The sequence below is a fragment of the Dendropsophus ebraccatus genome, chromosome 10 (assembly GCF_027789765.1).
Source record: "Dendropsophus ebraccatus isolate aDenEbr1 chromosome 10, aDenEbr1.pat, whole genome shotgun sequence".
In the NCBI taxonomy this organism is placed as follows: Eukaryota; Metazoa; Chordata; class Amphibia; order Anura; family Hylidae; genus Dendropsophus; species Dendropsophus ebraccatus.
Genome location: NC_091463.1, coordinates 87,270,406 through 87,342,494, shown reverse-complemented (window position 1 = coordinate 87,342,494; position 72,089 = coordinate 87,270,406). Strand labels below are relative to the sequence as shown.

Here is a 72,089-nt window from a genome sequence, read left to right as displayed (position 1 = left end):
TTTCCACAGCTTATTCTTCTCCCATTTAATAATATTATTAGCATCAAAAGACTCCACTCACCTCTTTATAGGGATTTATGCTCAAATGTGGTGAAGCCAAACCTGTACATTATGCAGCCAGACAGGCTGAGGGTGGTCAATGTGGCTGTAACTTCTATCAGCCAAGAAACAATATCCTGGGAAAATCACAGGATGATGAGACCCGCAAATAATTATTCTTTATTTCCTTCTCTACAGCAGCTGCACAGCAGGATCTTATGGGGAGGAAACCGCCATTACTGACAGTCACAGCTGGAGAATCTGTCACCATACATTGTCCCATTGTGCCGCGGGCAGACATCTTCTCAGTTTGGTGGAATTTTGGCTGTGAGAAAAATATTAAACAACATCACCATTACACACACAGGATAACACTTACCAAAGGAGAACTGGATATGACTATTACTAACCTGACGGAAGACGACACTGGGATTTACTCCTGCCAGTTGTACCAGGATGGTTCTAAAGTAACGGCTCTAGGAACCATACTGGTAGTGACCCCAATATCACATCCTGCAGGTACAGTAATGGTATAATTCCTCCTCAGCTATAATCCTTGCCATGTGCATGGACCCCAACAAGTCAGTACACTCTCCAAGAGCAATCGTATGCCTCCTAGAGACACTATATTCTTCTTTAGTATCAGGAGAGAATCCCTCTATAATCCGACATATCACAGAACACACCATTATCCCCTCTCTAGGCAACTAAATATGGTACAATGTATGTCAGGAAGTGGATTCTGCTGAATGGAACTGAGCTGCAATACCACACCCAAACTGCGGACTGGAGGGGTGCAGTTTCTGAATGAAACTGTTCATGGTTTCTTAAGTCTAGATAACTCCCTATAGGGCGAAGAGAAATTATATTCAGAGATATAGTCAGCTCAGCGTATGAATAGTGTCCAGTAGTGATGAGCGACACCCCCATGTTCGGTTCGGACACCGAACGCAAACATTAAAAAAAAAATTATTGTGATTGTGTTCGGTTCGTGTTCGTCGAACATTACGCAAAAGCATGTACATTATCAGGTGCAAAGTGTGAAAAATATATTAGCGAATGAATTACATAGCATAATTGTATCTTTTATTCGCGTATATTCACAATGACGTATAAACCACTGTGTATATTAATTACACTCTGCAATCACTGGCACACAGCAGAGCCAGACAGAGAGATTTATGACAACAACAAAATATATATATGAATAAGCCCTAAAAAAGGACCGTTAGGTGACAGGCACCCGACCCCCCGCTAGAGCCCCTCATACTTACTTGATCGCGCGCCGCTGAGATAGGTCCTACGCTCATAGAGAATGAATGGTGAGTCCGACGCTCCATTCATTCAGTATGAGCGGCGGACTCCTCGCGCGCTGGGCTTCCTGAGGGGATATCTCCGCCCCGGGACCAGCCGAAGAAGCGGGACTCGGCACGATCAAGTAAGTATGAGGGGCTCTAGCGGGGGGTCGAGAGCCTGTCAACCCGGCACCGGGGGTGACAGGTCCTCTTTAAACACTGGATTCTGTCACCCTCCCTACACTGACAATTTCACAATATTCTAAGCCCTGCTTGGTCAGTGTATAGTTTTGGGGTCATGTATACCTGTAGTGTATAGTTTGGAGTCTTGTATACCTGTAGTATAGAGTTAATGGGGGGTGCTGTATACCTGTAGTGTATAGTTTTGGGTTCCTGTATACCTGTAGTGTATGGTTTGGGGTCCTGTATACCTGTAGTATATAGTTGATGGAGGTCCTGTATACCTGTAGTGTATACTTTAGGGGTCCTGTATACCTGTAGTGTTCTGTAGTATATAGTTCGGGGGTCCTGTATACCTCTACTGTATAGTTTGAGGGTCCTGTATACCTGTAGTATAGAGTTGGTGGAGGTACTGTATAACTGTAGTGTATAGTTTGGGGTCCGGTATACCTGTCGTATATAGTTGGTGAAGTTCCTGTATACCTGTAGTGTATAGTTTGGGGTCCTGTATACCTGTCGTATATAGTTGGTGAAGTTCCTGTATACCTGTAGTGTATAGTTTTGGGTCCCGTATACCTGTAGTATAGAGTTGTTGGGGGTGCTGTATACCTGTAGTATATAGTTGGTGGAGGTTCTGTATACCTGTAGTGTATAGTTTGGGGTCCTGTATACCTGTAGTATATAGTCAGTGGAGGTCCTTTATACCTGTAGTATAGAGTTGGTGGAGGTCCTGTATACCTGTAGTGTATAGTTTGGGGTCCTGTTTACCTGTCGTATATATAGTTGGTGGAGGTCCCGTGCACCTGTAGTGTATAGTTTTGGGGTCCTGTATACCTGTAGTGTCCTGTATACCTACAGGGTCGTATTTACCATTAGGCACTCGTGGTCTGCCTAGGGCAGCACCTTGCATGGGCGCAGCACCAGGGAGCAGGGGGAAGGAAACAACTTTTACATTTTTATTTTTCTAGTCTTCCACCACCTGTTCAGACTTGCCAGAAAATCTAGTCTTTTCGAAGGGGGGTATGGTAGTATTGGTCAGGTCTGGTGTGGCAGTGTTATCCAGTCACGGTATGGTGGTATTGGTCAGGTCTAGTATGGCGGTGTTATCCAGTCACAGTGTGTCCGTATTGGTCAGGTCTGGTATAGCGGTGTTATCCAGTCACAGTGTGGCCGTATTGGTCAGGTCTGGTATAGCGGTGTTATCCAGTCACAGTATGGTGGTATTGGTCAGGTCTGGTATGGAGGTGTTATCCAGTCACAGTATGATGGTATTGGTCAGGTCTGGTATGGCAGTGTTACCCAGTCACAGTATGGCGGTATTGGTCAGGTCTGGTATGGCAGTATTATCCAGTCACAGTATGGGGTATTGGTCAGGTCTTGTATGGCAGTGTTATCCAGTCACAGTATGGCGGTAGTGGTCAGTTCTGGTATGGCAGTGTTATCCTCTCACAGTGGGCGGTATTGGTCAGGTCTGGTATGGCGGTGTTATCCAGTCACAGTGTGCCGGTATTAGTCAGGTCTGCTATGGCAGTGTTATCCAGTCAGAGTGTGGCGGTATTGGTCAGTTCTGGTATGGCGGTGTTATCCAGTCACAGTGTGGCGGTATTGGTCAGGTCTTTTATGGCGGTGTTATCCAGTCACAGTATGGCGGTATTGGTAAGGTCTGGTATAGCAGTGTTATCCATTCACAGTGTGGTGGTATTGGTCAGGTCTGGTATGGCGGTGTTATCCAGTCACAGTGTGGCGGTATTGGTCAGGTCTGGTATGGCAGTGTTATCCAGTCACAGTATGGCGGTATTGGTAAGGTCTGGTATAGCAGTGTTATCTAGTCACAGTGTGGTGGTATTGGTCAGGTCTGGTATGGTGGTGTTATCCAGTCACAGTGTGTCGGTATTGGTCAGGTCTGGTATGGCAGTGTTATCCAGTCACAGTGTGGGGTATTGGTCAGGTCTTGTATGGCGGTGTTATCCAGTCACAGTGTGGCGGTATTGGTCAGGTCTGGAATGGCAGTGTTATCCTGTCAAAGTGTGGCGGTATTGGTCAGGTCTGGTATGACAGGGTTATCCAGTCACGGTATGGTGGTATTTGTCAGGTCTGGTATGGCGGTGTTATCCAGTCACAGTGTGGCGGTATTGGTCAAGTCTTGTATGGTGGTGTTATCCAGTCACAGTGTGGTAGTATTGGTCAGGTCTGGTGTGGCGGTGTTATCTAGTCACAGTGTGTCGGTATTGGTCTGGTCTGGTATGGCAGTGTTATCCAGTCACAGTGTGGCGGTATTGGTCAGGTCTGGTATGGCAGTGTTATCCAGTCACAGTGTGGCGGTATCGGTCAGGTCTGGTATGGCGGTGTTATCCAGTCACAGTATGGCGGTATTGGTCAAGTCTGATATGGCGGTATTGCTCAGGTCTGATATGGTGGTGGTAAATGTGACCTCTGGAGCTATTATCCACCAATCTATCATGATGCTAATTGGTGAGTGAGGATGGGGCGTCCTCAGGTTTAGTACTTAGGGAAGCAGCAGCTGGTAATACGGCCCTGTATACATGTACTGTATAGATGGAGTAGGGGGCCCTGTATACCTGTAGTGCCCTGTATATACATGTACTGTATAGATGGAGTAGGGGGTCCTGTATACCTGTAGTGCCCTGTATATACATGTACTGTATAGATGGAGTAGGGGGTCCTGTATACATGTACTGTATAGATGGAGTAGGGGGTCCTGTATATACATGTACTGTATAGATGGAGTAGGGTGTCCTGTATACATGTACTGTATAGATGGAGTAGGGGGTCCTGTATACCTGTAGTGCCCTGTATATACATGTACTGTATAGATGGAGTAGGGGGTCCTGTATACCTGTAGTGCCCTGTATATACATGTACTGTAAAGATGGAGTAGGGGGTCCTGTATACATGTACTGTATAGATGGAGTAGGGGGTCCTGTATTCATGTACTGTATAGATGGAGTAGGGGGTCCTGTATACATGTATTGTATAGATGGAGTAGGAGGTCCTGTATACATGTACTGTATAGATGGAGTAGGGGGTCCTGTATACATGTACTGTATAGATGGAGTAGGGGGTCCTGTATACATGTACTGTATAGATGGAGTAGGGGGTCCTTTATACATGTACTGTATAGATGGAGTAGGGGGTCCTGTATATACATGTACTGTATAGATGGAGTAGGGGGTCCTGTATACCTGTAGTGCCCTGTATATACATGTACTGTATAGATGGAGTAGGGGGTCATGTATACCTGTAGTGCCCTGTATATACATGTACTGTAAAGATGGAGTAGGGGGTCCTGTATACATGTACTGTATAGATGGAGTAGGGGGTCCTGTATACATGTACTGTATAGATGGAGTAGGGGGTGCTGTATACATGTATTGTATAGATGGAGTAGGAGGTCCTGTATACATGTACTGTATAGATGGAGTAGGGGGTCCTGTATACATGTACTGTATAGATGGAGTAGGGGGTCCTGTATACATGTACTGTATAGATGGAGTAGGGGGTCCTTTATACATGTACTGTATAGATGGAGTAGGAGGTCTACCAGTTATTACTGTGGATGTTGTGAGGCAGCTGCCCTAGCAACCATTGCTCCCTGTGAAAATGAAAGTAGTAATCCTATTGGTTGCTAAGGCTCCCAACTGCTGTTTCTACTGGGCAAAGCTGCAGCTAATTATATTACCTGTGTGTGCAGTGTGGAGATTTTTCCATTCATCTCTATGGGGCGCTCTTCTGCACCCCCCTCTTCTCCTGTACATCTGGCAAGGACGGGACCTTCGCTATAACCTTCCCCGGCACCCAATGTATCTGTGTGCCAAATTTGGGGTCAAACGGTTCGGTCGTTTGGAAGTCTATAGAGGACAGACAGACAGACTTTCATTTTTATGATATAGATAATAACACTAATTGGACAGCCAATCACAGTAATGCCAGTAGTGAACATGGCTACTACATTACCTGATGTGCCCTTCCTTCCTCACACCTTCATTGGCTCTTTCAAATTGGTGGAAGGAAACTTACGCAATGCATACAATCGCATGTTCGAAAATGTTATAACCATTCCATCATCGAACTTAGTGTTCACGATGGGTGAACACGAACAATTAGTGGCAAGTTCATACGAACGTTACATAGTTACATAGTTACATAGTTAATACGGTTGAAAAAAGACACATGTCCATCAAGTTCAACCAAGGAGGGGATGGATACAGGGAAGGGGGAGGGGTGATAGGTTCTATACATATGCATTTATATTATTTTGGTCTAAGAACTTGTCTAGGCCGGTTTTGAAGCCCTCTACTGTTTTTGCTGTGACCAGATCCTGTGGTAGACTGTTTGTTCACGACATGTAGACAACATGTTTGTTCACTCATCACTATTGTCCAGGTAAGTATCCCAGGAAGGAGCAGGTGGACGTGTAGTCTTGGGCCGTTACCCGTCAATCATTCAAACTGTTCCAGTACAGATAGATGGTCTGTAATGATTTGGGTGTTTCGCTTCCCAGACATCAGAGCGGTTCCTTTACTCTTCTATTGTTAATCTCACAGCCATATCTGTAACAAAGGTAAATTTGGGCAGGAATAGAGGTATGGCCCATTTATACACAAGCTCCTCGTCAGGTTCTCTATCATATACTTGGCTATAATATAATGGCCAAGATGGCTGTTGCGGCATTTACCCCACCCTGAGCAGATGGCATTCTCTCCCACCGGTTTCCATTACGCCATCTTGTGGTCAGACATAATTTGACAATCCTGACATACATTTCTACCAACAACACATTTCTGTTATGGGCGACAACCTTCTCTAGTATTTGTAATGTTTCATCTGATTTCCAGCCCAGCACCCCACCCGCCTCTCATCACTGTGCACTGTCCTATCTAATTACAGGTCCAGCTGGTGTCCTGAAGCTTGTAATGGACGTCATACGTATCATCTGTCTCATCATCCTCATCATTCTCATGGTCATCGCAGTGAAGCAATCCTGATACTGATGTATATATTATTTGTATATATTATTTGCAGGTGTTTTTCATCCTCCATCACCTGTGAGACAATGATACAACGCCTACATCAGGATGTTATCTACAGCTTTGCTTTCAATTAAACAGGCTCATAGAGTCTATGTAGGGGCCAGACTCGTCCTTATCATCCATGTACTGAGTCTCTGTACGCCAAAACCACAGGTGTAAATACAATTACATTCATTATCAAATTTTCAGTGAAAATCCATGCAAAATAAATAAATAAAATGTAACACAAGAGCCACCCCAATAATCTGCCACCTCCTGCTGTATTACGTTCCCTTTCAGCTTTGCTGTATAAATAGAGAGAATGAGCAGAGTTGTCTCCTCTGCGCCCGTACTTTTACCGCAGTGGAACAATGCCTATTGATCAATGGGATCCCGGCCGGAGCGTACACACATCGTATACGCTCCGGCCGGATCCCATGCGGGGCCGCAAAAAAACTGACATGTCGCAGAAAGACCTGTCAGTTCACACAGTGAAGAGAGCGGCTCCGGACGCTCGCTTAACTGTGGGCTATGGGAAGCTCTGATGCGGGCGCGCGCTAATGCGCCCGCATCAGAGCTCTGCGGCCAGACGGATCATCCGGCGATGATCCGGGCAGAGACTGGCCGTTCTGTGACCCAGCCGGGGTCGCGGAACGGCCGGTCTCTTATGCAGTGGGAACATAGCCTTAGGCTGCGAGGATGAGAATTTTAATCAACATGAAAATTACAAACATGGGACATAATTTATCAGAGGAGGCCTGGAAATAACTTCCGGTATATACTTCTGCTATGTGGGCAGCAATAGTTCAAAAGTAACAGGACCAAGAACCATACTGGAGGTGACCATAATACTGATCCTGAAAGTAGACATTGCACTATAGAGGCAGATTGTGCTCTTTAGGTCTTTTGGTGGAAGGGCCCAGAACTGAATTTCTTCTGCTGCTTGCTATGCCTGACTATGGCAACCTCACTGCATATAGTTTTATACAACTCCCAGTATGTTCAATAGTAGCTGTATACACCCGTATACAATAAGCACCCTCTACTGGTAGCTGCCGGCATGTAAAATTATGTCATTACAAAGAAAAAAATAAATAAGTAAATAAATAAATAAATAAATAGCACAGATATATTAAGAATTAAGAAATTGGACACTAAGGACAACTTGGCATGTATAACTGTAGCACTCAGCAGCTCCTATCCCCTGGTTACTCACACCCTGTTCTTTCTTCCCCATACATCACTGTATCTATCACACTTCTGTTATTTATGATGCATCCTGTGTGAGAACTCACTTATCTTTTTGTAAGTTAATTTTTTATGTTTCATGCTTTTAAGCCTTTCCCGATGTTTGATGTTCATGTACTTTAAGATTTCGGAAAGGTATACAGAGCAGACTCAGAATCTGTATACCAGTACATACCATACACAGCAGGAACCAGATGATTACTACAGCTTATATCAGAAGTTTTTTAGAGCAGAGATAACTCATCTTTTTGGAGGTCAGTGCCGTGGCCCGGGGTGCTGGAACTGATGTTAGCTCTGCTGGTGGGTTTGGTGTTTTGGAGGCAACCAGACCATGTATAGAATAGGTGTGAGGTGCAAGTGCGGCGACAGAGATGAGTCCCACTTTGAACAACTTGTAAACTTTCCTTTAAAAAGTTATCCTAATGCAGTCACAAACAGTACTCAAGTACTCAAGAAGAAACGATAAGGGGATAGGGACCGGATAGGATGGCCCTTGCCTAATGTACTATGTACTGTGCCGGGAGGTGGTGAAGTGTTGAAGTGTTCTGAAGAAGTCCCTGTACTCACGTATGGATGAGTCTAGTTATCTCACCTAACCTCTACCTCACAGTGTTGGGTTTCCGTCCCATTGGAGTAGTACGAATCCAAGGTTTCTGCTCTGGGTGGAACTAAATTGTAGTGCCCTTTCTACAAAGCTGAGCGTCTTGTCAGTAGAGAGCGGTGTACTAGCACTGTGCTCTACTGCAGGTCCAGTCTTGAATTTGTCCATCCCTTTTCTAAGGTGAAGTCTCCTTTGTCTCCATTTTCCCTAGGGGTCTGGTCAAGCAACCCATGGTGATTGGGTAACTAGCTTAGTGAAAACAGGTCCGCTCTCCTCTCTGTCTGGAACTAGACTTGGAGCAGGAATAACACGTCCTTCCTGGCCTGTAGCTAGGCACTAACTAATTATAGCTAAAGGGAAGTTGTCACTATAAAGGGGAGTGTGTGTGTGTAGCTAGACCTCAGGTTATCTGTAGCTGAGCCTGTGAGAATGTGACATCTAGTGGTTGAAGTATGGCACAGCGGCCACCTGTCCTGACCTGTGACATTCGAGAGAGACACTTTTAACAAGGTGTAAGAAGAGAAATGAAAACACATAGTGCAACACTACATTATTTTTTTATGTTTTACTTTTTTAACCCCTTCCCGACATTTGATGTACATGTACAATACACATTGGGTACTAGATGATTAGTGCAGCTGACACCTTACCACAAGTATACTAAGGAAAAAAAAATTCCAACCGAACTGTTTAACCATGTAGATGCCGTAATTAATAGTGGCCATAGCATCAATGTGGTTATGCAATTGCAGGGCAGTTTTGAATTGACTAGACCCACCTGCCCAGACTATAATATCACCACCACTAGACACACCTGCCTGCACTGTAACACCACCACTACTAGACACACCTGTCCACACTGTAACACCATCACCGCTAGACACACCTGCCCATACTGTAACACCATCACCACTAGACACACCTGCCCATACTGTAACACCACCACCACTAGACATACCTGCCGCACTGTAACACCACCCCTACCAGACACATCTGCCCCCACTGTAACACCACCACCCTTAAACACACCTTCCCACACTGTAACACTACCACCACTAGACACATCTGCCCATACTGTAACACCACCACCACTAGACACATCTGCCCGTACTTTAACACTACCACCACTAGACACACCTGCCCGCACTGTAACACCACCACCACTAGAGGTGCCTGCCCGTACTCAGGGGCGGTCTTAGCATTTCTGGGGCCCCAAGCGAAGTTATGTCTGCCCCCCCCTCAACACGCGCTCCACAACAATAGACAGCTATGTGCTGCCCCCAGTAGTATATACCCCTTGTGCACTACCGCCAGTAATATATACTCATGTGCTGCCCCCAATAGTATATACCCCTTGTGTGCTTCCCCCAGTAGTATATAGACCCCTGTGTGTTCCCCCAGTTATATACTGTATAGCCCCCCCGTGTGCTCCCCTAGAAGTATATAGACCTCCTGTGTGCTGCCCCAGTTGTATATAGACCCACTGTGTGCTGCCCCCAGTCGTATATACCCCCTGTGTGCTGCCCCCAGTTGTATATACCCCCTGTGTGCTCCCCCACTAGTATATAGCCCCCCTGTGTGCTCCCTCAGGGGTATTTAGCCCCCTTGTGTGCTCCCCCACTTGGATATAGACCTCCTGTGTGCTCCCCCACTTGGATATAGACCCCTGTGTGCTCCTCCAGTTGTATATAAACCCTCTATGTGGTTCCCCCAGTAGTATATAGACCCCCTGTGTGCCCCACCAGTATTTTACAGACCCCTTGTGTGCTGCCCCAGTAGTATACAGACCCCTGTATGCTCCCCCAGTTATATATAGACCCCTTGTGTGCTGCCCCAGCAGTATATAGACCACCTGTGTGCCTCATCAGTAGTATATAGACCCCTGTGTGCTCCACCAGTAGTATATAGAGCCCCTGTGTGCTCCCCTAGTAGTATATAACCCCCCCGTGTGCTCCCCCACTTGGATATAGACCTCCTGTGTGCTCTCCAAGTTGTATATAGACCCCATTCTCCTGCCCCAAGTAGTATATAGACCCCCTGTGTGCTGGCCCCAGTAGTATATAGACCCCTCTGTGAAGCCCCAGTAGTCTATAGCCCCCCTGTGTGCTCCCCCAGTTATATATAGCCCCCCTGTGTGCTCCACCTGTTATATAGCCCCCTGTGTGCTCCCCCCATTTATATAGACCCCCTATGTGCGCTTCCCCAGTTAAACAGACCCCTGTGTGCTCCCCCTCCCATATAGTATATAACACAATAAAACAAACACTTATACTCACCTGGGTCCAGGCGTCTCCTCTTCTCTTCACTCTTGTGGCCGCAGGAAGGGTTTTCCCTGCGATCACAAGAGGCTGCACTCCCCTTGTCCTGGCGCCGATGCTCCCGTGATGTCACTGGAGCGCCGACACCACAAGGACAAAGCGGCCACTTGTGACCGCAGGGAAAACACTTTCTGCAGCCACAAGAGTGACTGACAGGAAGGGAGCCAATGGCTCCCGCCCTGTCAGTGCTGCTGCATGTAACTATGAACGCTTATAGTTACAGTTCAGATGACAGCAGCGAGCGGGGCAGCGGCCCTGTCCAGCCGTCTTGAGCACAAGAGCAGGGCATGGGGGCCCCCTTGGACGTTGGGGGCCCCAAGCGATCGCTTGGGGTGCTTAGTGCAAAAGACCGCCACTGCCCATACTGTAACACTACCACCACTAGACACACCTGCCCGCACTGTAACACCACCACCACCACTAGAGGCGCCTGCCCACACTGAAACACTAGCACCACCAAAGGCAACAGTGGCTGATGCATAACGCTCTTCTTGACATCACCAACATCGTTGTAGTCACCATTTCTGCTCCTAATCGGCTTTCATCAGTCAATAGGCTTTCATCAGTGAACAGCACTGAGGCCAACTGGTCCCTAGCAGACGTCAAGAAGAGCACCATGCATCAGCCACTGTTGCCTGTGGTGGTGGTGGTATTCCAGTGTGGACCGCTGTGTCTATGGGTGCTAGTGTTACAGTATACAGGGCTGGTGTGTCTAGTGGTGTTACACTGTACAGGGCAGGTGTGTGTATTGGTGGGGGTGTTACAGTGTGGGCATGTGTGTCTAGTGGTGGTGGTGGTGGTGGTGGTGGTGGGATTAAACTGTGGGCAGGCCTAATGTCATCTTCATGGAAGACAATGCTCCAGCTCATCGATGTTGTATCACTAGGGAACGGCTTTTGGAGACTGAGGGACCTCACGTGGAGTGGCCTCAGTGATCTCCAGACCTAAATCCCTATTTTAGTGTCCTGGTATGGGTGGTCCACTAAGTTTCATTCCACTTGGGTATCAGGTATTGCACTAAAGGGATGAAGGTGCTTACTTTTGTTTCCCCAGTAGGTGTCACTCTCTGTTGTATTAGCCTGTCTTTATTTGTATGAGCACAGCTAAAGGAAGGTTAACTATTGTTTGTTATGTTGTCCAATCACAGGTGCAGGTAATTCTCGCACTTTTCAACCTATTACACTTCTTGTCTCTCTCCTTTCCACACACAGCCCAACCAATCAGGTTAAGCCTTAGTTTCCCCTATAAAATGGTGGTTAGTTCGTGGTGGGAGGTCTTTTGTCAGTATATAGGAAGAAAGAGACACAGCCAAAAAGAAAGTTCCTGTTATGGTGAAGCCGGGCCTGGCCCAGACCAGGGCCCTTGTCAGGGACCTCAGACAAAGTTCCAGTACATAGAGCATAGAGCAACATGTCCTATTTATCCCTGCGCTATACCTGCCCACTTCATCGACTAATGATAAACAAGGACCACATAAAATGAACATACAGCAATCAAAATGTGAACTTATTTCCTGCATTCCTTGCTCATAGGCCCCGTTCCCACTGAGGAAAGGTAGCGGAATTCGGCGACGGAATTGTCCGCCGCGGAATGCCGTTAGCCTCCCGCTCATAATGGGAGTCTATGGGAGGCGCGCGCTCCTGCCCTGTCCGCGCTGAAGAATGAACATGTTCATATATGTTTTAGATTTCCCTCCCTGTTTCCCTTCTTTAGGCTATGTTCCCCATCTGCAACAACGGCCATACTTTGTACAGTGTGGAACACTGCCTATTCTTCTATGGGATCCAGGCCGGAGCGTATACACATAGTATACGCTCCGGCCGGGATCCCATGCAGCGCTGCAAAGAACTGACATGTCAGTTTTCTGCGGCCGCAATTCAGTGAATTGCGCCCGCAGAAAGACCTGTCAGTTCACACAATGAAGCGAGCGGCTCCGGCCGCTAGCTTCATTGTGTGCTATGAGAGTTCTGATGCGGGTGCGTGGTGATGCGCCCGCATCAGAACACTGTGGCCGGAAAGATCATCCTGGCCCGTACTGCAGTCACGGAACGGAAGGTCTCTTACGTAGTGTGAACATAGCCTTAGTCTGTACCTCATACATTGTCGTAGGTAAAGTCTTTGACAAAGGAAATTTAGAAATACAGTGCCGCAATTGCAGATATTTATAGTGGTCTCTATGAGATATCTGGTAAGTGCCGGTTAGATATGCAAAGTCCCTTAGATGACCTCCACAACATGTCCCCTAATGTGTGGATCCCCTTGCTTTTCCATGTAGCATAATTGGAATCCGGAATCAAACACTTAATAACATCCAAGGGGATAGCTGAGTACCTTGTAGGCAAATAACTTGCATTTTTTACACTTGTTTTAGTTGATAATTTTTTTTTATTCCATTTTTTTCTTTATCCCCATAAGAGATTACTATGTTGTTTATGTTATAGTTATAATGTATAACTCTAGCTGCTGTTAGGGTTACCTGTACTGGCTGGCTATGAAGCATTTCCGAGTGTGTAATTATGTCACCAGGAAACCCACTTACCCAATCAGAGCGGGAAATCCACTTTGATCGTTCTAGGATCACGGACCACAGCAAGGAAGAAACCGGTAGGTGTGGAGTCTCCTGTTGCTCTGGAGTGGGAGCTGTGAGTGACAGACAGGAGCCTTTTTGAGACTGTCATGCAGACATACAGAGTAAGGGTACTATTAGACGAGCTGATAGGGGCCGATAGCAACTGTAAATGAGCGCTGATCTGCTAGATCGGCGCTCGTTTAATGGGCCTATTACACGGCCCAATAATCGTTTAAGAAGGCCTGCAAGGACATCGCTACCGATGTCCTTGCAGCCCTTGCTTAAACTATATACTTTACGTGTCCATGCTCCAGGGTTGCTCCTGCGGTCCGCTTCTCCCCAGGTCCCACGCGCTCAAGCTTCAGAGCGGCCTGTCATCCAGCCAATCACAGGCCGGTCCCGGCCACTCTGAAGCTGCTGCGTGCAGGACCCGGGGAGAACCCGGGGGGTTCACATTGACAGATTCACTTTAAGGGTACAAACCCACTTGCCGGATCCGCAGCAAGTCCTCTTGCTGTGTATTTGCAGCAAGACTCGCTGCGGATTCCTGGCCCTATTCTTTCAATGGCAGCCCTGTTATTCCCCCGGCCGCCGGAGCATATACTTTACCTGATCCCGGCTCCGGCTTGCTTCGGCGGTTCCCAGTGTCTTCAGCAAGCCGGAGCCGGGATCAGGTAAAGTATATGCTCGCTCCAGCCGCCTGCCCGCAGCCCCAGCCGCCTGGTCACCCCCCGCAGCCCCGGCCGCCCTACCTCCTCCCACCCCCGCAGCCCCGGCCGCCCAATCGCCCCCCCCCCTGCAGGCAGCCAGGGCTGCGGGGGAGTGATTGGGCATCCGGGGCTGCGGGAGTGGGAAGAGGTAGGGCGGCCGGGGCTGCGGGGGGGGGGGGGCATGGGGGGTCAGGCGATCGGGGCTGCGCGGGGGGGGGGGTTGATCAGGCGGCCGGGGCTGCGGGGGGGGTGATCAGGCGGCCAGGGCTGCGGGCGGGCGGCTGGAGCGAGCATATACTATACCTGATCCCGGCTCCGGCTTGCTGAAGACACCGGGAACCGCCGAAGCAAGCCGGAGCCGGGATCAGGTAAAGTATATGTTCGGCGGCTGGGGGGTTAACGGGGCGGGCTGGGGACAAACTCGCAGCAGGGATTTACATCCCTGCTGCAATTTTGTCTGCCATTGAAAGAATAGGGTCGGCATCCGCAGCGAGTCTAGCTGCAAATACGCACCGAGAGGACTGCGGATCCGGTAAGTGGATTTGTACCCTAACAGCCTTTGTAGCCTTTGTGAGAAATAGAAAAAAAGCATATAGTACTCTAGGTCAGTGCTGTCCCCAACACAGAAAGTTTTCGATAGTAGAATAAGGTTAATAGAATTTATTAATTGGATTAAAAAAAGGCACAAGTATGACGCGTTTCGAAGACATGTCCTCTTCATCAGATATATGAAAGTGCACTTTCATATATCTGATGAAGAGGACACATGTCTTCAAGAAGCATACTTTTTTTAATCCAATTAATAAATTCTATTAACCTTATTCTACTATTGAAAACTTTCTGTGTTGGGGACAGCGCTGACTTAGAGTACTATATGCTTTTTTACTATTTCTCACATATTATTTCCATGGGTCCCATCATTTTTGGGAGTATCCAGTTTTTTGTACAGTCAGCGTAGCAGTCCTTAGGGTATCTAGTTCTACAGACAGTTGGATCACATTCTGGACTTGGACCTGTACCCCATAGTTTGGAAGGGGTGATATGCATAAAGCCCAAGTGGCCTTCAGGTGAGCCTCTTTTCACCTTACCCTACTCCCTATATATTAAGGTATCACACGAGGCGCCCGTGCCCATTTTTTCTTTTTCTTTCTGTTTTGTAGCCTGTGGGTTGGCTTCACAAAATATTACTTTTGCGTGACACGCAGATAGTTACAGTCTCACTTCAACCACATATTACACCATTAAGCATGTAAGATATGTAAGTAATGGAAAGCAGAAGAGAGGAGCCATTGTACAGTCTTCATCTTCTCATCCGTGGGCTGGTAACATGGAGCTCACTGTGACCCTCTCCATATTGTCTCTTCTGTGTCTCATTCTACAGATTGGTAAGAATTTATTTATTATTCTTATTTATAGAGTCACATAATGAAGGACACATTGCTTTCAGGCATTGAGATAAAAATATACAATGTTATATATTCCTACATTGAGATTGTGTTCCCACAACGGGACTTTAGCGCAAAATGACGATCATAGGAAGCAACATAGCCTAACAATGGACCATGTTATATGTGAGCAGACATAAGTAGGTGAGGATAGCCTTCTATGTTTATTACCATTTGCTTCTTAAAAAAGATAGAATACACTACAAAGTAACTGAGGTTCCATTCATTGTATGATAGATAGATAGATTCTATCTATCTATCTATCTATCTATCTGTCTGTCTGTCTGTCTGTCTATCTATCTCTCTCTCTATTTATAGTTTTGTGATATTTATGTAATTAAGTGTATTAAAATTTTGTTTCCTATTGTTTTCTATTATATTACTCTTTGTGCTGTTTTTCCTTACTGCGGACATACCCCACAATAAGGCCATATTCACACAACGGCCGCTGTTTAACATGTTCCGCTGGCTGTTATTGCATTATCAGCTGTGGGAACATTATTTTAGACCCCTAGAAGTCGGCTGGCCGTATGGTTGTGACTGATAATCAATTAACCAGCAATTTCCATTCACACTACAGACGGCAGGACGGCCACATACTGTAGGAACTGTCAATTATCTGCGTCCATTGTTTGCTAAACAACAGGCGAAAAAAGTGACATTCTTATTATTTTTGCTCCTATTTAGAACAGCGGCCGTTGTTCGCTACATAGTGGGCACAACAAGGGCTCTTGTTCTATCCATAGAAATGAATGTATTCGGAAACCTACAGCCATTGTTACGAATGACCACTACGCCCATAGTTTCTCAAATTCATTACATTGTGTGAATAGAGCTATGTTGAGCTCAATGACCAATACGGCCGTAGGTTTCCAAATGCATGGCTTTCAATAGAACAAGGGCCGTTGTTGTGCACAGTGCTGTTGTTCAATGCGGCTGTACAAAATAATGAGAACAACTGTGTTGCCGTTCTGCCGGCCGTAGTGTGAATGGAAATCAATGGTTATTTAACCCTTTAAGGACATGGCCCATTTTCGTTTTTACGTTTTCGGTTTTTCCTCCTTGTGTTTAAAAGGTCATAGCACTTGCATTTTTCCACCTAGAAACCCACATGACCCCTTATTTTTTGCGTCACTAATTGTACTTTGCAATTACAGGCTGAATTTTTGCATAAAGTACACTGCGAAACCAGAAAAAAATTCGAAGTGTGGTGAAATTGAAAAAAAAAACGCATTTCTTTTATTTGGGGGAAATGTGTTTTTACGCCATTCACCCTGGGGTAAAACTGACTTGTTATGCATGTTCCTCAAGTCGTTACGATTAAAACGATATATAACATGTATAACTTATATTGTATCTGATGGCCTGTAAAAAATTCAAACCGTTGTTAACCAATATACGTTCCTTAAAATCGCTCCATTCCCAGGCTTATAGCGCTTTTATCCTTTGGTCTATGGGGCTGTGCGAGGTGTCATTTTTTGCGCCATGATGTGTTCTTTCTATCGGTACCTTGATTGCCCATATACGTCTTTTTGATCGCTTTTTATTACATTTTTTCTGGATTTGATGCGACCAAAAATGCGCAATTTTGCACTTTGGGATTTTTTTGCGCTGACGCCGTTTACCGTACGAGATCAGGAATGTGATTAATTAATAGTTCGGGCGATTACGCACGCGGCGATAGCAAACATGTTTATTTATTTATTTATTTGTTTACTTTTATTTAAAACCTGGGAAAAGGGGGGTGATTCAGACTTTTATTAGGGGAGGGGGCTTTTTACTATTAACAACACTTTTTTTTTTTTTTTACACATATACTAGAAGCCCCCCTAGGGGACTTCTAGTATATACACTTGGATCTCTCATTGAGATCTCTGCAGCATAGATATGCTGCAGAGATCCATGAGATCGGCACTCGTTTGCTTTCGGCTGCTGCAGCCGGAAGTAAACGAGTGCCGAGCCGAGGACGGCGCCATCTTGGACGCGTCCCCGGCCGGCATCAGTAACGGAGATCGCTCCTCCGGGACAAGGTCCCGGAGGAGCGATCTCCCCCACTAGACACCAGGGAAACGTTGCCTCCGGTAATCGGAGGCAGCTGTCAACTTTGACAGCTGCCTCCGATTAGCTAATTAGCGGGCACGGCGATCAGACCGTGCCCGCTAATAGCAGCGGTCCCGGGCTACTCGCGGCACCCGGGATCGCGGCACTTCAAAGCGGGGCCGCCGCGCGGCCCCGCTTTGAAGTGCAAGTGAGGACATAGGACGTACCGGTATGTCCTATGTCCTTAAGAGGTTAATTATCAGTCACACCCATACAGCTATTGGTTTAAAATAATGTTCCTACAGCCAACAGATTCTATGGGGGAGATTTATCAAACATGGTGTAAAGTGAAACGGGCTCAGTTGCCCCTAGCAACCAATCAGATTCCACCTTTCATTTTCCAAAGAGTCTGTGGGGAATGAGAGGTGGAATCTGATTGGTTGCTAGGGGACACTGGGCCAGTTTCACTTTACACCATGTTTGATAAATCTCCCCCTGTGGGTGGAAAATAAAGAGCCAATGATGAACATGTAGAACAGTGGTTGTTGTTTTGCGTTTGAACATGGCCTAAGGCTGTAATTCTTCTCCCTCTTCTATAGGGACTGATGCTTATATATGGCCAAACCTGTACAGTATGCTGCCAGACAGGGTCAGAGGTGGTCAATGTGGCTGTAACTTCTAGCAGCCAAGAAATATTGGCCCGGGTATATTTTCCAGATTAGGTAAAAAAAAAAAATTATCACTAATATATAAAATATTTAATGTCTTTCCTATAGCTCCCAACTGTCCCGGATCCGGCGGGACAGTCCTGTTTTCGGGACCCAGCACCCAGTGTCGCGCATTATATTGGGTGTAAAATAAAAACAACAAAGCAGTAACTCACCGGTCCGCCAGTCCCAGCAGCTCCTCTCCCGGCAGAGCGCACACTTCTGTCATCCTCCGGCGCGGGCAGCGGGGTATACAGACACTATTCTGGGGATTGGATACACTGGATGACCCTCTGGAGTTCTTGTTCCCAATCTAAAAATCCAAAAGGATTCTCTATTCAGCAGCTTTCAATGTAAAGAAGATGCATCAAACATGAGAAGAGCAGTAGAAAAAAGATCACAAAATAAACAAGTAGTTTTTGTCACCACATATAGTAAGCAGTTTTCCAGAATAAGTAAAATATTAAAAAAACACTTACCATTGCTGCGGCAGGACGATAAACTACATAAAATGACGAAAGGTGGAGTAAAAGTAGTATCCAGAAGGGCCCCCACAATAGGAATGTCTCTATCCCCTTCACTCTATGTTAAAGACAAACCAAGAGCACAAACATGGCTAGAAGTGAAGGGGTCTTATAAGTGCGGGCACCAGCGATGTATAACCTGTTCACACACTGCGGTTTCTAAAGAAGTAACGTCATGCTCAAATGGCAACACATATAAAATACAAAGCTACATCAATTGTAACACAACATTTGTTGTTTATGTGGCCACTTGTACAGCTTGCAATGTACAGTATGTTGGATGCAGATCCACCAGCTACAAGATGAGAATCAGAAAACACCTATCAGATGTGAGAAATGAGGTGGTGAATGTATCATCTCTAACTAGACACTTGAGAGAGGTTCATGCCGGCAATGTACAGCCCCTAAAAATTATGGGCATTGGAAAAATCTTCCCCTTAAAAAGGGGGGGGTTCTTTACGTTGCAAGCTGCTGAATAGAGAATCCTTTTGGATTTTTAGATTGGGAACAAGAACTCCAGAGGGTCTCAATTCTAGACATGATCTAATCTTAACCTACTAAAGTTTCTTTGCAAGTGAGTGACCTAGACCTGCTTTATATCGACCTGCCAGTTTTTGCACACATATTTTCTCTTTTTAGGTGTAACCGAATAATGTGATTCACAGCATTTAATGAGTTAATCGCTACTCTGTGACTTTCCCTGTAAGAGTTAACTGCTCCACTCTGTGACTTTCCCTTTAAGAGTTAACTTCTCTACCTTGAAGTTACAAAGGCTTTTAAACATGTGATACCAAGTGTTTTAATTGATTGTGCAACATGAGATGTATGATACCACCCCTTAAATAGAGATATGGGGTTTGCATCCAGTGTGTTTAAGTTGTGAACAAGGCGCGAGAAGCGTTGAAACGCGTAAACTTTTTTATTCACTGTACCTGATGTGAAGAATTACAATAAAGACTAAGCTTTATGGGATTTGCCATTTTGGTGCTGAAACTTTTCTTTTTTGTATGCTGTGACCCTGTCTCCGGGTCTTACCGTGCATCAAGGGCAATACCACGGCAGGTGAGCTGGCCTACAACAGACTGTTTGCACTATGTGGGCACTATATGGGGGCATTAAATACTATGTGGGGCACTATATGGGGGCATTAAATACTATGTGGGGCACTATATGGGGGCATTGGATACTATGTGGGGCAGTATATGGGGGCATTGGATACTATGTGGGGCACTATATGGGGGATTGGATACTATATGGGGCACTATATGGGGGGTTGGATACTATGTGGGGCACTATATGGGGGCATTGGATACTATGTGGGGCACTATATGGGGGATTGGACACTATGTAGGGCACTATATGGGGGCATTGGATACTATGTGGGGCACTATATGGGGGATTGGACACTATGTGGGGCACTATATGGAGGGATTGGAAACTATATGCGGCACTATATGATGGAATTGAGACTATGTAGGGCACTATATGGGGGATTGGAAACTATATGGGGCACTATATGATGGATTGGAAACTATATGCGGCACTATATGATGGATTGGAGACTATGGGTGGTATTACACGGGCCGAGCAGGGCCCGATAATACCTGTAAACGAGCAGCGATCTGCTAGATCGTTGCTCGTTTACTGGACCTATTACACGGCCCGATAATCGTTTGACAAGAGCTGCAAGGACATCGTTACCGATGTCCTTGCAGCCCTTGCTAAACTGGCATACATTACCCATCCACGTTCCGGGGCTGCTCCTGCGTCCGCTTCTCCCGGGGGTCCCGCGCGCTCTCTAGCGTCACAGCAGCCTGTCAGCTGGTAGGCCGCTCAGCCAATCACAGGCCGGGACCGCCGCGGCCTGTGATTGGCTGAGCGGCTTATCAGCTGACAGGCCTCTGTGACGCTAGAGCGCGCGCGGGACCCCGGGAGAAGCGGACGGCAGGAGCAACCCTGGAACGTGGATGGGTAATGTATATCGTTAGTCGCCGGCCACGCACCACTATTACACGCAGCGGTGCGCGGTCGGCGCCCGACGAAAATAGGTTCTAACCTATATCAACGATCAGCCGATGATCGTTGTCATCGGCTGATCGTTGCATTTATTACACGGAGCGATAATCGGCCGAATCTGGCCAATTTGGCCGATTATCGTTCCGTGTAATACCACCCTATGTAGGGCACTATATGGGGGATTGGAGACTATGTAGGGCACTATTCAGTCAGCGGCATGTGGTGACTGTAGGGGAGTGGCTATGGAAGGTTGGTATGGGGGCGTGTCTATGGAGGGTCGCTATGGGGGCGTGGCTATGGGGACCGCGTCACACTTGTCCCTCTTTGCAAAAGTTGGGAGGTATGTCTTTCCATATATAACCTGATGATGAGATCCACACATAAGGCCCGGTTCACACTGAGCAAAAACAACTCTCCACAGCGGAATCCCGCCGCGCTCATTGTCCTGCAGTATCTCTATGGGAGGGCGTGCACTTTCCTCTGAAAGAAGTGACATGTCACAACTTTGAACAGAGAGCGGCGGCAATGGAGGCGCGCAAGCTCTCATATAGAAAGGCTATGAGACAGGCGGGAATTCCGCCTCATTTACTCAGTGTGAACATACCCTAACTATTCTTTATTTTCTTCTCTACAACAGCCGCACAGCAGAATCTCACAGGGATAAAACCGCCATTACTGACCGTCAGAGCTGGAGAATCTGTCACCATACATTGTCCCATTGTGCCGGCGACAGACGTCTTCTTAGTTCAGTGGACTTTTGGCTGTGAGGAGGAGAATCTCGCTGATCACCAACATTACACACCCAGGATGACACTACCCAGAGATGGGCGGGAAATGACTATTACTAACCTGACAGAAGACGACTCCGGGATTTACTCCTGCCAGATTCTACAGGTGGATGCTGCTAAAGTAACGGCTCCAGGAACCATACTGGTAGTGACCCCAATATCACATCCTGCAGGTACAGTAATGGTATAATTCATCCTCAGCTATAATCCTTGCCATGTGCATTTTTCACCTACAGACCCACACAAGAACTTATTTTTTGCGCCACTGATGGTACTTTGCAATGACAGACTTCATTTTTTCATAAATTATATGCGCAGTGAAATTGAAAATAAAACACAATATTTTTTATTTGGGGTGGGTTTTGTGTTTACGTTATTCGTCCTACGGTAAAACTGACATGTTGTCTTTGTTCCTCGTGTCGGTACGATTACAATGATACGTAACTTGCATAACATTTATTTATTTATTATTTGATGGCTTTAAAAAAATTAAAACCTTTTTAAAAACCTAAATGTTCCTTAAAATTGCTCTATTCTCATCCTTATAACACTTTTATCCTTTGGTCTATGGGGCTTTTTGAGGTGTCATTTTTTGCGCCATGATCTATACTTTCTATTGGTACCTTGTTTGCATATATGCGACTTTTTGATCACTTTTTATTACAATTTTTCTGGATTTGATGCGACCAAAAATGCCCATTTTGCACTTTGGAATTTTTTTGTGCTTATGCTATTTACCGTGCGAGATCAGAAATGGGATAATGTAATAGTTCGGCACGCGGCCATACCAAATATGTTTATCTATGGACATGGAGAGAAGGAGCTGCTGCACCTCACACCTATGGCTGACACTAATGCCTCTCAGCTGCATTTAAAAACCAACGCCAGGATGTTTGTATATAATTTTGATCAAACCATATTGCCTCATGTACCACGTCCAGGTCTCCTAGTTCACAAAAGTCCCTACACTAATACCACACTGAGTCGGTCAGCGACTGCCAACCCCGCAAAGTGAGCGCAAGCAGGGAAGGGAGGCCATAGAATGGCCCAGCAACCCCAATGTCACAGGACCAAATCCCAAGGACCCCCCAAACCCAGCAGGTGCTGCCGGAGTAATGGTGAGTAGTTAGATCTTGTTCACACTTGTGTTGCTTGGTGGTCCCTTTCTCTCGGTGGTGCCTGCTGGGTTTCGGAGGGCCCTTGGGGTTTGGTCCTGTGACAGTGGGGTTGCAGGTCGCTGACTGACACAGTGTGGAGATTCACAGTATGGGGACTCATGTGGGCCAGGGGACCTGCACGTGGTACATGAGGCAATATGGTTTGATCAAATTATATACCAACATCCTGGCATTGGTTTTTAAAAGTAGCCGAGAGGCATTAGTGTCAGCCATGGGTGTGAGGTGCAGCAGCTTCTTTCTCTTTTTGTCCTTATTTATTTATTTTTATAAAAAGGGAAAAGAGAGGTAATTCAGACTTTTTTAGGGGAGGGGATTTTTATTAATAAAAAAACTCTTTTTCACTTACAATAATTAGAAGTCCCCTGGGAGACTTCTACATACACAGTACTGATCTCCCATTGAGATCAATGCTGTGTATATAATAGAGCACTGATCCATCAGATCAGAGCTCTATTACTCTGGTCTGCAGCAGCCCAGATACATGGATTGCCAAGCAGGGATCAGCGTCATTCCGCGGCCATTAAGAAGAAGGGATCCCCCACTAGACACCAGGGAGAGGAGCACCGCAAGGCATTTAAATTCAGCTGTCATGTTTGACTGCTGCAGTTAACTGTCCTAATTAGCGGGTGCGTCGATGGTCCGCATAAAACAGCCGAGATCGCGGTGGTCCACCTCACCCGCTGCAGGACGTACCAGTACGTAGTCATGGTGGGACGACTGTGATGAAGGAAAAGCAATGCATTCTGGGAATTGTAGTACTGAGCAGGAAGCACATAACTTAGACCCCCTCCCAAACAAAGTATTTTTTAGTGGTTTTACAACCAGAAGTGGATTTAAATGGGATGGAAAATATTAATCCTATTGGATCTACTTCTGTCTTTGGCCCAAAAACTGCAGCGGCAGTTTTACTAAAAAGCTGCTGTGTGTGTTTCCAGCCTTATAAGCACATTGTCTATGGCTCAACGTTACTGTCTCTGCCTCCCTTACAGCACGTCTTGAGTTTGAGTCTTGGCAGGAATGTGACATAAGAAGAGACATCCCCAGCAATATCAGAGTGCAGGGAGAGTCCTAGGTAGATCTGAGACAGGACACAGGAGCTTAGTTACTGAATGAGATGTCTGCGATGAATAAACAGTTGTCCTTACTTTGGCCATAGCCTCACAATAATACGATAAGCCTCACTATACAGTGAAATAGGAATGACATATACCCATCAAGAGCAGATAGAAGGATATATGTTTAAATTCCACAGCTTATTCCTCTCCCATTTAATAATATTATTAGCATCAAAAGACTCCACTCATCTTTTATAGGGATTTGTACAGAATGTGGCCGGACAGGGCCAGAGGTGGTCAATCCGGCCGTAACTTCTATTAGTCAAGAAATATTGTCCTAGGAAAATCACAGGATGATGATGAGATCCACACATAACTATTCTTTATTTCCATCTCTACAGCAGCCGCACAGCAGAATCTCATGGGGATAAAACCGACATTACTGACAGTCAGAGCTGGAGAATCTGTCACCATACATTGTCCCATTGTGCTGGACACAGACATCTTCCCAGTTCAGTGGAGTTTTGGCTGTCACCAATATTACACACATAGGATGACACTTCTCAGAAATGGCTGGGATATGACTATTACCAACCTGACAGAAGACGACTCCGGGATTTACTCCTGCCAGTTGAAAGGGGATGCTTCTAAAGGAAAGGATCCAGGAACCATACTGGTAGTGACCCCAATATCACATCCTGCAGGTACAGTAATGGTATAATTCATCCTCAGCTACAATCCTTGCCATGTGCATGGACCCTTACAAGTCAGTACACTCTCCAAGAGAAATCGTATGCCTCCTAGAGACACTATATTCTTCTATAGTAGCAGGAGAGAATCCCTCTATAATCTGACATATCACAGAACACACCATTATCCCATCTCTAGGCAACTAAATGTGGGTGAATGTATCAGCCACAATGCCGATCACAGCGCTCCCAACATGTAGGAGATCATACAGAGCTGTGAGTAAAGGGATTTAAAGAGAAGTCCGGCGAAAATTTTTATTAAAGTATTGTATTGCCCCCCAAACGCTATACAAATCACCAATATACACTTATTACAGGAAAATGCTTATAAAGTGCTTTTTTTTCCCTGCACTTACTACTGCATCAAGGCTTCACTTCTTGGATAACATGGTGATGTCACTTCCTGGATAACATGGTGATGTCACTTCCTGGATAACATGGTGATGTCACTTCCTGGATAACATGGTGATGTCACTTCCTGGATAACATGGTGATGTCACTTCCTGACTCCCAGAGCTGTGCGGGATGTAGCTGCTGGAGAGGATGATGGCAGGGGGATGCTCAGTGTCCCTCCAGTGCCCTGTGTCCCTCAGTGTCCCCCTGCCATCCTCCTTTCCAGCAGCCACAGCCCGCACAGCTCTGGGAGTCAGGGAGTGACATTACCATGTTATCCAGGAAGTGGCATCACCATGTTATCCAGGAGGTGACATCACAATGTTATCCAGGAAGTGACATCACCATGTTATCCAGGAAGTGACATCACCATGTTATCCAGGAAGTGACATCACCATGTTATCCAGGAAGTGAAGCCTTGATGCAGTAGTAAGTGCAGGGTAAAAATCACTTTATAAGCATTTCCCGTAATAAGTGTATATTGGTAATTCGTATAACGTTTGGGGAGCAAAACAACACTTTAATAAAAATTTTCATCAAACTTCTCCACATTTTAGTGAACCTGCATGGTATTTTCCATTCAAGTCTTAGCAAGTGGATTCTGCTCAATAGAACTGCAATACCACACCCATACTGAGGACAAAGAGTGGTGCAGTTTCTAGATTAAAGCGGTCATCGTTTCCTATATCTACATAACCTCCTTTAGGACAAAGAGAAATTTTTATTAAATACGATATATGGTCAGCTCACTGTATGAATAGTGTCCAGGTAAATATCTTGTTCCCAGGAAGAAGCAGGTGGACGTGCAGTCTTGGGCCATTGCCTGTTAGTCATTTAAACTGTGGTGGATGGTCTGCAATGACTTGGCTGTTTCGCTTCCCAGAGATCAGAGCGGTTCCTTTTCTCTTCTATTGTAACAAAGATAATTTGGGCAGGAATAGAGGTATGGCCCATTTATACACAAGCTCCTCGTCAGGTTCTCTATCATATACTTGGCTATAATATAATGGCCAAGATGGCTGTTGTGGCATTTACCCCACCCTGAGCAGATGGCATTCTCACCCACCGTTTCCATTACGCCATCTTGTGGTCAGACGTAATTTGACAATCCAGACATACTTTTCTGCCAATGTCCTTAGATAGTATTTCTACAATACTGACAACACATTTCTGTTATGGGCGACAACCTTCTCTAGTATTTGTAATGTTTCATCTGATTTCCAGCCCAGCACCCCACCCGCCTCTCATCACTGTGCACTGTCCTATCTAATTACAGGTCCAGATGATGAAGAACGGCCACATGATCCAGTATGTCCAGCGGATGTCCTGAAGCTTGTAATGGACGTCATACGTATCATCTGTCTCATCATCCTCATCATCCTCATGGTCATCGCAGTGAAGCAATCCTGATACTGAAGTATATATTATTTGTATATATTATTTGCAGGTGTTTTTCATCCTCCATCACCCCCGAGACAATGATACAACGTCTACATCAGGATGTTATCTACAGCTTTGCTTTCAATTTAACAGGCTCATAGAGTCTATGTAGGGGCCAGACTCGTCCTTATCATCCATGTACAGAGTCTCTGTACACCAAAACCACAGGTATAAATACAATTACATTCATTATCAGGTTTTCAGTGAAAATCCAAGCAAAATAAATAAATAAAATGTAACACAAGAGCCACCCCAATAACCTGCCACCTCCTGCTGTATGACGTTCCCTTTCAGCTTTGCTGTATAAATGGAGAGAATGAGCAGAGTCATCTCCTTATCATTACAGGGAGGGGGGGGGGATAATGACTGGAGATGAGCGACACTATAGCTGCTCCAGTCCAGTTGTTCGGCATTTGATTACTGGTGGATGCAGCCCTAGGGAGTCCTAGAAAACATGGATACCGCCTATCCAACTTCTTCAGCCACCAGTATGCTGAACGATAGGACTCGAACATGCCCCAGTTGCTCTCATCTATTAATGATGGATCTTATTGGATAAATAAGGCAGACTGTATATACACATTATATACAGTGCGCCTGGGACTGCCTGTAATACATCTCTTCCTGGACAATGTAACTCCTCTTTAAGTTAACTTTCATTAATTTTAGCTGACACCCACATACAGTACACTGTTCTTACAGACAACACAAGTAGTGTATGTGTCCAATATGGCCGCCTCCAGGGAGGTTTTTGAAGCAAAAAGTGAATGGCACCAACATTTATAAAATACAATAGATCAATCACAATAGTTGTCGTCTACTGACTTCCATGTAATGATGGAGACTATGGGGGAGATTTATCAAACATGGTGTAAAGTGAAACTGGCTCAGTTGCCCCTAGCAACCAATCAGATTCCACCTTTCAGTTTCCAAAGAGTCTGTGAGGAATGAAAAGTGGAATCTGATTGGTTGCTAGGGGCAACTGGGCCAGTCTCACTTTACGCCATGTTTGATAAATCTCCCTCTATAACTCCATCCATGAGCCATTTCCTGTAACCCTGGATCCTCCTCCCTCTTATAATAACCTCATGTGGCAGCATCGCTGAAAATAATATGGAGGCACTTTGCTCTTCTTCATCCTCACGGCTGCCACCGGCCGTACACACTGTTGTGTCCTGGAGCAGCCGGCTGCTTTTTCACTGCAGACCGGTTCCCCATATATCCTCCATGTTGGTATCATGTTATGTACCAGCCGTCCTGTGATAAGCCGCTGTGTTACCTCTATATAACCGGTGATAATTCAGGTTCTTGCTTTATTGTCTTTAGTTTTTTCACATCCTATAATTCCATAAATTCTACAGACGTCTCCATACAGTCTTGTTTATTAAGTTTGTTTGCATTTTAAACTACATGAATGTCATGTGTTAAGGTAGAATGAGGAGATATATATATATATATATATATATATATATATATATATAAAATGTGTGTGTTTATTTTTTTTTTTTTACAACAATTGGGTGCAAAAGACAATTTGGCATCTACAACTGTAGCACTCAGCAGCTCCTATACCCCATTACACCACATCCTTTTTTTTCTTCCCCGTACATTACTGCGTCTATCACACTTCTGTTATTTTTAAAATATCCTGTGTGAAAACTCACCAAAAAAACCATCTTTTTGGAGGTTGTTATTTTATTTTTCACTTTTTAACCCCTTTTCTACATTTGATGTTCATGTACTTTAAGATGTCTGAGGAGCCCATACAGCAGACTCAAAAGCACAAACTACCTCCGACATGGCTATATCATTAGTATATGTGATGATGGTGACAGACATCGGTGCAATCATAGCAACACACAAAGGGGGAAAATATATATATATATATATATATATATATTACCGTTCAAAATTTTAGGGTCACATTGAAATGTCCTTATTTTTGAAGGAAAAGCACTGTACTTTTCTATGAAGATAACTTTAAAGGGGTAGTGCGGCGGTAAAAAATTATTCACAGAATAACACACATTACAAAGTTATACAACTTTGTAATGTATGTTATGTCTGTGAATGGCCCCCTTCCCCGTGTCCCACCACCCCCACCCGTGTACCCGGAAGTGTAGTGCATTATACATACCTGATCCGTGCCGACACGCGTCATCAGCCGATGAGCCGCTATTGGCCGAGCACAGTTATGCTCAGCCAATCGTGGCTGAGCAGCTGATGACGCGGCCGGCACTCCGGAAGATCGTAGGTGTTCGGGCCGGCCGGCCGAAGATGACGTTTGGCACAAGATGGCGGACGCGTGTCGGCACGGATCAGACATGTATAATGCACTACACTTCCGGGTACACGGGTGGGGGTGGTGGGACATGGGGAAGGGGGCCATTCACAGACATAACATACATTACGAAGTTGTATAACTTTGTAATGTGTGTTATTCTGTGAATAATTTTTTACCGCCACACTACCCCTTTAAACTAGTCCTAACTAAACAAATACACTCTATACATTGCTAATGTGGTAAATGACTATTCTAGCTGCAAATGTCTGTTTTTTGGTGCAATATCTACATAGGTGTATAGAGGCCCATTTCCAGCAACTATCACTCCAGTGTTCTAATGGTACAATGTGTTTGCTCATTGGCTCAGAAGGCTAATTGATGATTAGAAAACCCTTGTGCAATCATGTTCACACATCTAAAAACAGTCTAGCTCGTTACAGAAGCTACAAAACTGACCTTCCTTTGAGCAGATTGTGTTTCTGGAGCATCACATTTGTGTGGTCAATTAAACGCTCAAAATGGCCAGAAAAAGAGAACTTTCATCTGAAACTCAACAGTCTATTCTTGTTCTTAGAAATGAAGGCTATTCCAGGCGAGAAATTGCTAAGAAATTGAAGATTTCCTACAACTGTGTGTACTACTCCCTTCAGAGGACAGCACAAACAGGCTCTAACCAGAGTAGAAAAAGAAGTGGGAGGCCGTGTTGCACAACTAAGCAAAAAGATAAGCACATTAGAGTTTCTAGTTTGAGAAACAGACGCCTCACAGGTCCCCAACTGGCATCTTCAATAAATAGTACCCACAAAACACCAGTGTCAACATCTACAGTGAAGAGGCGGCTGCAGGATTTTGGCCTTCAGGGCAGAGTGGCAAAGAAAAAGCCATATCTGAGACTGGCCAATAAAAGAAAAAGATTAAGATGGGCAAAAGAACACAGACATTGGACAGAGGAAGACTGGAAAAAAGTGTTGTGGACGGATGAATCCAAGTTTGAGGTGTTTGGATCACAAAGAAGAACGTTTGTGAGACGCAGAACAAATGAAAAGATGCTGGAAGAATGCCTGACGCCATCTGTTAAGCATGGTGGAGGTAATGTGATGGTCTGGGGTTGCTTTGGTGCTGGTAAGGTGGGAGATTTGTACAGGGTAAAAGGGATTGTGAATAAGGAAGGCTATCACTCAATTTTGCAACGCCATGCCATACCCAGTGGACAGTGCTTGATTGGAGCCAATTTCATCCTACAACAGGACAATGACCCTAAACACACCTCCAAATTGTGCAAGAACTATTTACAGCAGAAGCAGGCAGCTGGTATTCTATCATAGTTAATGGAGTGGCCAGCGCTGTCACCAGATCTGAACCCCATTGAGCTGTTGTGGGAGCAGCTGGACCGTATGGTACGCCAGAAGTGCCCATCCAACCAATCCAACTTGTGGGAGCTGCTTCTAGAAGCGTGGGGTGCAATTTCTCCAGCTTACCTCAACAGATTAACAGCTAGAATGCCAAAGGTGTGCAATGCTGTAATTGCTGCAAAAGGAGGATTCTTTGACGAAAGCAAATTTTGATGTAAAAACAATGTTATTTCAAATACAAATCATTATTTCTAACCTTGTCAATTTTCTCAACGTATGGTGGTGAATAAGTGTGACTTTTCATGGAAAACACAAAATTGTTTGGGTGACCCCAAACTTTTGAACATTAGTGTATATATCAATAGTGGTGGAAATACATTAATGCTTCCACCGGAAAAATAGGGTAGAAAAAGTTTTTGTGCAACACTTTAAACTTTTGCATGAGAATATCATAGACAAGATAGCAGCCCTTTTTTCCATCCTGGCCTTCAAATAGCAAGTTACTACACTTATAGTAGGACTGTTAGGTTTGGGGACAGAAGGACACAAGACAGGTGAGGCCCTTGCTCTGGCACCCATCCGCTGTCCCCGCCTACTTACCACAACTGCCCTAGGCGGCAGTGGGTAACTGGGCCACGGTCTCTAACTTGTTTAAGTGTAACACAGAAATTCAGATAAGACAAACAAACAAACGCAATAGACTCGGGGTAGTAAAGCCGGGTCAGTAATAATCGGTCGGTGCAGTACAAAATCAGAAGTCAGGAGAATAGTCAGAAGTCGAGCCAGAAATCAGGAAAACCAGGGAATATAATGAGGATACAAACACTAGCTTAGTTACTCTCACAAGGAGGCTCTATTGCATGCAAAGGAGCATGATGGGGATAGTAGTTTTTGGAAGCTGGAGTCTCAGCCCCAGGACATGATTGGGGCTGAAACTCCAGCCCCCAGTAAATACAGTGGAGCTGACTGGCTGTGCCGGCCGCCGGTCAGCACATACTTAGTAGTATTAGCCATGCCGTCTGGGGGAGAGAAGTTTCGGCTGTGGCAGAGTTACTATGGATGCTGGCTGGGCCCATTTTCAGGGACGCCGTCGATGCGTCCTGGAGGCTGGGCATGCCCTGGCATTTCCGGGAGTCGGGCGCATGGCCCAGCTTATGACAAGGACATTTATCAAGACTAGCATACTTATATGCCGATCTTAGATAAAACCCTGCGCCCTTTTCCTGGCCAGATTTACTAAGAGGCAGTGTCCCATAGCGGGGTCCACTGTCTTTTTCTAGCTGCAGGTATAGGTTGGCACCATGTGGTATAGACTCTAAAACTGAAGTACAGTAGGTGTAATGCTGCTCTCCCCACCAGATGTCACTGTTTATTACTGTTTTATTTGCACGGCTGAAGGCACACTACACTAAGGGTTAACTGAGTCATGGCACACTACACTTGCACTTCACTTTGTCCAGTCCCTAAGCTACCTACTTCAGGAGATACTGCCCTATCACAGGGCATTCTTCCTAATCTAAAGACCGAAGTTATATATATAGTGAGAAGGGGAATGAGTTAGTACTGACTCTCAACTAGAACTGTCCTCCCTGAGTGTGGATGAGACAACACTACAGAACTACAGAAAGCTTGCTATACTATACTCTATTTCTTTATAACTTCTGGGACCCTAGCTATGTCCAGCTAGAGCACCGCGAGCTGTGGAATTTGGGACTAAATCCTATCCACCCTGGGCTGATGTCTTTTTCTCTTATCCTGAGGATTATTCCAGGTATAAGTCAATAGTTTAACAAAGTGCATAAGTCTCCACTGCAAACACGCTAGATCTTAAAGGTAATTTTGATGGCTAACTCTACCCACACCGGATCTGTGTCACTCTGTGCTCATAGACAGCATAAGGCGGTAGTTCATATCCGTGGGTTTAGGTAACTCTTCGCTTAAGACCCCAGCTGAGTTCCAAAGTACGCCTGGATATGATCCCATTCACATTTCACAGTTTCCTGAACCGTTCAGTACAGCTAAACAATCTGTAAGCCTCAATTTATGCTAAAAGTATAGCTACACAAAGTCACTTCAGTTCTACTCACATCAAGGGCTACACTACAAAGCTTAATGTCTGCAGAGACTGTACCACTTCTCCTACACAAGTGTGTCCAGCTGCTAAGTTGTGTAAAGTATGAAGTCTTATCTATTATCAAGAGTGTCTGTTGTATCAGGAGATAGAACAAAGGTCTATTCTTTGCTGAGATTCCTTGAAACTGTGAAGATCGTATATTATCTTGTCTGCCAAAGTTTCCACCGCAAATATCATTATTTTAATATAGACGTTAACTGGTTAAGTCCTGGAGCATATCTCTTCTATTGTGTGTAGCTCTACACAACTCACTACAACTAAAACTACTTGTACGCTCACAGTGCTGAGTCAGTGCATTCAAGGGTGGCCATAGCCCAGACCACTCTTGGACACGGTGACAAGCGCCTCAGTGGTACTTCTACAGCTTTCCAGTTCCACACATCACCACCTTGCCCCCTTGGGTCGCTGCACTCTCAGTCGCTGAAGACGCTCACACCTCTAAGTACAGACGGCCACTTGGTGCAAGCATTGGGCAAAGCACCTATTTTAAGGTGTAAACCTTGATAAATTAGTAGCTGGAGGGGGCCACGCATCCACCCCATCACCAGCCCATCTGACAAGCAGGGGCTACCGCCAGGCATAAGAGCCTAGAATCTGTGCCTCTCTGTGAATCTCGCTGGCATACACCAGGTGTACATGCACAATATATCTCTCCTATAGTACACAGGTGGAGGTGCTCAGCCAGAAGAAATAAGTGTTGGGATACAGCAATTCCAAAAGGATATAACGTGGTACTCGCCTCCACTCCTTACAATGGAAACTGTGGGGGAGATTTATAAAACATGGTGTGAAGTGAAACTGGCTCAGTTGCCCCTAGCAACCAATCAGATTCCACCTTTCATTTTCAAAAGAGTCTGTGAGGAATGAAAGGTGGAATCTGATTGGTTGCAACGGGCAACTGAGCCAGTTTCACTTTGGGATGGGATGTGTTGGGCAGGGGACTATTAAAGGTGTCTAGGGCAGCATGAACTTTAACCCCTTATTGACACAGTGAGTAAATGTACGCCCTGGCGTCGCTAGGGAAGTTCAGAGAGGGTCCGTGGGGCAACCCCGCTCTGATCTGCCGCGATACTGGCTGCTATGTGCAACCCGGGACCGTGGCAGTTATTTAGCCATTTAAATGCAGCTGTCAATGTACCTGGTGGTCTAGTGGAGGGGATCGCCCCCCCCCCCCACTATGTGATCATGGAGGAGTGGTCCGTCCATCTTGTCCGGCCGGGGGTATGCGATGTAATGTTGCTGATTCCGGCTCTACAAGCTATTGTTTTTGGCTGCAGCAGACCAGAGCAATTTATCACCGATATTATTGATCTATGCAGTATATATATATACTTCATAGATCTCAATGAGAGATCAGTGTAGTAATACTAGAAGTCCCCCAGGGGAAATAACCCTAACCCCAGAGGGAATAACGCTAACTCCAGGGGAATTACCATTACCCAAGGGGGAATAACCCTGACCCTGTGGGACTTCTAGTTAGTGTGTAAAAATTTTTTTTTTTTAATTAATAAAAAATGCCCTCCCCTAATAAAAGTCTGAATAACCCCCCTTTTCCCATTTTATAAATAAAAATAAACATATTCGGTATCGCCGCGTACGTAATCACTAGTGATGAGCGAGTACTAAAATGCTCGGGTGCTCGTTACTCAAGACGAATAGTTCCCGATACTCGGATGCTCGTTTCGATTAACGAACCCCATTGAAGTCAATGGGAAACTCAAGCATTTTTGCAGGGGACCCAAGTTCGGTAGAGGGAAGGTCGTGTAAAAACCTGTCAACCTTAGAAAATGATGGAAACACGATGGAAATGGACAGGAAACAGCAGGGGCAGCATGTATGCATGCCTCTGAGGTTGCCTAATGGCACCATTATGCCTAATTCTGTGCAACAGCCTGGTTAAAACAGAGGTAGGCATATGAACCACCCAAACACTTAGCCTGACACAGCATGGCAGTGAGAACACAGTGAACCATTAAAACACATGTTGCATATGAACTACCCCAAAATTGGTGACAGCAAGCAAGGTTACTGTGTGTTTCCATTCAGTGACAGCAAGCAAGGCTACTGGGTGTTTTCAATCAGTGACAGCAAACTAGGTTACTGGGTGTTTGCATTCAGTGACAGCAAACAAGGCTACTGGGTGTTTCCATTCAGTGACAGCAAACAAGGCTACTGGGTGTTTCCATTCAGTGACAGCAAACAAGGCTACTGGGTGTTTCCATTCAGTGACAGCAAACAAAGCTACTGGGTGTTTTCAATCAGTGACAGCAAACAAGGTTACTGGGTGTTTGCATTCGATGACAGCAAACTAGGTTACTGGGTGTTTGCATTCAGTGACAGCAAACAAGGCTACTGGATGTTTCCATTCATTGACAGCAAACAAGGTTACTGGGTGTTTGCATTCAGTGACAGAAAAGAACAAGCAAATGCACTTACCAACAGACTTCTTGCACGTGGATATCCCTGTAAAGAATTGGAAATAGCCTACAAAAGAGCATATGGAAAGAAAAGGGAAGAATTACTGTATACAGACAAAAAACATAAAAACAATGATGATAACAAAAGCACTTTTGCATTTTCTTTTAAATATAGCCCGATGGCAGATAAAATCCGTAAAGCCATTTACGATAATTGGGATTTAATAAAAGCTGACCCTATTCTAATGAAAGAACCAGTAGTTTCCTTTAGACGTTGCACTAATCTAAAGGATAAGCTTGTAAAAAGTGAATTCAAAGAAGAATAAAGCCAACTGGTTGGGAACAATAATGCCAGAAGGCAATCATAAATGTGGATCCTGTACTTAGTGCAAATTTTTCTTACCCAGAAAATACATTAAAATTGGTGGTAATGAATTTTTCATTAAAGATCTCATCTGTTGCAAAACTCCTTACGTAGTGTATGCCATTATCTGTTGTTGTGGTGCATACTATATCGGAAAAACTATCCGCCCATTGAATAAAAGGTTCAGTGAACATGTACGATCGATCCGCACAGGAAAAGGTGCGCCACGACTAATACAACATGTAAAAGAAAAGCATCAAGGAGACATACATTGTCTAAACTTTATGGGATTAAAATGAATACGCCCCATTAGTAATAGAGACAATAATAAAACATTATTACAAGAAGAAGCTAAAATAATTATAGCCACAAATGCCCAAGGTCCGGCTGGACTAATTGACAGAATTGATTTGAATATGTTCTTATAAATCTCTAACTGGCAGGTTATTTATTCCTAATACTTGCATGTACGATATACATATACTTCCCACTTGGGTAATTGTTTGCATATTTTATGGTAATTGTTGTTTTTAAATAACACTTTATGTGGTTAGTCTAGAGTGCGCATGCCTGGAAAGTTTAAGTACTGAAGGCTTGTGTACCTAGCCAGCGTCTGTAGAAGCACGAATCACGTGTGAAACAGCTGTCACGTGCAACCAACATGGAGCTGGCGTCCTCGGCCCCTGCTGCACAAAGTTTTTAATGAATTTAAACAAATAAAGAAAAATTTTATGGTGAGTGCCCCCCGAATATCTCTTTTTTTCTATTTACACCACGTTGCATCTATGGTCTGAAGAAGGGGTGAGCACCACATTCATATATATAATTTTGGTTATATATATTTTTTCCATGCTCCATTTCCTGCATATTCCTTTTTTTCACGGACTTTATACTAGTGCCAGCCACTGTATCTTTAAAAGTTTGTCTTGGTTAAATACATATACTGAAATTAAGAATTTTTATCCCCGAAATAAATCCTGCAGTTCTCCTGTGCATCAAATCGACCCAGTATATGTGCACATTGTCTAACATATGATATCCTTCTACTAAACATCGGCCACACTTCACTTTCAGATGCAACGTTTAGGGGTAATAATTGTCAAGGGGCAGAAACTTTAGTGCCGTAATAATGGCGTTATTTTTGTTTTAAGCCAAAGCTAGTGAAACTATAAAAAAAAACATCTATAGTCAAACTATTTTCACCTTTTTTGTGTGTTTTGGACCCATCCCTGATTTTGGCTAAAGGTATTGGCCAAAATGCTGTAACCATCACACCCAGAATGTTATAGTGACACTTCAACCACATATGACAACGTAATATATAAGAGATGGAAAGCAGAAGAGAAGATCCATTGCGCAGTCTTCCTCTTCTCATCGCTGGGCTGGTAACATGGAGCTTGGTAGGAACTTCCCCATATTTTCTCTTCTGAGTCTCATTCTACAGATCGGTAAGAAAATCTTATTCTTTTTTATAGATTCACATAATGAATGACGCATTGCTTTAGGACATTGAGATAAAAGTATATATGTTTACATTAATAATGTTATATGTGACCAGACATAAGTAGATGAGGATAGCCTCCTATATTTATTAATGTTCGTTTCTTAAGAAAAATAGAATACATTACAAAGTAACTGAGGTTTCTATGTAGTGTTAGGCTACGTTCAAACAATATATTTGTTCAGTATTTTTCAACCAAAATCTGGAGTGGATTAAAAATACACAAAAATTGAAATTTAGTGGATATCCGTCATTCAATGCCATCCATTATTTTAAAGGGACGGCGTTATATTTTAAAATAATGGCAATTATTTGCCATTAAATGATGGCCATCCACTAAGTCTCTAAATCCACTAAATAGTGTGTGAACAGAGCCTTTCTGTGTTTTCAATCCACTCTTGGTTTTGGTTAGAAAATACTAAAAGACATTTCCAAATATCTCCCAAAGCTATACTTCTCAGCTTAAAAATAACATCTAAGAAAAAAAATATATATTTTTTTTGTAAATTCTGAATAAGTTTTTACAATTAGAAAATTAGATAATGTGCAGAGTAATCAGAATCACCCTTCATGCTTCATCCTGTTACTTCAACCAAAGAAAACAAAGAAAATATATTGAATTATTTATTTTAAAATGTGTGTATATATATTTTACTTGTATTTCACTGATATAAGTTCAAAAGAAATGAATACATCCCATTATAGATTGTACACAATAGCAATCTTTTCATACAAATGACAAAATGTTTCCCTTTATACCATCCCCATCCCCCCAACACCTACCCACCCCTTGTAGTCACTGTTGGGGAGAGAAAAAAAAGCGAAATCCTAATAAACTCTTTATGATATTTTTTATACATATTACCCACACTGCATTTTGGAAAAATTGTAGGTATATGGGACATCCATTTACTTGCAATTGACAAATTTGCATAAAGCAAACTACTTCTGTCCTACTTTTTTTTTTGGGGGGGGGGGGGGGGGGGGGGGTCATGGAAAAGTCATCCCCTAAAATTGCCAATTGTGGAGATATTTTTAACCCGTACCTGACATCTTCGGACATCGGAGTAAATATAGATTTACAATATCCCTCAATCTTTGGACAAAACCAAGATGCATATTCCAAAAAAATAATATCAGCGCCTCCTCTACATTTTCTACAACAATTATCATTATCCCTTCTAATAATTCCGAATGAAAATTTTTTGGGAGTATAATATAAATGATGGACAATATTAAATTGCACCAATCGATGGCTCCACCCCATGGTAACTTTTTTTTAATACTGCACAGTTCTAGCACAATTCCCTTCCCATACTTGTATGACTGTCACCTTCACTTCAGCACAGTCCTTCCGATTCCTGTAAACAACAGAAATTACTCTCTTTTATAGTTATATTACATACATGTTATTATATATATTTTTATATTATATTACAGATTTTAGCACTTTTAGAAACATAGAATATTGTAGGCAGAAAAAGACCACTGGGTCCATCTAGTCTGCCCCTATATTATTTCCCTTCTTATTATCATAGGATAGATATATGTATATCCCAGGCAGGTTTACATTCTGTTATTGTAGATTCACATCTGCTGGAAGTTTGTTCCAAGCATCTACTACTCTTTTAGTAAAGTAATATGTTCTCATGTTGCCTCTGATCTTTCCTTTAACTAAGGGTATGTACACATTGAGGAATAGGCAAGTATTCAGTATGGAATTGAAGAGGAAAGATTTCTGCTTGAAATTCCTCGCCTATTCAGCTCTAGCAGAATTTGAGCGGAATTTGAGCGGAATTCAAGTCCCATTGGCTTCTATAGAATTCCTCTGCCCACAAAATTCCGCTGTGTGCACAGATGTGCGGAAAGCCCATTCAAATCAATGGGAAGGAGCAACGTTCATATTTTACAGGCGGAATTTGGAGTGGTTTCTGTGTGCATTTTGACGCTGAATCCACTATAACTTCCACGACAATTCCTCAGTGTGCACATACCCCTAACCTCTCACTGTGTCCTCAAGTTCTTGAGTTCAGATTTTTTCTAAAAACAATTCCCTCCTGAACCTTATTTAGTCCTGTAACATATATACAGGTTGCCATCATGTGCCTACTTTCTCTTCTTTCCTCCCGACTAGTTACTTTTTCAAGTTGTATTGTATTGTCCAAGGTAGCACGTCTCCCACCATGATCTGCTTGCTTATATTCAGTCTTTAAAAATAACCGATCCAGCACACCTCCATTATGCCAGATATCTGCTATCATTATCATTCCCGTTCCATGTAAGCTCGGTAGCTGACCCAAAATACGCACTCTTTTCCGGGGCAATTTCCAATTCACCTTTTGACACAACTGACCCCCTAAATTTCCTCCAAATTTGCACAATAGCTTCTACCATCACCTCTTTTCTGTAAACTGTCCTGATTATAAGAGCTAAAAAAACTTCAGAGTATTTCCCCTATGGGGCACAACTCCTCACATACAAAGCATGGCTTGGCGGCACATCTCAGGTATATAGATGTAGAAGGATCTTGTCAAAGTTTAGCACACATATAGGTTGGCATTAATGTTTGTATTATTATTATGGGCACAATGCATGAGAAATAAAATCCGACTTTTATAATATATTGTATTATTATGCTGTTTAATAGTCATATAAAAGAATTAGGAGATTTTTTTTTTGTTTTGTTTTTAGTTGTCTAAATTGGAGGCGTGTCTTATAGTCGGGAACATCTTATAAAGCAAATAAATAAATAAATAAATAAATAAATATATACCAGTCAGATTACTAGGTGGCTAATGGTTAGTGGGCCTTTAAAAGGAACCTGTCACCCCCCGTGCCGGGGTGGCAGGCTCCCGACCCCCCGCTACAGCCCCCTATACTCACCTGATACCGCCGGGTCCCGCTTCTGGATCCGGTCGGGTCACGGAGATATCAGCCGCTGCAGCCTGGCACGCGCGCTGAGAGATGAGTCCAACACCCATAGACAATGACAGGAGAGTCCAGCGCTCCGTCATTCTCTATGAGCAATGGACTCATCTCTCAGCGCGCGCGCCGGGCTGCAGAGGCTGATATCTCCATGACCCGACCGGATCCAGAAGCGGAACCCGGCGGGATCAGGTGAGTATAGGGGGCTGTAGCGGGGGGGTCGGGAGCCTGTCACCCCAGCACGGGGGTGACAGGTTCCCTTTAATTTATAACACCTTTTACTATAGTTTAACCCTGCTTTTTTGACCGGGCGTATTAAAGTCTGGATTTTTAACTAATTTAAGTGTTTTATTTAAATTTCTTTTGCATTATTAGGCTATATTCACACTACGTAAGTTCCGTGGAAATCACTAACTAGTGATAAGCGAATAGTGAGATATTCGAATATTCGATATTCGTACGAATATCCCGCGAATATTCGAATATTCGATCCCATTAAAGTCTATGGGAACAAGTATTCGATTAGTGAAAAACATCTATTTGACCATTTGGATGGTAAAACCGGAAGCTGAGGGATTTGACCGCTTATCGAATATTTTTTGAATATTCGCGGGATATTCGTACGGATATCGAATATTCGAATATCTCACTATTCGATCGAATATCTATTCAAACGAACAGTATTCGCTCATCACTATCACTAACTAACGTAGTGCTGCAGCCTGAGGGAATCCCGGCCGGAGTGTATACACATAGTATACACTCTGGCCAGGATCCCTAGCGTCGTCGTAGAAAACTGACATGGCTGCAGAAAACTGGCTGCAGAAAACCCTGTCAGTGCACACAATAGAGCAAGCGTCTCCAGCTGCTCGCTCTATTGTGTGCTGTGGGGAGCTCTGATGCGGGTGCGCACGGATGTGCCTGCATCAGACCTCTGCGGCCCTAGAGATCATCCGGCCAGTGCTGAAGTATTGGCTGGGATGACCTTTTCAGGGACCCGCCATTCTGTGACCCTGCCGGGTCACGGAACGGCTGGTCTCTTACAAAGTGTGTACGTAGCCTAACACTGTGTGTGAACATGGTTGTTCATAAACAAACGAAAAATGAAATCAAAAACTTAATTTTTTGTTTTTTTTGTGTCAAAAATGTTACATGGCCTTATTGCATAATTCATGCATATTGCACATAAAAAAAAATCTTTATAAGGCTATGTTCACACTACGTACGAATCCGTACGCATTTCGTATGGCGCCGTACATGTGCGGCTGAAACAACGGGCGTGCGAATATTCGATGTGCTCGCGGATGCGTACGCATTGCGAACGTACGCCCGTAGTCTACTTACGCTTCCCGAGCCACCTACGAAGCGATCTGACAGCGGTCTTTTACTTGGAAATCTTCGCCTAGCCCCGGACACCCCACAGAACCTTTTGGATCGGCATAGAAGAGTGGAAAAATGAAGAAATCACCACTTCGTATGGATCCGCGCGATACGCTACGGGCGTAAGTTACAGCCTTCCGGCCGGAAACAATGGTCTGGTTCATTTCTTACGGCGCCGTATACGATCCCGGCGTACATTCGTATGAAGTGTGAACTGTGCGGCCGGGATCGTATACTTTGCATACGTAAGTTTCCGGCCGCATATTCACGGAGCGCACTACGGCCGGAAGCTTACGTAGTGTGAACATAGCCTAAGGCTATGTTCACACTACGTAAGCTTCCGGCCGTGTGTACGCATTGCGTACACATTGCGTACGCATCCGCCCACACATCGACTATTCGCACGCCCGTTGTTTCAGCCGCACATGTACGGCGCCGTACGAAATGCGTACGGATTCGTACGTAGTGTGAACATAGCCTGACAAACTGTAAATATATATATTTTTTTACACAGTGTAGTTTTTTTTCTATATAAAATGTAAAATAAGGTTCAACGTGCTAAATTTACTGTTTGCATTCGTCACAAGTATAATTTACATGTCTTTTGCATAAGTGCTTTGCATATTTGCCACATATCACATTTGATTTGTAATAACTTGTTGGATAGAAGACGCATCGTTTCCGTTTTAGGCTGGTTGCACTGCTGGTGGAGGCCGTGGGTATTGTCGCAGTGCTAGCCGAAGCCCTTGGTTCACTTTCTTCAGCATGCTGTTGGATCCTGTGGATAATGGCTGCAGCTCCATCATCTCTAGGTGTTACTTTTCTTTGTTCAATATATGGGCTAACCAGAGATTTTCCCATCTTCTCTAAAAAAATTCTTCTTTTATATAGTTCATTTTTGTTACAATTTGGGTCTATTTCACACCATAACACAAATGCATTGTACGCCGATGCATCAAGAATGTTCACACATATTTTTTCGTATTTCTAAGCCCATTGTTGCTGATTGCAACAACGGCCGTAGTTAATACGAGAATATACGCTGGTCGGGTGCCTATGGGATCCCGGCCAGAGCATACTCTCCGGCCGGGATGCCTAGGGCGGCGCAAACAACTGACATGTCAGTTTTTTGCAGCCGCTATTCAGTGAATTGCGGCCACAGAATGTCCTGTCAGTGCACACTATGGAGCCAGCGACTCCGGGCCGCAAGCTTCATTGTGTGCTGTGGGGAGTTCTGATGCGGGCGCGCGCTGATGTGCCCGCATCAGAACTCTGCGGTGGGAAAGAACATACGACTGGTAATGCAGTACGGGGGTCACAGAACGGCCGGTCTCTTACGCCATGTGAACATGGCCTTAAAGAGTCACTGTCGTATTTTTTTTTTTTGCAGAAATCAATAGTCCAGGCGATTTTAAGAAACTTTGTAATTGGGTTTATTAGCCAAATCTGCCATTATCTGCATGTAAAAAGCATTTTCCCAGGTCCCCCCCTCCTTCCTCTTTTTCATCCACTCTGAAAAATCTGAAAATTGTGACTTGTTGCAGGAGACGTCCCCTGTCTGCTCTAGGGAGAGGGGAGGGGGGAGGAGGAAGGAGGGAGTTAGCCGGCAGCAGAAAGCAGATAACAGAGGATTACAGGCACGGAGCTGGGTGACAGCTGTAATCCGAGCTCAGACAGGTCACTGGTGATGGTCAGAACAGATAACGGGTGAGGGATTTGTAGATTAACTCTTTGTTGTCCTGTTTTGGTCTTTTCTTTAGCTCTCTCCATAGGAGAACAATGAAGACAGGGGGGAGAGCTTCAAACTGCTTTTTCATGATAAAAATGCATTTTTCGGATAATAAACCCAATTACAAAGTTTCTTAAAATCGCCTGGACTATTGATTTCTGCAAAAAAAATTTTCACGACAGTGACACTTTAAGTTGTGCTCTGTACTGTGTAATAAGGGGGTTCTGAGGCCATGATGGATTTCTTCCTCGACATAAAATTATTATCGATAAAGGACTCTTCTCATCTTCTATAGGGACTGATGCTTATATCTGGCCAAACCTGTACATTATGCGGCCAAACAGGCTCAGGGGGGGTCAATGTGGCTGTAACTTCTATCAGCCTAGAAATATTGGCCTGGGAAGATTCTCCAGATTTGGACAATCTATAAAAATGTTAACGTTTTCCACAATCACCTGATGATGATGATGATGATGATGATGATGATGATGATGAGACCCGCACATAACTATTCTTTATTTCCTTCTCTACAGCAGCCGCACAGCAGGATCTCATGGGAAGAAAACCGCCATTACTGACAGTCAGAGCTGGAGATTCTGTCACCATACATTGTCCTATTGTGCCGCACGGAGGCATCTTCTCAGTTCAGTGGAGTTTTGGCTGTGAGGGGAATCTCACTGATCACCAACATTACACACCCAGGATGACATTTTCCAGAGATAGCCTGAATATGACTATTACTAACCTGAGAGAAGACGACTCCGGGATTTACTCCTGCCAGTTGTATGAGGATGGTTCTAAAGTAACGGCTCCAGGAGCCATACTGGTAGTGACCCCAATATCACATCCTGCAGGTACAGTAATGGTATAATTCATCCTCAGCTACAATCCTTGCCATGTGCATGGACCCTTACAAGTCAGTACACTCTCCAAGAGAAATCGTATGCCTCCTAGAGACACTATATTCTTCTATAGTAGCAGGAGGGAATCCCTCTATAATCCAACATATCACAGAACACACCATTATCCCCTCTCTAGGCAACTAAATATGTTACAATGTTTGAGCCATCATGACGGTAACAACGCTCCCAACATGTCGGAGATCATACAGAACGGCAAACAATGGTATATAGGGTACATCCATGTTTCTGTGCACCTGCATGGTATCTCTGAAATCTTAGCAAATTCATTTTACCTTAAAGGGTTTATTAAGGATCAGAAAAGACACAGATACTTTCCTGCAAAAACAGTGCTGTCCTTAGGTTGTGTGTGGTATTACAATTTAGTTTTATTCACTTCAAAGGAACTGAGCTGCAATACCGTACCCAAACTGAGGACAGGAGAGGGGCTGTTTCTGGAAGAAGGTAGTCAGTCTGTATAACCCCTCGCAGAAAGTCCAGAAATATATCTGCTGCCATATCCTTCATGAGTGTTGGACTGGTGTATCTGGGGCCCACCAGATTAAATGATCCTGGGGACCCACCAATGAAGAACCAGTGAGAAACGACATATCAGTCAGTGTTTGTGCAGGTTCTAAAGCTGGGGGCCCACCGGAGGATTCTTCGGTCCTCTGGTGGGCCAGTCCGACACTACCCTTAATGATGTATTTGCTGCAGCAACAGATGCAGAGATTACCATTACCTCAGGGACCTGGAAATAACCGAATTAAGTTAGAACTCAGTCTATAGACTTTTATAGGAGAGTCTTGTGGGCATGCTCTGTGACATATGTCACTATGCTGGGAGTTTGAGGAGAGAGGGTCATCAACTTGGCATGCAATCTACTATATGGCAAATGTATAAATCATATATGTATTTAGGTAACTGTGAGAAATAACCTTCAACAGGACCTTCATCAGGACCTTCATCAGGACCTTCACCAGGACCCCCACCAGGACCTAAGGATGAAGATACGGCTTCCTCATCCCTAACCCTCCTACTTATCATTGGGCTGGAGACGTGTATTATAGTCATTCTACTGGCAATGCATCTCATATTCAGGTTCTCAGGTACGTTCTTTTTATTCCGAAGTGCTTCATATATATGGTTCTAGTAACTTAAGGTTGTGGCCTTCTGCATGCAGTTCCCTTCTAGAGAAATCTTCTTCTCTTTTCTCTCGGGTGGAGCTGATTCGCTGTACAGAGATCCAGTTCATGAGAAGTTGTTAGTTATGCCTCTTGAGTAATTGTATGCAAACAGCTCTTCTTCAGGAGGAGGAAACTGTTTGTGTGGTGCCTCCTATAGGTTCCAACCCTCAAAGTAGATCCACGACCTTTACAGAGCTGTGAAACATCCTGGTTATCACCCATCTATAGCCACATTGTTTTATTGTTTTTGGCCCTTATTAGTACAGAGCGGCCTCCTAGCTGGTTGTGAGATGTATATGTAGTGACTCACATGGACAAAACAGATTTTCTTGTTTAACTGATAACCTAAACCTTACTGTAAAGTCACCTATAGGGGGCCCCAGAGAGAATTTTTGGAAAGCTAATTGCACATTTCAACTTCTAAGCATTTTCTCTTCTGGGTATCTACAGGCAGATAAAGCTTCATGGGATTTGTGACTACAGTGATATCCTTTGGACATAGAATAATATTTAAAGGGGTATTCCTCTCAAACATAACTTTTGATATGTTGCTACCCATGGTGAGACTAACAATTCCCTCCATATTTGTTATTATCTATTCAGTCTCCTTCCCTCAGTTCTCAGCTGCTGCTTTCTTCTGAAGACTAAAAAATCTGTGTGTGAGCTTTTCTCTCTGTCTCCCCTTCCTCCCCCCTCCCTTCTGAGACAGATGATGTAAACAAGTCCCTGACTGGCTTTGGCTGCAACATTGTAGCTTCTTTGGGTTAATCACAGTGAGTTCATCAGCAACTTGACCTCAGACTATCCCTCTACAAAGTATCAGACAAAGCCTGACAGGGACATGTTTATTTAGCTGTCTCAGAAGGGAGGTGTAGGGGGGGATGGAGACCCTCACACACAGATTGTTGTGTTTTCAGCAGAAAGCAGCAGCTCGGAACTGGGCAAAGGGGGCTGAATAGATAATAACAAGTATGGAAGGAATTGTTATGGGCAGAAACATATTAAAAGTTATGTTTGAGTAGAATACCCCTTTAATATATACTTGTCCCTCTATAGCTTTGCCTCTATGGTCAGATTTAACATGAGGAGAAGATATACTGACCACTTCCTAAACACAAAACAAATTGTTCTAAACCTGAATGTAATGAATATTGTTTATATTAAACATATTTATTTATTTATTTATTTATTTTTTAGGGTCATCTAAAAAAAAGAAGAAAGTGAGTAAATAGTTGTGTATAATAATCAGCTCTGTGGGTCTTCTCTCCATATCATAACAGGGAAACCTGTATACAGTATGTCCATATTGTTCACAGGGTTGGGAGAGGTGGATATCCTGAGCTGTGGCCAACATCTTCTCTTGATCTAATAGTAGCCACCTTTGTTACCTATGTGGATTATATGCAAAAGAGGAGCCCGTGGAGCCTTATTTAAGAGTCTCGAAACACAGGACTAGCCAGATATCCCTATGGGAAGGACCCAGCCAGGGTGCAGCTCCTGTAGGGAAATCGCCAAAACCACCATATTATGTGGCCCTATGAGTCAATGTAATGACAAGGGAAAAACCAAGGCCAGGTATCCCTCCAAAGACAGCTGTTACGGGGTGCTGCCCCTCATCAGTGTGGAGCAGGATTCTGGCTAGGTGGGAGCAATGCCTAGTAAAGCCATAAGAGAAACAGATCACTGATCTCAGGGAGACCAGCCAAAGATAACACTGCTGGCTGCAAGTTAAAGCGCTCAATGCAGTGAAATCCTAGGTGCATTGCTTCCTGTGAAACATGAATATGCAAAAGAAGAACCTGTGGAGCCTCAGTCAAGAGTCTCAAAACACAGGACTAGCCAGATATCCCTCCCAGAAGGACCCAACCAAGGGGTAGCTCCTGTAGGGAAACCACCAAAACCACCATATTAAGTGGCCCTATAAGTCAATGTAACGACAAGGGAAAAACCAAGACCAGGTATCCATCCACATAGAGCTGTTTCGGAGTGTTGACCCTCATCAGTGTGGAGCAGGATTCTGGCTAGATGGGAGCAATGCCTAGTAGAGCCATAATAGAAACAGATCACTGATCTCAGGGAGACCAGCCAAAGATAACACTGCCAGCTGCCGGTAAAAGTGCTCAATGCAGTGAAATTCTAGGTGCATTGTTCCCTGGAAAAAATGAATATGCAAAAGAAGAGCCTAGAAACACAGGACTAGCCGGATATCCCTCTGGGAAGGACCCAGCCAAGGGGTGGTTCCTGTAGGGAAACCAACAAAACCACCATATTAAGTGGCCCTATGAGTCAATGTAATGACAAGGGAAAACCAAGGCCAGGTATCCCTCCACAAACAGCTCCTTGGTGTTGCTCCTCGTCAGTGCGGAGCAGGATTCTGGCTAGGTGGGAGCAATGCCTAGTAAAGCCATAAGAGAAACAGATCACTGATCTCAGGGAGACCAGCCAAACGATAACACTGCCGGTTAAATCGCTCAGCTGGCCGGTTTGGCTGGCTAGTGCTGTGTTTGGAGACTCTTAAATGAGGCTCCACGGGCTTTACTTTTGCATATTCATGTTTCCCAGGGAGCAATGCACCTAGTATTTCACTGCACTGAACGCTTTAACTGGAAGCTGACAGTGTTATCTTTAGGCTGGTCCCCCTGAGATCAGCGATCTGTTTCTCGTATGTGGATTATATGACTTGTATGAGAACTTTATGCATTTTATAAACTATTTGTGGTCAGTATTATAGTATAAGTATCTAAGAGTTCCTAAGAGAGGAGAAAGGAGAAGGCCCAGCTGTCCTGTGTGTGACCTTTTCAGTCCCACCCTGTCTGTAACCAGCATTTAGTTGTATACTTGCTGTGTGACATCATCACTTCTCTGTTCTACAGCAACAGAATGTTCCGGAGCCTCCTCAGGAGATTTGTTACGCTGAAGTTGGCAGATTCCAAAAGAATCAACGTCCAAAGGCAAAGGGCAACGAGGAGACAGTGGTATATGCCCCTATAAAGCCGAGGCAGTGAGAAGAAACCTGCTATACCTGCTTGTCACAGGCCCAGCGGTTGAGCTACGGTCTTCCTGGATGACGGGCCAGAACACTTACCATGATGAATCTTGAAGCTCATGTATTTAATAGGTTACCTCAGGGAATTTTTTTTTTTTTCCAAATCAACTAGTGTCAGAAAGTTATACAGATTTGTAAATTACTTCTATTAAAAAATGTTAGTGTCACTGTCATTAGGAAAAAAATTTGACATGTCATAGAGACGTGGTTAAAGCTTTCATCAGTCCAGGTCTGAGTACTCGTACCCATACCGATCAGGAGCACGAGTCGGGAGAATTGCGATCCTTTTCCAGATCTGTGTCACGTGATCAGTCAGGATGCGACTGATTGCCTATGTAAGTCTAGGAGGCCTTACTGCTATCACGTGACACAGAGCACGAAGCACACCTGCTGCAGCGCGGTCGTCTTCTCGCTCGTTCTCCTGATCAGTACGGGTCTGAACACTCAGGCCTGGACCATTCAAAACTTTCGACATGTCTTTCCGAACTACAGTGACACTTTAAGTCTTCCAGTACTTATTAGCTGCTGTATGTCCTGCAGGAAGTGGTGTAGTATTTTCAGTCTGACACAGTGCTCTCTGTGGCCACCTATGTACATGTCAGGAACTGTCCAGAGCAGTAGCAAATTCCCATAGAAAACCTCTCCTGCGCTGAACAGTTCCTGAAACGGACAGAGGTGGCAGCAGAGAGCACTGTGTCAGACTGGATAAAATAAACCACTTCCTGCAGGACATACAGCAACTGATAAGTACTGTAAGACTTGAGATTTTTAAATAGAAGTCAATTACAAAACTACAGTATGTAACTTTCTGACACCAGTTGATGTGAAAGAAAATATTTTTTGCCAACTACCCCTTCAACTATACTGCAACAGACTATAACTTTAATTCCCTTTTTGTATCTACCATACTGTATTTTTGCCTAATGGGATATTTTCATCTAAAAAATTTTTTTTTCTTAAATTGTCAAATAATACAAAAGCAATCTGTTTTCCTTTAAATTAGAAATGTAATTTTACAGTTTGTCTGTCTCTCAGATCACAGACAGTTCCAGGACTTGTGGACAGTGGGTGATAGGTTCCCCATCCCTGCTGTAAAGCATCTCTTGTTACTTAGGAACTTTAGGGGTTGGTATAAAAATGACCAACGAGGGAAACTTACCTCTCCATGACCCCTGAAGATGCCGTTCCTGCAATTTTCCGTCTCCTGATACTCACCACGTCATCCTGCATCTGAGATCTCTCAGCAGAACCTTCTCACTCAGTCAATCGTTGCTAACCAATGGCTGCTGTCCCGTCTCAGCCATTGCCAGGTATTGCAGGTTCTGCTAGGACATCTTGTCTCAGAGGCGGAGGGATAAAGTGAGCAGCAGGGGTCTGGAAATGGGAAAGAAAATAAAGTTTTTGATTGTTGTTTCTTGCCATGTGTTATGACTGTTATCTCAGCAACAATTCTTTCTCATGTATGCAACAATGGTCGCACAGATGCGTTTATGTGATTTATTTATTATTATTATTGTCTCCCCGTTCTCAGGGTTCAGTTTTAGGAGTTTTAGTGTCCACAAAAAAAAGTTGGTCTAAACGGGTTAGATTTTGTAAAGAAAATTTGCTTCATGAATTGAAATGTATTTTTAATTCACTAAAATGCTTCTCTTTACTGAATGCTTCGCTGGATCAATTGTTTTTTCTTTTTAAAAGGATTTACCTGTACTCCCCTAATACCTGACAGAGTTACCTGTACTCCCCTAATACCTGACAGTTACCTGTACTCCCCTAATACCTGACAGATTTACCTGTACTCCCCTAATACCTGACAGATTTACCTGTACTCCCCTAATACCTGACAGATTTACCTGAACACCCCTAATACCTCACAGATTTACCTGTACTCCCCTAATACCTGACAGATTTACCTGAACACCCCTAATACCTCACAGATTTACCTGTACTCCCCTAATACCTGACAGATTTACCTGTACTCCCCTAATACCTCACAGATTTACCTGTACTCCCCTAATACCTGACAGATTTACCTGAACACCCCTAATACCTCACAGATTTACCTGTGCTCCCATAATACCTCACAGATTTACCTGTACTCCCCTAATACCTGACAGAGTTACCGGTACTCTCCTAATACCTGACAGATTTACCTGTACTCCCCTAATACCTCACAGATTTACCTGTACTCCCCTAATACCTCACAGATTTACCTGTGCTCCCCTAATACCTGACAGAGTTACCTGTACTCCCCTAATACCTGACAGAGTTACCGGTACTCTCCTAATACCTCACAGATTTACCTGTGCTCCCCTAATGCCTGACAGAGTTACCTGTACTCCTCTAATACCTGACAGATTTACCTGTACTCCCCTAATACCTGACAGAGTTACCTGTACTCCTCTAATACCTCACAGATTTACCTGTACTCCCCTAATACCTGACAGAGTTACCTGTACTCCTCTAATACCTCACAGATTTACCTGTACTCCCCTAATACCTGACAGAGTTACCTGTACTCCTCTAATACCTGACAGATTTACCTGTACTCCCCTAATACCTGACAGAGTTACCTGTACTCCTCTAATACCTCACAGATTTACCTGTACTCCCCCTAATACCTGACAGAGCTACCTGTACTCCCCCTAATACCTCACAGAACAATCACAGAAGAGGGAGGTAAAGGGGATATGGGGGCCTTACTGCAGGGGTAAAAGGGGGGGAGGGAGGTATATAGTATATAAGCCTAACTACAGGGGAACTTACAGTATAGGTGCCTAACAGTGGAACATACAATATGGCGGCTAACTACCATATACAGTGGGGCTGCAGGGTAGTTGCATACTGTGTTTCTCGGCAAATAAGACCTATCCCAAAAATAATCCCAAACTTTCTTTTCAGAGAAAAAAAAATAAGATAAGACCCTGCCGTACTTTAAGAGAAATGCAGTGTATTGGCTCCTATGAGCTTTTACCAAGGAGCTGATAGGCCCAACATACTGCCGTCAATGCACATTTAATCTTTTTAAATGCCACTGTCAGTTTTCTGTCAGTGATCAGGTATGTCATACACGCCTTAGGGGATGAAGGGCATGTACAACTTTGATTTTCTTTTTCAGATTTTTTATTTTATTTTTTTTTTTATATTTTTTAAATCAATGATACTGGAATAAATTCTTTTTTTTCAAATCTGTTTCTAATTTCTGATATTTTTTTTAATTTAAAGGGGTAGTGCAGTGTAACGCATTAAGTCACTAAATAATACACGTTACAAAGTTATACAACTTTGTAATGTGTGTTATTTAAGTAAATGCCCCCCTTTCCCCCCACCCACGCTAGACCCGTAAGTGTGGTGCATTATACGTACGGAATCGCTGTCAACCCAGGACGCCATCTTGGGCGATCACGTCATCTTCAGAAGGCCGGCTGGACCGCTCCAGCCCTCCCTCATGCCGCCTCCCCTCCGGTGCGTCATTAGCTGCTTAGCCGCAATTGGCTGAGCATAGTTATGCTCAGCCAATCGCGGCTGAGCAGCTAATGACGCGCTGGAGGGGTGTAATATGGTGTTACCTTAACTTACTGGTGTCACCTTACACTTTCATTCTGTACAGATCACTTTCCAGCAGCCTCCTAGTGGCCAAGTATTCTTACAAAAATGTATTTAATGCAGGACCTTGATTTCAACAATAGTTCATTTTCTGATGACATATCACTTTAATCCATATATCCATAGTTAGCTGACCTATAATGTCTAAAGCCCTTTCTAGTAAACAATTTGGCTAAATAATTATAAAATTGCTATTAATTGTATTTATCAATTTATGTGGCAACAACTTGAAACAGTGTGCTAAGCCAGAAGAGTCTAATTGCCTGGTACATTAGAGAATGTGAAGGCGACATCATCCTAAGCCCAAATGCTTGCATTCTCTGCACTGCAAAGGACAGAGTTTGGATGAGTGCATAGGAGTAAGGATAAGAGGACCCATCCATTTTCAGCTTCAATAGGTTTGGCCAATCTGGAAAAAAAAAATCGTGTTGGTTACCTAAACCCCATTGAAATCAACAGTGACCCGAATTTTTGGGCTCAAAAAGTTACTATCTGGCCATCAGGGGGTTAAGTGGACTGCATTGCATCCCCACTTAACTTGCGGGTGGCCAGACTGTGTTCTTTTGTGTGTGTTAAAATTTTCCTCCTGTGCTCCCACTGTGGTGTCTTATATATTTTCCAGGTTGACTCCTTCATCTGCAATCAGCCAATCAGCGGCTGAGGAAGGGAACCACTGCAGTCCTGAAGTTTCCACTCAGCTCACCTCAGCTGCTGATTAAATACAGAGCAAGGAGTCGACCTGGTGAAGGTAGAAGATGCCACATGCTGAAAACCCAGGAGGATAAGTTTGCCCCCTGTGTGGTCTGGCACCCAAGGGGTTAAATGTGGATGGTATACATCCTTACTTCATCCCCTGGGAGCCAGACTGTTCAGCCTGGCACCCAAGGAGTAAAATGGTGATATAATGCATCCTTACTCAAACCCCCCCTCCCCCCCTGATGGCCAGACTGTTAAGCCTAGCCCCCAATGGGTTAAAGGAAAAAGCCATTGGATTTAATAATTTCAGTGCAGACAGGGCATATGGGAGCATAATAAAAAACCTATACTTACTGTTTTTCGTGCCCTCAAAGCACCGCAGCGCCAGGGTCCCAGGAGAAGAGAGGAGGGGTTGTCAGGGTAGGAGATTTGCATATAACTATTCAGGTAAAAATAATATAAACAGACCGCAGCAGCTGATTCAGCACTTGATATAGCCTGTAAAGTGGTACATTCTCTTTATGTGATGTCAAAATGCTTCTGCTCCAATTTTTTTTGTCGCTCCTTACTTTTTTCCCCAGATATCAGTATCCTGAGGACTACATCAGATTCGGTGGACTACATCGATGACCAGCAAATTTTTATTTTTAATAAATTGGTCAACAAGGGGTTTGGGGGGTGTTTTTATTTCAGTTACATTTTTTCTATTTTGTATTGTTTTTTTATGCACATTACAGAGTTAGCAGGGGAAACGACCTGATAGATGGTATCCATTACTAAGTTTTAGCACGGAAAATGGCTAACACTAACCCCCACAATATTACCCCAGTACCCACTGCCTCAGGGGTACTGAGAAAAGTCAGGTAACAGTAGTCTCAGAGCATCACAAAATAGAGCTCCACAAAAATAGGTTTCTGCTTCAACAATAATAACAGGTGCAGACAGGAGAGCAAAGAAGTGTTAAGCTGCAAGCTGAAGAGAGTGGAGTGTCTTAAGGGCACTGCCCAATGTAGTGCTGAACTCTGCCTGGGATAGCGTAGCTGGGTGAAGTAGAAAAAAAGAAGATCCTTGTACTCATGTTTACTAAACCGCCTTATGCCCTACAGTGTTGAGGTACCCATCCTGTGAGGGTAGTATGAGGCCCCAGGTCCCTGCTCTGATATGAGCAGACTTTCCGAACTTTTCAAGGATAGCCGTGAATTACAAAGTGGAATACTTAGGCTAACTGCAGATTTGTTCCACTGGGGTCAGTGTCTAACTGGATCCATGTCATTGCCCTGTACTGTGTGGCTAGTATCCCTGGCGTGGGCAAGGTGTTCCTCAGAGGACGTCCGTTTCCTCCTGAGGGGGTCTGGCACTGCGTGCTAGTGGATGCTTGCTTTTAAGAAGAAATCTGTTAAGTCTCTGAGTCCCTGACAAAGGGTCCTGGCCAGAGCCAGGGCTGTGTGTATAAGAGAGAAGAAATGGGATAGGGTAGAATAAGGAGATAAAACAGTCTGCACCAATGACTGGACAAAAGAATAACACATGATAAAACATAAAACCCAATACTTTCCTGAGCTGTGCACAGAATAAGCCATATAGAAACATAGTAGTGACACCTAGTTGGGAAAACATAGAATACATTTAGACCATCTCCCACTCTGTGAACCTAAGAGAAAACTTTACACAGGTCCATTGAAACTTAGTGCAGCACCTTGGGCTGGAGCACTACAAAGGGCCAAAATAAAATAAATGGTATTACTAGGCTGTTGCTGTTTTATTTTTTACCTGGAAGTTTATGAAAAAGAGACAGGTTCTGCACACTTAAAGAAAAAAGTTATTTATTTATTTAAAAATTAAAAAATAAAAAGTGTGTAGGGTGTCAGGAACTTACCCGACCGCACTCCAGCGATGTCTGCCCCGGCCGGAGCGCAGCGCCGCCTTCCTCTCTGGGGCCGGGTGACGTCACGGAGACCCGACGGCTTCCTTGGTTACCAGGGACGCCGCGGGCTCCGATGACTCGCGGCGGCTCAGCTGAGCGTTGTATGCTTAGCTGAGTAGTATTAGGCTCAAGCTGAGTGGCAGACGCCTCTGCCACCCGGCTTGCAGCCTACACATGTGAATTGATCAGGACTCAGGAGTCCAGACCAATCACATCCTGGTCTGGGCTCCTGGTCCTGTATTTAAAGAGCCAGCGGTCATTCACTGATCGCTGGCTATTAGGTGTATTCTTGGTCCCAGCTCTCCCTTGTATATTCCTGCGTTCCCCGTCCTATCCCTCCTACTGCTCGACTCGTTATTCTGACCTCCCGCCTGACTTGTGACTACTCTTTTGGATTGCTGATTTTGTACTGCGTTGCCCGTGTGGTTTGACCCGGCCTGGTTTACTATTCCTTATTGCGTTTGTCTGTCCGTATTGTTTTGTGTAACACGTATATAGCGCAGGGAACGTCTCCGTGGTTGTCCGCGACCGCCTAGGGTCGGCTGAGGCAATTAGGCAGGGACAGTGGGTGGTTCAGATAGGGCCCACTGTCTGGTTGTGTCTGTGTTAATCTGACATAGGGTTTCCCTCTTTTCCATAGCAAGCCAGGCACAAAAACCAAACAGCAACAGCCTAGTAATACCAGGGTGGGAAGGGCCATTTATTTTGTCCCTCCTTTACCTAATAATTCTAACCTGCTACCCCCCCAGTCCAGAAGCAACATTTTTTGGCACAACTCAGCTCTTCCCAGTACCCCTGTGATGGCGCATACTGGAGAAATAATGTGGGGGAAAACACTAAGCCCCAGCTTAGTAATGGATGTTGTTTGTCAGATGTCTTCCATGACTAAGCCTGTGAAGTGCGTAAGAAAACGCAATACACATAATTTAAAAAAAATTAAATAAAGGATCCAACTTTCTTTTTTTGGTAATTGGTAATTTAAAGGAAAAATGTTTATTGTTCATATTTCCTATGTTTCTTCTTATGTATTTTTATTGAGTTAAAAAAAAAAAAAAGAATATAACACTGCTACATGGATTGAATATGATTTATTGGGCATAAAAGCAACACGTTTCTAGACTGGAATAGTCTCTTCATAAGGCGTAAATGGTGATGAAGCATTTCTGTCTGACAAAGAGACTGTTCCGGTCTAGAAACGTGTCGCTTTTATGCTCAATAAATCATATTCAATCCATGTAGCAGTACCATATTCTTTTATTTTTTTAACTTAATAAAAATACATAACAAGAATCATAGGAATTATGAACAATAAACATTTTTCCATAAAATTACCAATTACCAAAAAAAGAAAGCTGGAGTGAGAAAAAAGAAAAAAAAGGAAAGAGAAATAATCTGCTAATTAAACTGCACAGAATCTATTGCAACCGCTTATGACAAAACAGACAACATATACACAAACATATAAATAAGTAGGGTAGACACATTTGGGAGGGTGATTGGTCCCAACCTAGGGATCTTTCAAAATTTTTCCTCTGCATTATTATTTAAGGAGGGAAGATATGGCATCTTTTTAATTGCCGTGGCCGGTGGTAGCTACGTAATATTTGTCCCTAAGTACCCAATAGAAGCATTCTTCCACCTATATGGGAGCAAAGCTTCCAGGGTATCAATCAATTGATGAGGGAGATTATTAGGTAGGGTCTCTGCCTTAATTGTGTTAATCTTATAGCCGGAAAAAGTCCCATAAGTTTCCAGAAGACTATGTAAGGCTGGGTTTGTTTTTGCTATCCATTTTTTCCGTCTGTTTTTAGAAAATTGAAAAGTGGATGCAAGAACATCCTTTTTTCCATTGACTTCCATTAAATATATATATATATATACATAAAAATGGTTTAAAACTTTATTCTTTATTTTAACGTACACAAAAACGTAGTCGACCACATATACCTTTAAAAAAGGATGCATTTTAGTTCGTTTTTTGAATAATGGAAGTCAGTGGAAAAATGGATCAAAAATTTGGGGATTACTTTGTGTCAATAGTATGTTGTTAGCAAGTGGGGCAATTTAATCTTTTTTTGTTTTCTGACTAAGACCCCATGGACACCAGGGCTAAGTCCGATTTGGGCTATTAAGGGCTCAGTATGTAAAATGAACAGTAAAGGAAATAATAGGAGATAATAATATGGATGTCGTTACAACACTTCTGTAAGATCAATAGTCTTTTTCATGAACTGGTGTAGAGAGGTGGAGACATTGCAAAGAGGGAAGGATGTTGGGAGTTTAGTTGCCCCAACCCGTGTATACTACCAGTCAGTAACAACCTTTTTATTGCAACACTACCTTCATATTACCTACTTGTATGAGGCACTCGAGGGCCACACATTTTGAAGACCACCCTTAGGATCTTCTACTCTTTGGTTAATGCAATAGCTATTGCAGGGAACATATAATGTGCGCCTTTTCCAATATAAAGTCTCCCTTTCCCAGTGCAGGGTCAGATTGGCAGCCTCATCCAGTTGATCACACAGTGTACATGAGCATGTAGGGTCAGGTGCAGTACCTTCACTCATAAGGGTGCATGAAGTGTATGGAGATGGCCATAGACTGGTGTGGTGCTATAGCCTTAGATATGACCCATAGGCAGGCCAACAACTGTTGATGCAGTTTTTAGAAAATGGAAGAAACACAAAAAAACTGTCAACCTTCCAGGGCATCATGCAAGAATCCTCTTTGATCGGGCAATGATCACAGACTGTGGCAATCAAAGGTTTGGAGGCTTGCTGAAACCTCTGTGACACATCAGGGCAGAGAAAAGTCAGACTACGTATAAATAAATGTATGACTTGTATCCTTTCTGTGAGAGTGTAACACAGTGTCGGACGTTTGGGGGGGGTCAAGGTGATAGATTAACTTTAACAGCCTTTGGGTTGGCTTCACAGTATATTACTTTTGCGTGACACACTGATGGTTACAGTCACACTTCAACCACATTTTCCAAACATCACCCATGTAAGTAAGATATATAAGAGATGTACAGCAGAAGAGAAGAGCCATTATACAGTCTTCCTCTTCTCATCGCTGGGCTGGTAACATGGAGCTCACTGTGGACCTCTCCATATTGTCTCTTCTGAGTCTCATTCTACAGATCGGTAAGAAAATAAATATTATACTTTCCTCCATTTATAAAGTCACATAATGAATGATATGTTGCTTTAGGTCATTAAGATAAAAATGTACAATGTTATATATTTTTACTTTAATAATGGACCTTGTTATATGTGACCAGACATAAGTATAAGAGTATAGGCTTCTATATATCTTTTAACATTTGTTTCTAAAGAAAGATAGAATACACTACAAAGTAACTGAGGTTCCATTGAATGTTTGTTTTTACTTAAATAAATGATATGTCTCCAGTGTCATCAGAACCTCCCTTCATGCTTCTACCTGGACCTTTAACCATACCATAAATAATATATTAAAATTTATTTTTCAAATGTATTTTTTAAATATTTTTTTTTTTATATGTTCTCTTAGATAGATGTTATTTTACCTACAAGCAATGTTCACACATACTGCAAAATAATGGTAAAATACAGCTGTAATTTTGAAGTCACTTTATTGACTTCAATGGGAAATTGGACCGCAGTCTACACACTGAATAGAATAACGGCTGTAATTGATAACGATTGTCCAAATAATGACCATGCTTTTTATTTACTCTCTGCTCTTGCAAAAATTCTGTTCACACATCAAAACACTGATAATTATCTTTTATTTTACTGTTTGTAAACCTAGGCGCAGCATAATCCGTAAAATTGAAATGTAATTGATGAACTTCACTTCACTTCATTCCCTGGGACTTCATAAACCTCATAATAGCTGATAAATTTATTAAAAAGTTTTCAAATTGTATTATAATTTTTATTATTTTTTGTCATATTACATAAGAGACAATAACATATATTTTAATAAAAAATACAGAGCATTTTATTTAGAAAATAAATATTTAGAAAAAAAGTTCATTTGTAAACTTGTCTGACCAAAGGATCTTTTGAATCCCGAAAGCTCACAATTATAAATTTTTTTTTTGTTGTTGGCCAATAAAGATACCTAAAATACTTTGATCGAAACTATTTACCACCACACAGAGTAGTGTATTGAAATTGTTATTCCAACAGTATTAGGAATAAATAACCCCTTAATGTCCGTGTTTACTTTGATATTTGAGTTTTAATTTTTGCCTCCTTGCCTACTTAAACTCATAACACTGTTATTTTTCTATATACAGAGTCATATGAAAGTTTGTTTTTTGCGGGACTAATTGTACTTTCTCATAACTCCTTTAATTTCATAATGTACAGCGAAACTAAGAAAAAAAGTATATTTTTGGGGTGAAATTGAAGCCCCCCCCCTCTCCCCGTAGCAATTTAACAAACTTTGGTAGATTGTGTTTGTACACTATGCAAGTTACAGTTAAACTATGTTCACACAACCCATTATTTGCCATATTGGTTGGCTGCCATTTTAAGATGACAATACGGCTTCATTGTGAAAATTATGGTTCTAATTTGCATAATATAGACAATTTTGTCTTAAAATGACGGCCGTCCAGGAGGACAGACAAAATATGGTTAAGAAAGGACGTGATGGGAACAAAGCCTAAACACGACAGGTTATCTGTATTCTGTGAATCAGCTATATCCAAGTTATACTTCGTTAAAACTTTTTTTTTTTTTTTTTTTTAGCTTATATGCTTAAAATTATTTTCCGGTCTATGAACCTTTATTAGGGTTTATTTTTTGTGCCACTATCTATCTATCTATCTATCTATCTATCTATCTATCTATATATATATTTTTTTTTTTAGTTTAGAAGAGACTTTTTGATCTCTTTTTATTCATTTTCTGTGATGTATCATGCAACCAAAAATCAGCAATTTGAGTGTTTCAATAAAAAAAAAATCATTAAGGCCATTTACCATGCAGGATTAAGAACGTTAAAATTATTTTATTAGTTCCGCATACAACGGTGCCATATATGCTTCTTTTTATTTTGGTTTACATTTTTTTTTTTATAGGAATTGGGGGCATCGGAATTTTATTTCTTTTTTTATATATTTCGCAAAACCTTTTTTTTTTAATATACTTTTTAAGTCCTCCTAGGGAACTTTCATAAGTAATTAAGCAGCTCTTAGGGTGCCTTTACACAAAGAGATTTTTCTGACAGATTATTAAAGCCAAAGCCAGGAATGGATTTGGAAAGAGGCAAAATCTCAGTCTTTTATTTATGACCTGTTCCTTGTTCATAGTATGTTCCTGGCTTTGGCTTAAAAATTCTGTCAGATAAATCTCTCTGTGTAAAGGCACCTTTAGATTGCTAATACTAATCTATGCAATGTTATAAAATTGCAAATATCAGTGAGATTGGTGCACTGCTAATAGAGTCTGGCTCATTATTAGAAAATGGAAGAAGCACAATATGACGGTCAATTTTTCTCGGTCTGGGGCTTCACTCGAGATCTTGCCTCATAGGAGAAGTATAGTTCTGAAAAAGGTCAGGAATCAGACCAGAATTACACAGATGGATCTGGTCATTAATCAGAAGAGAGCTGGGACCACAGTCTCAAAGGGTATCATTAGTAACACACTATGCCGTCATGAACTAAAATCCTGCACCACATGCAAGTGCAGCAAGCCGGGGGGTGTAAGAGAGTGAAAGGGTTTGTGGAGAGGATGATGGTGGTAGTAGTGGTAAAGCCCATAGGTGGCTAGACCTCTCCCGTGTGTAGTGCTGAGTTCTGGCATGAGGGAATGCGCTGAGAGGTGCAGAGTGAGAGTGTGCTGTTACCTGCAGGCTGGGCTTTGTGGTGCACCGCAGCCCCACTCACAGACTTGTCATGGTACGGTCTCAGCTGGAAACGAGGGCTTCTGCAGGAGCAGACTACTCTCTGGTGCTGCCCTATAATCTTTGCCAACCCCAAATACTGCTGTTCGGCAAGATGGCTCTTTATGATGATGTGGTGCAGGTGGACCACACAACAGGGAGACAAGGAGGCCGGCGGGGCAACAAGAACTTCTTTACTGAAGAACGCACAGGCACTTGTACAGTTAAGTTGCATATAGTTATTAATACTGGTGGCCTTGAATGGGATACTGTGCTTCATGTGGAGAGTGGTGGTGTGTGAAGAGAGGGTTTGCCTCAGACCTTGGTTTGTCACTACGAGTAGGATGCTGGTTGGCATTGTGGTCCTGTGATCCTTTTCCCCAATGGCGCCTGAGTCTTGTTTCCTCTGTCAACTAGGGAGCTTTCTGCTTAGTGTATTAAGGCCGGCCTTAGGCCACTGCCTTCAGTTTCTAGAAGTATCCAGGGGTCCTTGTACATCTTACCCCTTGGTATTCAGAAAGAGACAGTATAGAGGCCTAAGTTAACTCTGTTACATAAAATACTCAATTGGGTTCCTAAACTGAGGATTCCCACTGTCTGTAGAAGTGCAGGCTGGCTCTGGTTCTGGCTTTGGAAAGTGCACCTGACAAACTCCCTTCCAAAGTCTCTCTTAGTCTCACCTCCAGCTCTGGTTCTCTTTGCTTCTCAACTTGCAATGCAACTGCCAATCCTTGCTCCCCTCTTTCAGCAGCTTTTCTCTCCTTGTTCTTAGCTTCTTTACATGTTCTTGTCTCCTAGACTCCATCTGCCATCCTAGACTCTCTAGCAAGTTCTGGAAAGAGCTAGAAAGTCTACACTACCTAAAGCAGTACCCAGTGAGGACTGTGGGTGTCACTGTTGCCTAACAGTCTGTGTAGTGTGTGTGGTGAGGCAATGTAACCAATTTTCTGCCTGACAGTTACACAGGACAGAGAATACAAAGCATAGTTTCACATAAACACGTTACCTTATAAAACATATAATAAAGCACTTGTGGACAGTTGCCATGCTAAGCCCAGAGGCAGGAATTGCACTCTGGTATACTACACCAGGTCCCTCTGCTCTTGCTAGCACATGTCTCGGGCTGCTTGAAGTTCGCCAGATTCAGAGGAGGCATGGGAAAAAGTCACATGGTCAGCAAAGACCAAAATAAAACTTTTTGGTATTAACTCCACTTGCCACATTTGAAGGGAGAAGAAGGATGAGTACAACCTCAAGAACACAGTCCCAACGGTTGTGATGCATGGGGGTGGAAACAACATACCTTATGGGTGCTTTTCTGCAAAGGGGACAGAACAACTGCACTGTATAGAAGGGAGGATGGCTGGGGCCATGGATCGTGAGATTTTAGCCAACAACCTCTCTCCCTCAGCAAGAACATTAAAGGAGAAGTCCGGTGAAAATTTTTGTTAAAGTATTGTGTTGGCCCCCAAAAGTTATACAAATCCCCAATGTACAACTATTACGGGAAATGCTTATAATGCTAAAGCTCCCTGCACTTACTACTGCATCAAGGCTTCACTTCCTGGATAAATTGTGATGTCACTTCCTGGATAAAATGGTGATGTCATGACCCGACTCCCAGAGCTGTGCGGGCTATGGCTGCTGGAGAGGATGATGGCAGAGGGATGCTCAGTGTCCCTCTAGTGCCCTGTGTCCCTCAGTGTACCCCTGTCATCATCCTCTCCAGCAGCCACAGCCTGCACAGCTCTGGGAGTCGGGTCGTGACATCACCATGTTATCCAGGAAGTGAAGCCTTGATGCAGTAGAAAAAAAGCATTTTATGTGTATTTTCCATAATAAGTCTATATTGTGGATTTTTATAACTTTTGGGGGGCAATTCAATACTTTAATAAAGATAAAAGCAAAAGTTTTTTCCGCTGCTACTCCGTATATGCTTTACTTGCTGCAATATAGCTGGCTATTCTCTTTCCCGGAATAGGACTGCAAAGGACCTCACCTGTGGGTGATAAGGCGTTGCAACATGGATAAAAGAAACGTATTCCAGCAGTCCAATAAAATCCGGTATTTATTGTATAGATTCCATAAAATCGTTACATACAAAAACATAGAAAAATGCTCAACGCGTTTCGGCCCGCTCTGAGCCTTGATCACAGCATATAACAATGTTGTGTACAGACTGACTTATAAGCATGAGAAATTACACACCTTCACCTGGAAACACATCACATGACACGTGGTGACCATACACACACCATGCACACATACAAAGAAGGAAAAATAAAAATAATTGCCAAAAACCATACATATAAAACAGAACACAAAGAAAATTAAAAAACAAAATCCAAAAAACATGATGTAGAGAGCACACTATAATGTGTAAAACTATGTTATTCCCATCATGTATCATTATAGAAAGTCATGTCCCAGAAACTGCACAGTATACTATAATGATCTCACAAAATGAATAAATATAGTGGCCAGAAATAAGAATGAAGATGTAGGTTCAGCAACAAGACATTCTCCAAGCCAAATGTCTTTATTGCTTAAAATCACGACCCATGTGTCATAACGAATGCATTTTGGGTACACTTAACCCCTAATCATGGTATACCATGTTAGGATTTGAGCTTTTGCTGAACCTTCTTCTTGATTCTTACCCGTTTCCTATAGTGTTTCCTATGATGGTCCAAGCGACTTCCAAAACATTGTTTGATGGAGAACAACATCAACATCAGTGTCAGCCAACTTTAGACAAAATTGTTGCACGTAAAGTTGTAAAGAAGCTGTAAAGAGGTGCTGAATCAGGGCAGCCTAACATATTTAGGTTCCTGGCAGAAATCTGACATACTGTAAGAAGAGACAGTAGGGAGGAAGGGTCCTATGTAGATCTTAGACCGGACACAGGAGCTTAGTTACTGAATAAGATGTTTGGGATGAAAAAACAATTTTCCTTACTGTGGCCATAGCCCCACAATAATACTGTAAGCCGTACTATATACTGTGTAATAGGGTTTACATATATCCTTCCATCTGCTCTTGGGTTTGAGGACATGAGGGATTTCCACAAAGTTATATTCTCCCATTTAAACTAAGACAAAGGACTCTAATAGGGACTCGTGCTTATGTACTGTATGATCAATCGAACATGTATGCTGCCAGACAGGCTCAGAGGTGGTCAATATGCCTGTAGCTTCTATCAGCAAAGAAATATTGGCCTGGGTATTTCCTCCAGATTTGGACAAAAAAAATCACTACAAGGCTATGTTCTTACACAGTATTTTTCAACCAAAACCAGGAGTGGATTGAAAACACAGAAAGACTATGGGGGAGATTTATCAAACATGGTCTAAAGGGATACTGGCTCAGTTGCCCCTAGCAACCAATCAGATTCCACTTTTCTTTCCTCACAAACTCTTAGAAAAATAAAAGGTGGAATCTGATTGGTTGCTAGGAGCAACTGAACCAGTTTCACTTTAAACCATGTTTGATGAATCTCAGCCATAGCAACGTGCTCCTGCCTAGTGTGAATGGTGTTCTAGGAGAGCTGACCAAATTTGTCCTTTTTTCTGTGTTCCAGTTGGGGGAGTGGCTGCCTCTACTCGGTCGTGCACTCCACCTATTCCACCCAGGTGGTGTTATTACTTTTGCCGGTATAAGACGGATCTTGCTTGCCCAGAGAATAGGCGTATTATACGCCATGAAGAGGCCATAGTACAGTTTAGGGTCTGCCCCGAACATCGTGGTGGGGTGGTTTACACTGTTTGCAAATGGTTTGCAAATGGTAACCAAGAGCCTCATTACTTTTGTGGGAATTTTTTTTGGCAGTTGGGGGGGCTGCTTTTAACTATTTTCATGTCTGTAGTGGGTCTGTATCTTGCCACTGCGGTGAGCTGTTGCATTTTTCTGTGTTTTTGTGTTTTTGAAAAATCTCCCCCTATGTTTGCACTCATGTTGAAATTTAGTGGCTGGCCATTATTTAATGGCAAATAATCATCATTATTTTAAAATAGGGATGGTCCGAACGAACCCGAACCCTCCGCAATAATTACCGCTGTCTGCCCGCTCTGTGGCGGAACGCCTGGAAAACTGGGATACAGCCATAGCCATAGGCTGTATCCCAGTTTTCCAGGCGTTACTCCCGCTGTATCCGCCCGCTGCACGGAGCAGGCAGACAGCGGGAATCCGATGCCGAGCGTTCGGGGTCAGCCAAACCCGAACCTCGGCGGGTTCGGACCATCCCTATTTTAAAACATCAGCCGTTATTTGCCATTAAATGGCTGCCATGCACTAAATTTCAACAGTGTGTGAATATAGTCTTTCTGTGTTTTCAATCCACTCCTGGTTTTGGTTGAAAAATACTGTGTGGGAACATAGCCCTAAACTGTATTGCTATAAAATATTCATTTTGCATTATTTGATGATGATGATGACATCCACACATAGTTATTTTTCATTTCCTTCTCTACAACAGCCGCACAACAGGATGTTATGGGAAGAAAACCGCAATTACTGACAGTCAGAGCTGGAGAATCTGTGACCATACCTTGTCCTATTGTGCCGAGGACAGACATCTTCTCAGTTTGGTGGAATTTTGGCTGTGAGAAAAATATTAAACAACATCACCATTACACACACAGGATTACACTTACCAAAGGAGAACTGAATATGACTATTACTAACCTGACGGAAGACGACACTGGGATTTACTCCTGCCAGTTGTACCAGGATGGTTCTAAAGTAACGGCTCCAGGAACCATACTGGTAGTGACCCCAATATCACATCCTGCAGGTACAATGATGTTATAATTCATCCTCTATCATCTTTACCATGTGCAATAAGGTGTTTAATTTTTCCAAATATGTAAATTTCATATGACTTTGCTTACGCTCCGAGTCTCAGTGATGAAAAGTTATATATGTCAAACTTCAAGCAGATTATATAATATTTAGAGGTTGCACACTTCGTTTTGGAAGGGCAAAAATATGATTTTTTAATGTAATTTTTTTTTTTATTGGGAAAACTAGAAATCACATACTTAAAATAATATTAGAACTAGCCACTCAGATTAATAGGTAGTATGACAGGCAAAACGTGTTATATTACTCAACTTTGAACAATGCAATCCCTTCTTTTGTTCGCTTGCTGATGACCCTCAGCAAGAATTGTTTTTGTTGTTCATCTCTGATTTGTTGCACTTTTTTTTATATCAGAGCAAGTCCTCTTTCTGCGGTATCATTGACCATCTGAATAGCGTTCACAATGGCTTCGAAGAAAATCACTGCAGTATTCTGCGATGTCATGGATTCCAAACAATTAAAAGAACGTCTTTGTTATAGTAACAAAATGACTCAGGTCTTTTCCTTCAAAAACTAGGTTTTTACCAGTGTACCCTTTAGGCTATGTTCACACAACGTATATTTTCGTAAAATTTAACGAAAATATACGTTACCTCTCAGTCTATGGGATCCTGGCTGGAGCGTATTCACATAGTCAGTTTTCTGCGGCTGCTATTCAGTGAATAGCGGCTGCAGAAAACCCTGTCAGTGCACACTGTGGAGCGTGCGGCTCCGGCCTCTCGCTCCATAGTGTGCTGTGGGGAGTTCTGATGCGGGCGTGCACTGATGCGCCCGCATCAGAACCCTGCGGCCGAAAAAATGCGCCCGCACTGATGCGCCCGCATCAGAACCCTGCGGCGATGATCTTTTCAGAGACCTCAAGCTGTACACTTTAAGCTCAAAGGGGTGCCCCGCTTATTGCTGCCAGCCGCCTGCTCAGTGGCACAAAATTTTGCCCCTCTAAATTTAAAGTGAGTAGCAATGCGTACTATGTATGCATTGCCACTCACTACAGTACAGGAGCAGAAAATCCAGGGGGAAATCCCAGCTCCTCTACCTACATTTCATAGTGTACTATGTAATGTACGTAAGAAGCAGGGACTCCCTGCTCCTGTACAGAAGAGCGACATGTTGAGGCCTGCCAAGATGAGGCCGGCCAGCGTTGGAATGGAGGACAGGTGAGTGGGATTTTTTTTTTTATTTGGAATTGCCACAGACTAGGGGCATTACTTTATGGACAGAGGGGTTCATTACAACTCAAGGGGTTCCTGGGGGGGAAGGTGTCATTTAATATAACAAGTGAATCCAAGGGGTTATAGTAGGGGCATCCTGGAGAGGGCAGGGGTTAACTACAATACTAGGGGGATCCTGGAGAGGACAGGGTAAATTACAATACTAGGGGCATCCTGGAAGGGGCAGGAGTAACTACAATACTAGGGGCACCCTGCAGGGGCAGGGGTTAACAACAGTACTAGGAGCATCCGGGAGGGGGCAGGGGTTACCTGCAATGCTAGGGGCATTTTGGCAGTGCAGGAGTTAGCAATAATACTAAGAGCATCCTAGAGGGGGCCTTAAAACCATATAGGGGGTGAGAGAGGCTTAATTACTGCATGTGCTGGAGCAAGGAACCTGAAATGTTTCTCAGGAGAAGCCTTCAAGATGGCCCAGCCTGGTTGTAAAGGAAAAATGAATGTCTGATCAGGGAAGACGCCTCACGTGAGTCACTGGATGTAACTGCACTGATCTGATGCTGTGTAAACCAATATAACTAAATTTCTAAATATTGCATCAAATCTGCAATAGACGTCCATGTGAATTAATTTACTTTGCTACATTAGACTAAGGTACCGACGTTCCTGTGTTACATTTTTGGTTTGCTTAACTTTGCTTGAACAATGCTCAGCTCTCTAGTAGAGATGAGCGAACCCGCCGGATTTCTGGTTCGTATGAACCAGAACTCTCGGCATCTGATTCCTGCTGTCTGCAGGCTCCGTGCAGCGGGTGGATACAGCCGGAGGACCGCCTGGAAAACTGGGATAAAGCCTATGGGATAGGCTGTATCCACCCGCTGCATGGAGCCTGCAGACTCTGCATCTCTTCTTTCTAGCTATTCCGCTCAGCAGTGGCTGAAGCTTGGAAGGAACATTGGTTTTTACCCTCTTTGCAGGTTTGATTTCTTATTAATCATAATTTCTTTAACAGAATAAGTAATATATTCGTCTAAAAAAGCCAGTCCTATATTTGTTTTTGACAGATACCAAAGGTGTCTCTTAAAAGCTGTGAGAACAGTTATTTTGCCGTCTGCATCTGGGTAAGTGCTCAGAAGCTGAAGAATATCCAAATCATTCTTTGGAGTCCATCAATTTACAATTGCCTTGTGCCAGAAGCGAAAATATATGAGGCTGACAAAATGTATATAGATATAAGAGAAACAGATTGCTGAACTCAGGGAGACCAGCCAAACGACAACACTGCCGGCTGCTAGTGAAAGTGCTCAATGCAGTGAAGTCCTAGGTGCATTGCCCCCTGGGAAACATGAATATGCAAAAGAAGAGCCCATGGAGCCTCTTTGAAGAGTCTCAAAACACAGGACTAGCCAGATATCCCCCGGGAAGGACTCAGCCAAGGGGCAGCTCCTGTTAGGAAACCGCCAAAACCACCATATTAGGTGGCCCTATGAGTCAATGTAATGACAAGGGATATACCAAGGCTAGGTAACCATCCACATACAGCTGTTTCGGGGTGTTGCCCCTCATCAGTGTGGAGCAGGATTCTGGCTAGGTGGGAGCAATGCCTAGTAGAGCCATAAGAGAAACAGATTGCTGAACTCAGGGAGACCAGCCAAACGACAACACTGCCGGCTGTTGTAGAATATCCAAATCATTCTTTGGAGTCCATCAACTTACAATTGCCTTGTGCCAGAAGCGAAAATATATGAGGCTGACAAAATGTATATAGAGGAATATATGTGTGTGTGATCAAAGTGTGCAACCTCTAAATATTATCTAATCTTCTGCCGGTCACAGGGCTCCCAACATGTAAGGGTTCATACAGAACAGCGCCACACTTGTCCTTTTGTGGTATTGCAATTCAGCTCCATCCACTTTAGTTGAATTTGAAAAGTGCTGCTGTTTCTGGGAAAAAGGTGGCCATTTTATTGTAAGCCTGATTAACCCCCCTTTAAAATAGTCAATTGTTACAGTATGATATTATTTATTATAATAATTACGATACATAAAAAATAAATGTCATGTACTATTGCTATCCGGTGTCATATACTTGTTTATGAACACTTTAGTGTTGTAGAAAATCCATAAATACACCTGCTCTGCCCTCTCTTCCCCCATGATGTAAAGAGAATTAAGTAAAAAAAAAAAGCTACAGATTTCTTTGGGAGATTGCTGTGGGCATGCTCTGTAGTCAGTATGCAGGGAGTGTGAGAAGAGAGGGTTACCATCTTGGAATGTAGACTACTATATTGTAAATCTGTGTATGCAAAAAATAGCCCGTGGAGCCTCATTTAAGAGTCTCAAAACACAAGACTAGCCAGACATCCCTGGCCTTGGTTTTTCCTTTGTCATTACATTAACTTTTAGGGCCACTTAATATGGTGGTTTTGGTGGTTTTCCTACAGGAGCCACCCCTTGGCTGGGCCCTTCCCAGGAACCTAGTCCTCTGTTTCGAGACTATTAGATAAGGCTCCACAAGCTTATTTTTGCATATTTGTATTTCCCATGGAGCAATGCACCTAGGATTTCACTGTATTGGGCTCTTTAACCGTCAGTCGACAGTGTTATCTTTATCTGGTGGTCTCCCTGAAATCAGTGATCTGTTTACCGTAAATGTGTCTATGGTATATATACATATAGGTACCTGTAAGGAATCACCTATTTTAAGTATAATTTACAATCCATGTAACTTTTTTAGACACTGTGGCTCCCAATGAAGATCAGCCTTTCTCATCTGCTACCATCCTACTTATCATTGGGCTGGAGACCTGTATCATATTAATTCTTCTTGTAATGCATCTTACATTCTGGCTCTCAGGTATGTTTCCTTCATTCAGCAGGTGCGGTTTGCTTCATATATAGGGTTCTAGTAACTAGAGATTGTGGCCTTCTGCTTGTCACTCCCTTTAAAAAAAAAAGATCTTCTAGCTCTCGGGAAGAGCTGATTCTCTGTGAAGAGATCTAGTTTATGAGAAGTTGTTAGAGTAATGCTTCCTGAGAAAAACTACACAAACTAGCTCTCCTCCACCTATAGGTAACTACTCAAGAAACATAGAAACATACAAGATTGTCGGCAGAAAAAGACCACTGGGTCCATCTAGTCTGCCCTTTTAGTATTTTCTTTCTTATTATCTTAGAATAGATATAGGTTTATCCCAGACGTGTGTAAAATTTGGTTATTGTAGATTTACCAACAACCTCTGCTGGAAGTTTGTTCCAGGTATCTACTACTCTTTCAGTAAAATAATATTTTCTCACGTTGCTTCTGATCTTTCCCCCAACTAATCTCTCACTGTGTCCTCTTGTTCTTGAGCTCAGTTTTTTTTTTACTAAAAACACTCCCCTCTTGAACCTTATTTAGTCCTTTAACATACTTAAAGGTTTCAATAATTTCCCCCCTTTCCCTTCTTTCCTCCAGACTATACAGATTAAAATCCTTAAGTCTTTTATGCCTCACACCCTCCACCATTTTTGTAGCCTGTCTTTGGACCTGTTCTATTTTTATCAATGTCCTTTTTTAGGTGAGGTCTCCAGAACTGGACACAGTATTCCAGATGTGGCCTCACTAGAGCTCTATATAGCGGGATCACAATCTCTCTCTTCCTACTGGTTATACCTCTAGCCATACACCCCAGCATACGATTTGCTTTCCCCACCGCCTGGTTGCACTGGTGACTCATTTTAAGGCTGTCAGAAATCACTTCCCCTAAATCCATCTCTTCTGAAGTCTTTTCCAACACAGTACTGCCGATGTGATACTCGGATAGAGGATTCCTCCTCCCCAAGTGCATTATTTTACATTTGGAAAAGTTGAATTTCAATTTCCACTGTTTGGACCACTTATCTAGCAAAGCAAAATCATTTTCCATATTACTGACACGTCCAGGAATATCAACCCTATTGCACACTTTTGTGTTGTCAGACAAACCTTACCTACCAAACCTTCTCCTATGTCACTTACAAACATATTAAAAAGAATAGGACCCAGAACAGACCCTTGTGGCCACCACTTGTAACCAGTCTGTGCTCGGAATATACACCATTACCAACAACCCTCTGATATCTATCCTTCAGCCAACCACAAATCCACTGAACTATCCAGGGATTAAGTCCAATTTTCTCCAACTTCTCTATCAGCTCTTTATGGGGAACTGTATCAAAAGCTTTGCTGAAGTCCAGATAGGCAATATCCACAGCACCACCTTCATCCAGCACTTTTGTGACATAATCAAAGAAATCAATGAGATTAGTCTGACATGATCGGCCCTTGGATCCATCAAATCATCATACAACCTTTTACAGAGCTGTGAAGCATCCTGGTTATCATTAGAGATGAGCGAACCGGGTTCGGGTTAGAGTCGATCCGAACGATCAGCATTTGATTAGCTGGGGCTGCTGAACTTGGATAAAGCCCTAAGGTTGTCTGGAAAACATGGATACAGCCAATGACTATATCCATGTTTTCCACATAGCCTTAGGGCTTTACCCAACTTCAGCAGCCACTGCTAATCAAATGCCGAACACTCGGGTTCGGATTAACTCAAGCATGCTCCAGGTTCGCTCATCTCTAGTTACTATCCATCTATAGACAATGTGGTTCTGTCATTTTTGCCATTCATCGGTAAAGAGTGGGGCTCTATCTGGGAGAAGGATGTAGTGACTCTCACTGATTACCTTGTTTGACCGATAACCTAAATCTTACAGTAAAATCACCAATCATCTTCCATTTAGCGAAGAGCTAATTGTGCATTTCAACTTAAATTTTTTCTTCTTTTGGGTAACTACAAGCAGAGGACGCTATATGGGATTTGTGACTACAGTGATATTTTATGGACACAAAAAATACTTGTCTTTCTATAGCTTGGTCTCCATGGTCATATTCTAAGCTATACTGAGCACTTCATGAACCCAAAGACATTGGTCCTCACCTAAAAATAATGAATTTCACTTATATTAGACATATTTATTTATTTAATCTTTTCCCCTACTTTTTAGGGTCTTCTGATCAAAAGGAGAAAGTAAGTCTTCGGGTCTTCTCTCCATACCACAAGGTCAAAACCTTGTACAACTCCATATTATCCAATGGGTTAGGGAGGAGGATAACCTGAGCTGTGGCCAACACCTTTTCCAACTGTGGCCATCAACCTGAGCTGTGGCTAACACCGCACATATGACCAACTTAACGTTAATGGTTGGCAACTAGTCAAGCACCGTGGAATACCTGCCATAGAGGCCGGATATATGGTTGTTATGAGGCCCAGTTAGAGACCAATTGGTTCTACTGCCTGATCCAACAGCACATCATAATCTTTATCATCCGCTCTGGAACTGCAGCTTACACTGAGAGCAGTCCATGACTTTCACTCCATGATGTTACTGATCCAGCCGCCTTGTGTGTGAGAGCAATGTGATGCAGAACAAGTGGTCTTATTCTGACACAAAGGGGGAATTATCTGCCTACTTGGTGGAAACTCTCTTTCTACTGGGGTAACTACTGGTATAATAGGAAACTACTTGGCTAATAGAGGCCTACTTGCCAACCAAGGGACATAACCACCAACTGTGGGGACTAACTACCTCCTGGGGAAATATACCTGCATATTGGATGGACATACCTGGCTAAAAATGGAACTAACTTGCTGGTAGAGACACCTGACTACTGGAGAACTGCCTTCATATTGGAGGGACTGCCTGCCTAAAGGGGAATTTTTAACAATTGGGGGGTACATATGTACTCAAGAGGGAACGTATTTACCTAATCTGGGACCTATCTGACTACTTATACTGTGCAGGGCACTAAGGGGGGGGGGGGAAGCATTATTGCAGTTTCATGGCTCTAGATAGAGAAGTTTATAGAGGTGGAATGGGTGACGAGACTAAGATGTTTTTTATCTAATTCTGCAGAAACGAATTGCGGCCGAAAAAGGTCGTAAGGATGATCCCAAGCAGATGAAGAGGAAAAAGAAAAAGGAAAAACTCAGATCAGTAAAAACGTCATCTGTGAGTCACTGAATGTAACTGCACTATAGTGATGATCCTCCTGCAAGTGTGAAGAGACCTTTTGAGTCCCTACCTGACTGTAAAAAGGAGGGGTGTTTATATGGCAAAAACACCATATGGTTGTTGATATTTGCACCTCGTTGTATACCTAATATAACATCATCACTTCTCTGATTTACAGCAACAGAAAGTGCCAGAGCCTCTTCAAGAGATTTGTTACGCTGAAGTTGGCCGAATCCAAAGGAATCAACGTCCAAGGGCAAAGTGCGAAGAGGAGACAGTTGTATATGCCCCTATAAAGCCGAGACAGTGAGAAGAAACCTGCTATACCTGCTTGTTACAGGCCCAATGGTTGCGCTATGGTCTTCC

The 72,089-nt window shown here is 43.4% G+C and overlaps 1 protein-coding gene across 1 annotated transcript; it reads left to right on the top strand.

Annotated features, from left to right (window-relative positions):
- The first annotated feature begins 36,243 nt into the window (after positions 1 to 36,243).
- LOC138766513 (uncharacterized) lies at positions 36,244 to 62,444 on the top strand. The gene is made up of 7 exons (XM_069944103.1): positions 36,244 to 36,324; positions 42,945 to 43,265; positions 44,258 to 44,419; positions 45,695 to 45,717; positions 47,371 to 47,498; positions 60,882 to 61,087; positions 62,326 to 62,444. The coding sequence occupies exons 1-7, from the start codon at positions 36,267 to 36,269 to the stop codon at positions 62,442 to 62,444; spliced, it is 1,017 nt and encodes a 338-aa protein (XP_069800204.1). The 5' UTR covers positions 36,244 to 36,266.
- Positions 62,445 to 72,089: the final 9,645 nt, after the last annotated feature.

Coding starts and splice junctions, on each gene's coding strand:
- LOC138766513 (XM_069944103.1), top strand. CDS start 36,267: ATGGAGCTTGGTAGGAACTTCCCCATATTTTCTCTTCTGAGTCTCATT. Junction 36,325..42,944: donor GAGTCTCATTCTACAGATCG/GTAAGAAAATCT, acceptor CCTTCTCTACAG/CAGCCGCACAGCAGGATCTC. Junction 47,499..60,881: donor GCCCCTATAAAGCCGAGGCA/GTGAGAAGAAAC, acceptor CCACATTTGAAG/GGAGAAGAAGGATGAGTACA.